Source organism: Engystomops pustulosus, chromosome 2 (assembly GCF_040894005.1).
Source record: "Engystomops pustulosus chromosome 2, aEngPut4.maternal, whole genome shotgun sequence".
In the NCBI taxonomy this organism is placed as follows: Eukaryota; Metazoa; Chordata; class Amphibia; order Anura; family Leptodactylidae; genus Engystomops; species Engystomops pustulosus.
In genome coordinates this window covers 134,334,380-134,406,468 of record NC_092412.1, presented here as the reverse complement: position 1 = coordinate 134,406,468, position 72,089 = coordinate 134,334,380, and the positions used below count along the sequence as shown (strand labels likewise).

General features: G+C 43.4%; 2 protein-coding genes across 5 annotated transcripts; both read right to left on the bottom strand.

The window, feature by feature from the left end:
• Positions 1-24,715: 24,715 nt before the first annotated feature.
• On the bottom strand, positions 24,716-41,998 carry BSDC1 (BSD domain containing 1). Of its 4 annotated transcripts, none has more exons than XM_072136581.1 (11): positions 41,861-41,998; positions 41,083-41,143; positions 36,181-36,297; positions 35,275-35,442; positions 33,889-33,943; positions 33,518-33,633; positions 31,902-31,970; positions 29,794-29,875; positions 27,767-28,195; positions 27,294-27,391; positions 24,716-25,742 (listed from the first exon to the last, which is right to left on the bottom strand). In XM_072136581.1, the coding sequence occupies exons 1-11, from the start codon at positions 41,869-41,871 to the stop codon at positions 25,710-25,712; spliced, it is 1,239 nt and encodes a 412-aa protein (XP_071992682.1). In that variant the 5' UTR covers positions 41,872-41,998; the 3' UTR covers positions 24,716-25,709. The 4 variants fall into 4 exon arrangements, with proteins under 4 accessions (XP_071992682.1, XP_071992683.1, XP_071992681.1 ...); XM_072136582.1 differs by lacking the exon at positions 41,861-41,998 and adding an exon at positions 41,720-41,856; XM_072136580.1 differs by lacking the exon at positions 41,861-41,998 and adding an exon at positions 41,647-41,848 and having other exon boundaries at positions 27,767-28,192.
• A 6,455-nt stretch (positions 41,999-48,453) lies between these two features.
• Positions 48,454-49,089, bottom strand: LOC140116600 (oligodendrocyte transcription factor 3-like). Its single transcript, XM_072133082.1, has one exon. It carries the CDS (start codon positions 49,087-49,089, stop codon positions 48,454-48,456), a length of 636 nt encoding a protein of 211 aa, XP_071989183.1.
• Between the last annotated feature and the right edge of the window lie 23,000 nt (positions 49,090-72,089).

Here is a 72,089-nt window from a genome sequence, read left to right as displayed (position 1 = left end):
CATCGCAAAGATGTAATAGAAACAGATCAGGAGATTTAAGAAGATTATACTATGTAAATATAGAAGTAACTTGCCATAATGTAGGACAAAAGTTAGCCAGCACACAGCACCTCAAAACATATGAAACATCTAACCCTGTTACATGTCACAACTCCAACATAATGATGTTTGGAGGCATCTGGCTCCATCCAGAGAGGAGGCTCATTTCTTCCATAAATAGGAGCATACTTATTTTGTGTTTGAAGGGAATTACTGACTTGTATTAATCAATGACATTATGTTTATTGAAGATTAAAAAGAGCCAAAAAGAGGAGACATGAATAATTAACATAAATATAAAAATTGTCAATACAATTGTCAATACAAAAAATATGGTGGAAAGTTGTTAACTCAACTCAAAAGACAAAAGGGCACTGTCTCCATCTGGAGAAAAAAAGGTTTAAAACGTATCATAATGAAAGTAAATATGTGGAATAGCCAAGCACCGGAGCAGGTCACAGTAGGGACAGAAGTCTACAGATAATTGGACGTCACAGGAGGATCCCAAAAGCTGCCAGATCGCATGATCTGTGGCTCCTTTGGGCAGAAAGATTACCAGGGTAAGTACAATATAGATGACTCTATAAGGGTATCATACTTATCATAGTAAATTTTCCTATATGTTGCCAACCTCTATGTGGCAAATTTACAAAGCCAAAAAAGCTTGCTTATATGCTGTTAGCCATGTTTAGTAGCTCACACTTTTTATGATTTGACTCACTAGAAGGTGGGCTTAAAGGAATAAGGCAAGGGGTCATGGGTTACTGTGGTCAATCAATGCCTTAAGCGTGCCACAGAGATGTCATTTGTTACTTGGGCCTGCTGAGGCACTGACTGGCTACAGTGGGTCCTGGTTCCTCATATAATTTCATTCCAACTAGGAGTAAAAGGTAAGAAAACTTGATTAATTTTTTTCCTAACCTTGCCTAGCCCCTGTGGGGTTTTCTACAATTTCTGGAAAGCCCCTTTTTAAAATGATGTCCTAAAGTCTTTTGCAATTTTTGGATTTTCTTAATACCTTGTATGGTTGGATTAGCCTACAATTTTATAAAGGCTTAAGTACTGTAGTGGATATGTTTAAAATGGAAATATTTCAAACATGTATTTAATCACGAACCAAGTGCATGCTGATCATTCTATTGCCATCTGGTGGTGATAAAATAGAGTTATTCTGTTCTTAAAACATTGGATTCAAATACTTGCAGAATGGGGCTCATTTCGTAAAGGTTGTGCTGCTCACTTTCGTCGGACTGTGCGCCATTTTTGGGATTACATGGCTTGCACAGGTATTTAACAAGTGTCTGTGCTGCGATTTTGGCGCACGCGATCCTTTTTTAGCGCAGCTGCGCAGGCTTCAATGCAACATAATTTAGGGGGCGTGCTGTTGTACAATCCGGGATTTAACATTCAAATCGTGTCGCAAGCCCAAGCACTTAAATGCATTACTAAAAAGATGGTGAACTCTGTCGGACCTGAGCGGGGAAGCGACACATTCATGATTTCAGGCTCACAATCTTAGTGGATCGAGGCACAGTGCATTATCGTCAGAGTGAACTCCAGGGGCCGGGTTTGTAAATGTGCCCCAATAGGTTTTGCATTAGTGGAATGTTAACAGCTAACTTTTTTTTTGGTATTTTTTTTTATTTGTTATGTTTCTGGAAAACAAGGCACATAAAATTGATTGTTGGTAGTTCTTGGTGATAACATATAATTGTACCCAGAGCTAAATGACAGAAAAGAAACTTTGACCTCTGACAGGCCTATCTCATGTTGTCATTTGGCAGTAAAGCTTATGTTTTGTTTTTGTGGGCATTTTTTAACAACCAAGGTGTTCTTATCAATTCCAAGTTTTTTTTTGTAGAGGTGAAAAAAAATAACTTGGAATGGATTCACACATTGGACGCGCTGGAGAGGAGGAGGGATGAGCATTTCTCACCCCTCTCCTCTCAGCAGAAGATAGAGCATAGTCTATCTTTTTTGCGACCACATTGTGTTCACTGTACTGAGCTCGGGCGCCTAGACGACTATGGGGGATGTATATCCACCCATCCACAGGTTTTTGGTATTAATGAACAACTGTTCTGAATTTTTACAGAACTTCCATAACAGTTGACCACAAGACTGGTTGGTTTTACTGGAGTTGCAACACCCCTGCCAATGCATAGCCTAGATGATTGTTGTGAATAGCGCCCTCTCCATGTTAGGATCTTCCTTGGGAGACTGATCACCTCACTGGAGAACTTAATAATTTGCATCTGATACCCCTATCTGGTAAGGCAAGTGTTAACAGGAGAGTATAAAAACCCATGGTGGGTGGGAGCACTTCGTCATAAATCAAGGTCAAAGCAGAGAGTCAGGCCAGACTCAGAGGAGTAAGCAGAGGAGTGTGCAGCACCTGCCTGTGCTACACCAGCCACTGCCTGACACCTTGGGCAAGTCAGGAGACTGAGCCCCAGAGCAGAGGTCCACTATCCAAGCTTGGCTCCACCGACAAGCCCAGCCTGAACTATTACCAGGCTGTGAGCAATCCTTCCTGCAGATCAGCTATCTCCCGCTAGCTTTCCAGCCTGCTGATTCTGCTGCTAAAGTTAAGGCTGTTGAATGCACACACTACCTGCTGAAGACCTTCCAGGCTGTAGGCCCGCCCTCCAGTCCCAATACCAAGCACAATAGCGATAATAGCATGCCCAAGGTTACATAAGCCAGCCACTCTGGTATTCTGGTCCCAGGCTGTCTACAGAGACCAAAAAAGGCAAGGCCTTGCAGAGTCATCCGCTGATAGTAACAGAATTTTACTTATGAGCTTTTATCTGTATCTTAGATTAAAAGGTAAGTATCAGCCTGCAGAAATAAATTTTAATTTGTCAATATGCTAATTTCGTTCTTAGGCTACTGCGGGCGTCATGTAGCCTGAGAGAGCTTTGGGGGCATAAGCTAATTCACACCCCCAGTAGCAGCGTCCCGCCTCCTTCGACTCTCCGCTCTTCTTTTCAAATATATTGCACGTCACGTTCACTAACAGAGCTATGTGCACGTGCAGTAGCTCCTTTTCCTGTGCCAAAGACGCGCCTCTCTACCCTGATTGTGGAGCAACCCCCAGAGCTGTCTTAGGCTACTCCAAACACCCAGTAGCCGCGTCATACCTACCTCCCGTCCAATACCCGCCTAGCTTAGGGTGCGCTTCCTATGTGCTTCCTTTGCTTCCTTCAACGACCTGCCGATATCACGGAGCACTGCGCAAGCAGTATAGAGGCAGCAGCTGCAACCTTGGATTAGTCAAAAATGGGATGCCGCTGCTGCCCAGGCAAGGAGTTGCTCAAAAAGTACATTCCCCAAGGTAGATTTCCTTATATTAATATTATAATGTATCCTGCAAAAAATAAGCCTTTGCATATGTGTGTACATATGTACAAGTTGTTTTTGGTATTTTTGAGCCCGCCAAGCCCTACTGATAATATCTCAACCACAATTGGATTTTATCCTTTAGCACCCACACAGGGATCTGTACTTTGTTATGACTCGGTTGCGAATACAAGGCTGCTGTCTCTCAGAGTTGTCAAAATGTAGGTCCAGAATGGTCACAAAGAACAGTGTGACACCAAAGAAGCAAACTACTTTTGTAGTCAAAATCCAGACAGTTTAGACACTATCACATCTGTGCTGGCAAAGGATATGAAGATTTTGCAACAAGACTTAACAGATGACATTACAGCCTTATAAATAGTCTGTGCCTGTGCATGATTCATTTAAAACTACTACGGTAAGTCTGCAGGTACAGGAGGTTTTTGTGATCAGTATAGATACTGACTGGGTGACGAGCTACCTCCAGAACATAAGGCCATTCCTCAAAAGCAAGCTTAATAGCCAGAAGCTCCCGATCACCAATAGAGTAGTTCCTTTCCACGGCAGAAAAGGCCTTGGAGAAGAGCCCACAGGTGAGAGTACGGCCTTTGGGCCCCTTCTGGGTGACAACGGCTCCCGCACCAACGGATGAGGCATCGACCTCTAGCAGGAACGGTTTCTCAGTATCAGGCCGGGTGAGAACGGGAGCAGACGAAAAGGCAGACTTCAGCTTAGTGAAAGCTTCTTCAGCCTAGCTTAGAGGCCATAGCTTAGGATTGGCTTTCTTCTTGGTCAGCGCCACAATGCGAGATACCAGAGAGAAGAAATGTGGTATAAACTGCTGGTAGTAATTGTCAAAGCCCAGACAACTTTGTAGGATCCATCTGTAGTCCCTTGTCCGAGATAATATAGTCTAGGAACGGGAGACTCCTCTGATGTAACTGGCACTTCTCGAGCTTGGCATACAAGCGATTGGCCCTTGAGCACCTGAGAACTTGCCGTACATGGACTCGATGGGACTCAATGGGGCACATTTACTTACCCGGCCCATTCGCGATCCAGCGGCGCGTTCTCTGCACAGGATTCGGGTCCGGCTGGGATTTAAGATGGTAGTTCCTCCGCCATCCACCAGGTGGCGCTGCAGCGCCGAAAATAATCTTAACGCCCCGGAATGCACCATCCCATAGAAGGTGAAGGTGAGCGCTCCCCAAGCGACACATTTTCGGTCTTTAAATGCGGCGGTTTTTCCGAATACGTCGGGTTTTCGTTCGGCCACGCCCCCCCGATTTCTGTCGCGCGCATGCCGGCCCCGATGCGCCACAATCCGATCGCGTGCGCCAAAAACCCGGGGCAATTCATGTACAAGCGGCGCAAATCGGAAATATTCGGGTAACACGTCGGGAAAACGCGAATCGGGCCCTTAGTAAATGACCCCCACTGTCTGCAGAGAACACCAGGATATCGTCTATATAGACCACGACACAGGTATAAAGCAAGTCCCTGAATATGTCGTTGACAAACTCCTGAAACACCACATTAAAGAGCTCAAAGGGCATAACAAGGTACTCAAAGTGGCCATCTCGAGTATTGAGGGCGGTCTTCGATTCATCACCTTCCCGTATGCGGATGAGGCTATATGCCCCCCGCAGGTCCAATTTGGTGAAAACCTTCGCACCACAAAGACGATCAAACAGTTCCGTGTTTAGGGGTAGTGGGTAGCTGTTTTTCACCATGTTTTTCACCTTGCTGAAACCGCGGTAATTGATGCACGGACGGAGAGAAGCATCCTTTTTGGCCACGAAAAAGAATCCTGCACTGGCAGGGATTGAGGACTTGCATTTGAAGCCCTTATGAAGGTTCTCCTTCACATAGGCCATCATAGCCATGGTTTCGGGAACAGATAGGGGATACACTCGAACCCGTGGAGGAGATGCGCCCAGTATCAAGTCTATTGGACAGTCATAGGGTTGGTGTGGCGGCAGCACATATTCTGGTCCCCAGCGGAGAACTTCACCCATTTGCCAGTCAAGCACAGGTGCGTGGCGCTGCAACCATGGAAGGCCCAGAAGAACTGAAGCAGTGCATCGGGTTTGTACGTAAAAGGACAGTCTGTCTTTGTGCAAGACCCCTACTTGTAGGCATAGGGGTTCTGTGGAGTACCGGATCGGTTCTTGGAGAATTTGCCCACTGATTGATGAAATGACCAGCGGTTTCTCAAGACGGCCCACAAGAAGACGGTACTGAGAGACCAAGGCAGCATCCATGAAGTTTCCTGCTGAACCAGAATCCAGGAAGGCAGAGCCTGGAAACGGTTTACCCATCCTGGAGCTCAGCTAACACAGGAATGTTCAGAAGTGGAGAAGCTTTGTTCTCATCTCCTCTTCTCCCAAGAACCTTAGGAGCGTGCGTTTTCCCGGACGCTGAGGACGGAGTGGACAGAACTGAAGGAAGTGTTCCGGGCTGGAACAATAGAGACAGAGGTTCTCCTAAAGTCGTCTGAAATGTTCCTGGGGATACAGCCGAGCTCTGTCCACTTGCATCGGTTCCTCTGAAACTGTCACGGCAGGTGGCTAAAGCGGTCTTTGGAAGAATGGAGCTAGACAGGGCAGACAGCAGGTCCTGACTTACAGTAGTTCCAGACGTTGCTCCTGAGAGCGCACAGTAAACCGGATGTCCATCCGAGTGGCCAGAGAGATTAGATCACTCAGTTTAGACCAGTGGTTCTCAACCTTTCTAATGCTGTGACCCCGCAATACAGTTCCTCATGCTGTGGTGACCCCAAACCATGCAACTCGCAGTAAAAACACAGTAAAATTTCGGCTCCGATGGCTTTAGGCGACCCCCGGTTTTGGTCGTTCGACCCCCGCTGGGGTTCCGACCCACAGGTTGAGAACCACTGGTTTAGACGGACGATCCCGTGCATACAGGACGTCTTCGATCTGACCCGACAGTCACTTTTTAAAAGTCGCAAGCAAGGCCACCTCATTCCAATCCAGCTCGAAGGCTAAGGTACGGACCTGGACTGCATAGTCTCCCACAGATGAGTCTCCTTGACGCAGGTTCAGGAGTGCAGTCTCGGCTAAAAATGCTCGAGCAGGTTCCTCAGAGACAGAGTGGAACTTAGCAAAGCAAGAGGTGATGTCAACTGTAATTGGGTCCTTTCTGTAGCCCATGCCAGGGCTTTAACGGAGAGAAGGCTGATCACAAAAGCCACCTTAGCCCGTACTGTGTCAAACTGTGAAGGCATCAGCTCGATATGCAGGGAGCACTGAGTAACGGAGCTCCTGCACAACTTGGCCTCACCGTCATATTTGGAGGGCATAGATAGACGCAGGAGTACCTGCAGAAATGGGAGTTACTGCAGGTACTGGACACAGGTGCTGGGTAGCCACCAACTGCTGCAAGGTGGTGGTGAGTTGTGCAAGTTGCTGTCCTTGCGAAACAATCTGTTGCGACTGCAGTTCCACGAAGGTGGGAAGGTCAGCCATTCCAGGTAGCGGAACCTCGGCGGTATCCATGCCCGGATCTTACTGTCAGGATTCGGGATGTGTGAATCCACTGGACCACCGCGGGATGTGGTACTAGCCAACACCTGGGACCAGAGTCTAAGTGGCACCTGATCTTCACCAGAGACTTGCTGTGGCACGGTACCACCAAGTCGTTCCACAGGTGCGACTAGCCCAGGGTGGCAGCCAAGGTCGAGGTACCTTAGTAGGAGACATTCTCGTAGTCAAGTTCCGGCACAAGGTCAGGGCAGACGGCAGAGATGCAACGTCAAGTCCAATCCAGAGTCAGCAACAGGTGCAGGCAGATGGGAACAGGAACACTGGCACACAGAAACGGAGAACACAGGAACTCAGAAGCAGGAATGCATGCGAGCAGGAACGCAGAATACACGGGAACACTCAGGCATGCAGGAGACACGGGAATGCAGGATAATCGCTAGGGAGCTTTCTCTAAGGCTTTGAGGCACAAAGACCCGCAGGGAGCACAGGAAGGGGCTGGAAATTTAAGCAGTATGGCTGGCCGGCCAGCGGCAATTATTGGCACGCTGGCCTTATAAATTTCTTGAAGCTGCTGCTCGCGCCCTAGGAGGCGGGTCCACGCGCGCCTTGCTGTCGGAGTCATTGCTGGATCGTGGGGAGGTGAGTGGGACCTGGAGCAGCGGAGAGGGGCACGGGTTCACCCGTGACATGCCAGTTAGTGACATACCATTTGTGTAAAGGGCACTGCCAAGAATTCAAGGCATTTAGACATACAATATGAATTTTTACTTACAGATAGTATCTTTAATTACTGCCAAAGAATATAGTATTATTTCCAGTAGAAATGTGTTGCTTTCCTAGAATCTTCCTTTTCTCTTGTAGAATACTATTTTGCTTAGGACAGTATCCGTTTTATCATGACATGATGAAATGGAATACAGCTGCACTGGAGGAAGTGATATAAGCACAGAAAAATCATTTTTACCTAGGTTGCATAGGTGACCTTTTACAAAAGATAATCATAGCCGGAAGTAACAATCATCCAGTGCAGTATGACTATACTGTAATGACAGGTTTATGGTGGCGTTTTAGAGGATATTGAGATAGCATTAGAGTGAGTATGAACTAATAAATATATAAAATAGAAGGGTGAAGGAAAGAGAGGGAACAAGGGAAGCGGAAAATAAAGGAAAGTGAAGTATAGATTGACTCTTTATTCTCTGAAATGTGCTTAACCTTTCCTGCATTCATCCAAGTATTCAGAACCCCAAATGTTCATTTTACATTTTGTGATGCAACAGCCTTGGACTCAATATATAATATCAGGTTTTTTTTATATTTTTCAAAATGGCAAAAAGTGCCTAATATGTATCTACCTAATGTGTTTTTACTGTTTATTAATATTTATATCAGTTCTAGTGAAGTGGGAGTGATTTGAATTTTTAGTTTTTTTTAATATAACTTTTTTTAAACTTTTTTTTTTTGTATTTTTACTATTTTTCAGACCCCCTCAGGGTACTTTAACCCTAGGTTGTCTGATCGACCCTACCATATACTGCCATACTACAGATTGCCACACCCCGATGACATCACGGGGAGCAACGATCTTCACTCCATCTTTTTGAAGCCAGCGCCAGCTTTGCCGGCGGAGATGGACGGGTTAATATGCAATGTGCAGCAAAGATTTACCCTCTATGGAGAGAGCTCAGCCAGTAAGCCCTCTCCATGCCCCCCTACTCGACGTTTGACGTACTATAATTTCACACATCTGGAAGGGGTTAATATTATAATAAATGATTATCACATGCAGCGAACACCATAGCAGAAATCCAAATTTGCATAAAAAGTGATTAAAAGATAGTACAGCTCCCAAATTGGTTTGAAGACTTTAGCTGGTACTGAAAAAAAGTTCAAAAAGTACATAACTCTATACACTGAAGCTTTGGAAAGTTATGGGTGTCAGCAAATTAATAAAAAAATGTAACGTATTAAAACATAACAAATCCTATATAGGCAGTTTACATACAAGATAGGTTCCATAGGGTTGTTCTTAAGTCAAATTTGTGTGATCCAGACAAAAAAAAATTTTTGCCCCTAGGACACTGAGTTTCAAAATTTTTTGCTGTAATTGGACCAAGTTCATGCATAAGGCTGTGGAATGAGTGGTATCCAATGGTACAAAGAAGAGGGCAACAATGAATGGAGGGCTACGATGTGGGTACAATGAGAGGAGGTGTAGAGAGAGGGCACAAACAAAGGGAGAAGCAAGGGGGTCCACAATGAAAGGTGGAGAAGTGGAGGAGCCATTTAGCTGGGTATTATACTGTGTGGGAATACTAGGGAGTGAGATAAGTGGAGTATCAATGGGCATGGCTTGTCATGAAAAAAGGAAATTGTGAGGTACTGCAACACCAAATTTGGAAGATATGTTCCTATACTTTATTGGTACAAATTGATGCAATTCAGTGTCCCCTTCATAAGACCCCATTCCAGGTGGAATGGCAATAGTTTCCCTTTCTTGTAGCCTTGCTTACCTATTTGCTGCACAATGAGCTCTTTACTATCTTTTAGCACAATACAATGTAGGTCATTATTCTCAGTTTTATGGTTTACAGAATTACTGTGGCACCTAGGTCTCTTTCAGAAACTGTTGGAGAGTGGAATAGGATCTACATCAATGAGCTAGCTGCAGCCCTGGAAGCCTCCTCCATACCTGCACTCACCCTACATAACACAGAGGTGAAATTTCTGATATACGTGTTGACCTTCTAATGTTGTCACCTACTTAAAGGGAACCTACCACCACAAATCTACCTATAAAAGGTAGATCGGGTGGTAGGTGGATCAATGGGACGTGAGGATAGCCCTTTTAAGGGCTAATCCTCACGTCCCCGCAATTGTTTAGTAACTTTTATTTGACTTTTATGGTAATTTTATTATGCGGCTACTGGGGTGTGGAGTAGCCGCATCTAAGGTTACACGAGGCGGCTACTCCACACCCCGGTAGCCACTTTACCCCTCCTACTCACCATCTTCGACGCGCAGCAGCTTGTAGCTGCTCGCCCTCGTCCGACGATCCTGCAGTCTGCGCATGCGCAGAACAGCAGGCCTGCGTGGTCACTGCTCCAAAGCCGGGGCTGCACAGGCGTGGGCCTCCTGTTCTGCGCATGAGCAGACTGCAGGATAGTCGGACGAGGGCGCGCAGCTACGAGCAGCTGCGCGTCGAAGATGGTGAGTAAGAGAGGTAAAGTGGCTACCGGGGCGTGGAGTAGCCGCCTCCTGTAACCTCAGATGCAGCTACTCCACGCCCAGTAGCCGCATAATAAAATTACCATAAAAGTCAAATAAAAGTTACTAAAGAAGTGCGGGGACGTGAGGATTAGCCCTTTAAAGGGCTAATCCTCACGTCCCATTGATCCACCTACCACCCGATCTACCTTTATAGGTAGATTTGTGGTGGTAGGTTCCCTTTAAAGAGGTCTCCAGGCCAACCTGGAAATTCTGGAGAAATTTAGCACCACCTGGGCATTACCCATCAACTTATATAATACCAATATCATGGCGTTCTAGAGGAGAATCGCAAGAGTGGCTTGGCTGCCCACTGATAGTGGCTGACAGGTACACATACCTGGGCCTGGAAATCCGCCAATCGAGAAGTTTCAAGCAAGCCATCCGGCAAGGCCTACAATCAGAAGACGATTTTACAGACTTAAACCTCCGATGACAGTCTGGACAAAAAAGTTTGACAGCACATATCCCCTATCCTTCTGTATGGCAATGAGGTCTGGAGACCACACACATACCCAGACTGGTCAAAGTGGGACTCCAGTCCAACAGAAATATTTCACCTAGAGTTCTGCAAATACCTTCTCCAAGTCCATCAGAGCACCTCTAACAGCGGCTGTAGAAGAGAACTGGGCAGATTCCATTTACATATTACAGTCCAGAAGAGGGCACTATGATTCCTGGCTCACTTACAGAACAGCAGCCCGGATACCACCATAAAGCCTGGCAGCAGCAGGGGGTCCCTGGCGACCTGGAAAACCCAAACTCAACCAGACACAATCATGGACCAATCAAAGCTGACCACAGCTAAAACAAGGCCCAGGAGGAACATGTCAGCGACTGGAGTCCCATCATCCCAGAAGCTGATCCAGAAGTCTACGGAGTCTACAGAGAGACTACAGACTGGCTCCATACATGTAATGAAGAAACTAACAAACCCCAGAGACCGCCAGATTATGAGCCGCTACAGACTGAGTGCCCACAACCTGGCCATGGAGTCTGGGCAGCACAGATAGACGTACATTCCCAGGGAATGCAGATTGCGCAAACAATGATAGGACCAGGAGGCCACCGAGGATGAGGTCCACGTTCTGCTATGCTGCTGTGAGGGACACTCACTTAAGGAGATCTCCTCCCAGGCTTCTGCACCATGGAGGAGGGAAAGAAGAGCACCATCCTGCTGGAGGAAGAGGAGACCACAATGGCCTTAGCAGCACAATATGTCCCTGCCTATCATAGACAAGGAGATGTGTGATATAACATGGACTGAGACATATGGACTATAATACCCCCACACCCCATGTTCCCGTTCATCCTTTTACCCATGACCCTGCACCCCACAATTCCATATTTTATAAATGCTTTGGTCCTGCCAATAAAGCGTCTTTGAATTAAATTAAATTGAGTGCTCTTAGGTTTTTGTTTCCTCTCTATCCTCTTCCTTTCTTCACTAAACATTCTTGCAATATTAAGAAGGGTAATACTGCCATCTGCTGACAGCTATAGGTGAAACCATTTAAGGGCTTATTTCATATTCCTGAGTCCTAGGAGTACCTCTTTGGAACATTCAGGGCCACATTAATGTTGGCGGACACCCTTGGGCGCAAAACTAGTGTCCCCACACCCACCTTTTTTTTTTTAATAAAGTAAATGATTCTCCCCAGAAATAATAGCGCTTCTCCAGAGCACCCAGATAACAACGTTGCTCATAAAACTCACTAAAAAAACCCCCCAATTTATCCACTTTTGCACTTCATAATGCACACCTCGGCTGCTGCAGAACATCATGATAAACAGTGCAGCTGCTGTGGAACATCTTCATGCACACCTCAGCTACTGCAGAACCATGTAATACATACCTCAGCTACTGCATAGTAACATAATACACACCTAAGCCACTGCAGAACCAAATAATATACACCTAAGCCACTGCAGAACCAAATAATACACACCTAAGCCACTGCAGAACACCTAAGCCATACCTCCCAACATCTGTGAAAGGGAAAGAGGGACAAAATGGCGGCACGCGTAGCGGCGATCCCCCTAAGCCACACCCCCAATCACTCCCTGGCCACGCCCCAAATTTTAGCCATACTATAATAATAAAAATCATCTCAATTAAAAAATAAAAAAAAATTTCCTCATTGGGATTTGAACCTAGAACCTGCAGTGTCCATGAACAATAATAACACAGCGCCCCAACCCACTGAGCTATCAGCTCTATGATTATCAAGGATTAGAATTTTGGTAACTAACTCACGGGCTGAGTCCTCTTCATACAAGGGTGGGGGTTGTTGCATATTGCAGCAAACCCCCACCGCTAATAACCGCGGTCGTTGCTTGCACCGATCGCGGCTATTAACCGGTCCGTTGCCGCCGCCTTCTTTATTCTGATCGCCGCGCCCCCGAACGTCATCGGGGGGCGGCGATCGGTTGCCATGGTAGCCAAGTATTGCAGTATATAATAGGAACGATCTGACCATCTAGGGTTAATGTACCCTAGATGGTCTAAAAAAATTGTGAAAAAAAAAAGAAAAAAAAAGTTTAAAAAAGAAAAAAAATGAATAAAATATTAAAAATTCAAATCACCCCCCTTTCGCTAGAACTGATATAAAACATAATAAACAGTAAAAATCACAGACATATTAGGTATCAAAATATAAAAACGGTTACGGCCGGCGGTGACCTCCGAGGCGGGAAATGGCGCCCAAATGTCCGAAATGTGACTTTTACACCTTTTTACATCACATAAAAAATGGAATAAAAAATGATCAATATGTCGCACAGACCTCAAAATGGTAGCAATGAAAACGTCTCCTCATTTCGCCAAAAATGACACCTCCCCCAGCACCGTGCGCTATAGTATGAAAAAGTTATTAGCGTCAGAAGATGGCAATTTTTTTTTTCTTTTTTGTACACATTTGTTAAATTTTTTAAAATGTATTAAAACACAATAAAATCTATATCAATTTGGTATCACCGCGTTCGCACCGAACCAAAGAATAAAGCTGAGGTGTTATTTTGAGTGCACAGTCAAAGTCGTAAAAACTGAGCCCACAAGAACGTGCACGTGCGTTTTTTTTTTTCAATTATTCTACATTTGGAATTTTTTTTCAGCTTCGCAGTACACGGCATGTTAAAATAAATAATATTACGGGAAAGTAAAATTTGTTACGCACAAAATAAGCCCTCACACAGGTCTGTACACGGAAACATGAAAAAGTTATGGATTTTTGAAGGTGGAGAGCGAGAAATGAGAGAAAAAACCCTGCGTCCATAAGGGGTTAATGCCTTGGTATATAGAGAGGGATCTTCTCAGAGATTATTGTAATTATTGCGACTATTATTATTATTATGGAGATTATTATTATTATTGAGATGATTATTATTATTTTTTCTATTATTAATAATCGTCTCAATAATAAAAATAATAACATTAATAATAATAATAATAATAATAATAATAGTCTCAATAATTACAATAATAATCTCTGAGAAGATCCCTCTCTATATATCAGTGCATTAGTCTGTGTCACAGTGTAAATGGCAGATAACAAGTCTTAGTTACCAGAAATCCTCAGCTCTGTATCACTGGGCCTATAGCTCAGTAAGTTAAGCTCCTGTCTGCAGTGCAGAGGGTCCCAGATTCGAATCTCAGCCTGGACAAAACTTTATGTAATTTAATTATATAAAGAGCTTGTGTCTGGGGAAGCCCTGGAGACCATATATGGACAGATACTGATCTGACCTGATGACGTGGTCCCTGCTCTCCGGCTGAGCTGACACTTCTCTGAAAAGGATTCTCTGCCCGATGTCTGCTCTGGGGAACCCTAGGAGATGCAGTGACCATATATGGACAGATGCTGATCTGAAGCTGATGACGTGGTCCCTGCTCTCCGCTAAGCCCGACACTTCTCTGAAAAGGATTCCCTCCCGATGTCTGCTCTGGGGAACCCTAGGAGATGCAGTGACCATATATGGACAGATGCTGATCTGAAGCTGATGACGTGGTCCCTGCTCTCCGCTAAGCCCGACACTTCTCTGAAAAGGATTCCCTCCCGATGTCTGTAGAAGCCATTCTGTACTGTGAGTTCAGACTTTCAAAGTATTTACTATGCGGACACAGCGGGACCTGGGGGGAGAATCCGTGACAATCTCATAGCTGCCCGTGACGCGGGGCAGAGGTACGAAAAACGGGAAAGTCCCGTCAAAATCGGGACGGTTGGGAGCTATGCCTAAGCCACTGCAGAATTAAGTAATACATACCTCAGCTACTGTAGATCCTCATAGTACACACTTCAGCTTCTGCAAAACTTCATAATACATACCTCTGATGAAGAATCTGTTGCAGATCAAAAGCAAACCACAACTGCTGAAGAAAATCATAATACAAACCACAGTTGCTGCAGAACATTATTATACATACCTCAGCTACTGCAGATCATCATAATACATACCTCATCTGCTGCATAACTTCATAATACACACTATACCTATTGCAGAACCTCATAATACACACCTCAACTTCTGCAAAACATCATGATACACACCTCAGCTGCTGCAGAACGTATGTAACAGTGGTTCCAGGGGCATCTTGTGACTGCCTTGCCCTCACATCTACATGTGCTATCACATGATGCCCTTGTAAAAATCAACTAGCACTTGGATCCCATTACCAGCACAGACACAGTTAGGCCCTGGTCACAGGTGGTAGTTTGTAAATTCCTCGCTGATAACATGGAGAAGACCTTGTGATAACTACACAGGACTAGTTGTTGTCTGCTGCAGGTGCATCAATTGATATCAAGTGCAAATGTGTAGGTGAGGTCGCACATGATACCCCTGTAGCTGCCATTACAGGAGGAGGTTGGAGGACAGGAGGTTACAGGAGGAAGCTGGAGGACAAGGGGCTACAGAAGGAGGCTAGAAGACAGGAGGAGGATGGACGACAGGAGGCCATAGGAGGAGGATGGAGGACAGTAGGCCATAGAAGGGATCTGGAGGACAGGAGGCCACCGGAGGAGCCTATTGGACAGGGGGCCACAGGAGGAGGCAGGAGGATAGAAGGCTACAGGAGGAGGCTGGAAGATAGAAGGCTTCTGGGGGAGGACAGGAGATCATAGGAGAAGGCTGGAGGACAGAAGGCCACAGGGTAGGTGAAGGACAGGGGATTACAGGAGAAGGCTGGAGGACAGGACGCTACAGGAGAAGGCTGGAGGACAGGACGCTACAGGAGAAGGCTGGAGGACAGGACACTACAGGAGAAGGCTGGAGGACAGGACGCTACAGGAGGAGGCTGGAGGACAGGACGCTACAGAAGGAGGCTGGAGGACAGGACGCTACAGGAGGAGGCTGGAGGACAGGACGCTACCGGAGGAGGCTGGAAGACAGGACGCTACAGGAGGAGGTTGGAGGACCGAAGGCTACAAGAGGAAGCTGGACAATAGAAGGCTATAGGGGGAGGCTGGAGGACAGGAGACCATTGAAAGAGGCTGGAGTACAGGAGACTACAGGAGAAGGCTGTTGGACAGGGGGCCACAGGAGGAGGCAGTAGGAGGCTGGAGGATATAAGGCTACAGGGGGAGGCTGGAGGACAGGAGGAGGCTGGAGGACAGAAAGCCACAGGAGTAGGGGGAGACCAGGGGATTACAGGAAAAGGCTGGAGGACAGGAGGCGGCTGGAGGACAGAATTCTACAGGAGGAAACTGGAGGACAAAAGGCCACAAGAGGAGGCTGGAGTACTGGAGACTACAGCAGTAGGCTATTGGACAGGAGGCCACAGGGGGAGGCTGGAAGACAGAAGGCCACAGAAGGAGATTAGGAGGCTGAAGGACAGGGGGCTACAGGAGGAGGCTGAAGGACAGGGGGCTACAGGAGGAGGCTGAAGGACAGGGGGCTACAGGAGGAGGCTGGAGGACAGGGGGCTACAGGAGGAGGCTGGAGGACAGGGGGCTACAGGAGGAGGCTGGAGGACAGGGGGCTACAGGAGGAGGCTGGAGGACAGGGGGCTACAGGAGGAGGCTGGAGGACAGGGGGCCACAGGAGGAGGCTGGAGGACAGGGGGCCACAGGAGGAGGCTGGAGGACAGGGGGCCACAGGAGGAGGCTGGAGGACAGGGGGCCACAGGAGGAGGCTGGAGGACAGGAGGCCACAGGAGGAGGCTGAAAGACAGAAGGCCACATGAGGAGACTGAAAGACAGAAGGCCACATGAGGAGGCTGGAGGACAGGACACTGCACGAGAAGGCTGGAGGACAGGGGTTACAAGAGGAGGCTGGAGGATAGGAGGAGGAGGTTGAAGGAAAGGGGGCCACAGGAGGAGGAACTGTGTGTATAATGAGGGGCCCTATGCAAAATGTATGGGGGGGGGGCTATGTGTACAATGAGGGGCCCTATGCAAAATTCACAAGGGTGGGGGGGGGGTGTATAATGAGGGGGCAACATGTATACTGAGGGGGCCCTATGTAAAATTCCTGGGGTGCCACTGTGTATAATGAGGCCCTATGTAAAATTCCTGGGGGATGGGGGTAAGTTTATAATGAGGGGGCCCAATATATAAAATTGATGGGGGGCAGTGTGTTTAATGAGGGGGCCGTTATGCAGGTTTGGAATCTGCAGCAACGTCTTTAGAGCAGGACCCGGTATCCGGGTGTCAGAGACCCTAGGGACAAGGGAGATGCGGTTCGTTACCACTTCTCCACTCCTCACAGCATCATGCTGAAGGAGCGCAGCGCAATCCTTAGATCCAGTGCAGCTCTGATCAGCACCACCAGTGGGAGGTGGTGGTTTTCCTATGTAACTGAGGTTCTTATAGATGCCTTTTCTTGTAAAGAAAAGTAAAATTAGAAAAATAAGTGAAAATGTCCCCATAATGTTTTATGACCTCATGGGTTGGTAAAAAGTGGTAAAAACACACATACACAAAAACTATTCATAGAAAAAAAATGACATTTCCCCATATAATAAAAAAATAAAAATCCCCTGCTACACTACAAAAAACACCCCCATAGTCGCCCCATTTGCCCCAACTATACATATTGGGGCTCATTTACTAAGGGTTGTGGATCGCACTTTTGTTGAACTGTTCATTTTTTTGGGGGAATGCACGGTTTTGACAGGTATTAAACAGGTGGCTGCGCTGGGATTGTGTCCACACAATCGGATTGTGGCGATTAGTATTTGACAAACCCCGAGCCGGGTTTTACTCACGCCCCCCGTTGGTTCCCGGGTAGGGGCGGGGTTAACCAGATATAACCCCCAGCATGTGGCGGCCGCGTGACAGCCTGCTACAATGCCGTGGGGGGAAATGCTAGGGATGTGACTCAATACCTAAAATCATCATCCTTTTACAGTTTAAGCACCTCTGAGGACGTATCCCAATACAAATAAGGGGATGCAGAAACGCGTTAGGTGTACTAACAATGTTTATTTGAATTAGGTCACTGGTAAACACCAGCACCTTCACACAGGCCTATCAAAGCTATCAAAATAAGCACTTTATGATAGACCACTTGTGGCTCGCAAAACCGGGACAGTGCAATACAATTCCCTAAACAGGGCTGTCTTGGGGATAGGACCACTGCACTAGTCAGTCAATGCTGGCCAATGCCTGAAAAGTATCAGTGTGTACCTGATAGGACTGGTCCCATCCGTTTTTAATAGTAATTAATAAAATTTATATCGTCTTTTAAACGTTTCTAGTCAGGCAGAAGTTTTGTATTTAGTCATGTGTATGTATTATTTGCCATTCATAAATTATTTTAATAAGTGGCTGAAATCAAATGTATGTATTTTTCTTATTAAACAGTCCCTCAAAATACTCCTATCTACAAAAAAAAAGGAGAATTATTCTAACCATTAATTCGGTTTCCATTAGTCCACCATGACGGCCCCAACTGGAGGATGACCCTTGACCTCTGTAGGGACAGGAAGCAGAGAGGTTAAATACCCCACCCCAGCATCCGTACTCCAGTGGCTACCAAATAACTACACCGGCCTTGGATGCAACCCATTTTATGTTATTATTGCACACAGAACAAACAGGCAACTTAAACTTTTCAAAATTCAGGGTGGGAATATATATGGGCCGTCATGGTGGACCAATGGAAACCGAATTAACGGTGAGAATAATTCTCCTTTTCCATAGCGTCCCCCCATGACGGCCCCAACTGGAGATGTACCAGATAAGTAATTAGGGGGGGGGGACAACAGCTTGTAAGACCTTCCTTCCGAAGGACTGGTCTCTAGCGATCTGAACATCTAGCCTATAGTGTTTGGCAAAAGTTAGGTGAGTAGACCCAGTAGCTGTTCTACATAAGTCCTCTAGTGAGGCCCCACGTTTCTCAGCCCAAGAGGCTGTCACTCCTCTGGTTGAATGGGCCCTAATAGTCCCTGGAATGTCCAAGTTATTGGCATCATAAGCTTCTTTGATGACAGTCCGGATCCATCTAGTAATGGATGCTTTTGAAGCCTTTTTGCCTTTGTCTCTTCCCTTGAACTGTAGGAGAATGTTGTCATGTTTTCTCCAGGACTTGGTGGCTTCAAGATAATGTAGAAGATATCTTCTGACGTCCAATGTATGCCACTCCCATTCTCTGGCATGTTTTGGGTTCTGACAAAAGGAAGGTAGAATAATCTCTTGATCACGGTGAAAAGATGAGGCTACCTTGGTTGTGAAGGTTTTATCTAACATTAGTACGACCTTGTCCTCATACATTTTGAGATAGGGCTCTTTAATTGACAAGGTTTGAATTTCTCCCAAACGCCTAGCGGTTGTTATAGCTATAAGGAAGGTGAGTTTTAACGTCAGTTCCCTAAGTTTAACTGTTTCTAGGGGTTCTAATGGTATTTTCGTGAGGTAATTTAGTACTAATGAGATATCCCAATTGGGGATATTTTGTTTTATGTGTGGTCTTAGTCTAGTGGTAGCCTTGACAAACCTTTGAATCCACCTATTTCCTGCTAGTGGGGCGTCGCAGAATGCGCTGAGGGCGGAAATCTGGACTTTTAAAGAACTCGTTTTAAGGCCCTTGTCAAATCCTGCTTGCAGGAAGTCTAGCACCTGTGAAATATTAGGGGATAGTTGGTTAGGAGGAGTCCTGTCACAAAAGGATACAAATCTTCCCCATATCCTGGAATAGATTTTGTGAGTAACCGCCTTGCGGCTTGCCTTGAGCGTGGAAATTACCTTATTTGATAACCCTTTGGATATCAACAACATCCTTTCAGGATTCATGCCGAGAGCTGGAGGGCCTGTGGGTCTGGATGGTATACTGGACCCTGGAACAGAAGGTCGTTTAGAGGTTCCAGCATGATAGGTTTTTCCAACGCCATCTTCCCTAACCACGGAAACCAGTTCCTCTTTGGCCACCAGGGAACAATGAGAATAACCCTTGCTTGATCCACTCTGATCTTCTGAACCACTCTTGATATGAGAGGTATGGGGGGAAATGCATACATCAGAGGCCCGTTCCAGGACTGACTGAAGGCGTCCCTTTGACAAAACGGAGTCTTTGGTTCTAGAGAGAAGAAGTGAGGAACCTTCTCATTTTTGCTGGAGGCAAAGAGATCTATTGCTGGTTGTCCCCATCTTTGTGTGAGACGTGCAAAGATGTTCTCGTTCAAACACCACTCGTTTTGGTCTATGACCTGACAACTGAGATAGTCCGCTATCAAGTTCTCTTCCCCCTTTAGATGGGTGGTTGAGAGGGAGCAGATGTTGGTTTCTGCCCATGCAAATATCTTCTCTGAGAGACTGAGGAGATTGGGGTTCCTGGTACCCCCTTGATGTCGAAGGTAAGCCACCTTCGTGGTATTGTCCGAGTGTATCCTTATATGTTTCCCCTTTAAACTTAGAGTGCAGGCTCTCAAAGTCTCTAGGACAGCTCTCAATTCTCAGTAATTTGATGAGTGGGATCTGATTGACGGTGGCCATAGACCCTGGGTGGGACGGCTCCCCAGCCTGACTGACTTGCATCTGTCCGGATATTTATTACTGGCCAGGGATGCCATGATACTCCTTTTGTTAGGTTTGAAGTGTTTTTCCACCAATCCAAGGATCGCTTGACCACTTCTGGTATCTTTATTTTTTGATTCAGGTGCTGAGGATTTCTGTCCCAAGAAGCCAATATCCAGCTATGAAGGGATCTTGTGTGGCTCTAGCTCCACTGTACACACTGAATGGATGATGTCATAATTCCCAGGATTCTCATGGCTTCCCTTACTGTGCATTGATCTCTTCCCTGAAATGTTGTAGTCTGTTGTATCAGCTTCATTATCTTCTTTGGTGGTAAGAAGGACATTTGCTGAATCGAGTCCAATAATGTTCCTAAAAAGACTACTTTTGTACTTGGGGTTAGATTGGATTTCTCCAAATTTATCATCCAGCCTAACTGTCGCAGGATTAACATTGTGACATTTCGGTGATGTATTAGTTCTTGTAGCGTATGACTAACAAGTCGTCCAGGTAGGGTATGACTAATATCCCTTTTTTCCTCAGGAATGCTACCACTTCGACCATAATTTTTGTGAATGTCCTTGGGGCCGAATGGGGCTGAATGGATTGGCACATGGTAGTACGCATCTCTCAGATCTATCGTACACATAAAGGCTCCTGGTTTGATCAGGACGGCTGCTGAGCTTACTGTTTCCATCTTGAATTTCCGGTAACGTATGTATCTGTTCAGGTTCTTCAGATTGCAAATCATCCTGAATGTGCCGTTCGGCTTTTTTATCAAGAAGAGGGGAGAGTAGCTGGCTGCGACCGGCTGGGGGGGGGGGGGGTATTGGGGAATGTGTTATGTGATGTCTGTCCTGCCAGTTGTTTTACTGGCCATTTGGTGTGTAATGTGTAAATGTACTGTGTGTGGAAAAAATGACAAAATCTTTAATAAAAATGCTTTGATTTAAAAAAAAAAAAAAGAAGAAGAGGGGAGAGTAGTGCCCTTCTTTTAGATGTTCCTGAGCCACAGGGATGATGATGTCCAGCTGTATCAACTTTTGTATCTCTGACCAAACCAGGGCTGAGAGGGTTGTCCTGTCAGGACAAACTTTTTGGTTAGAGGTTAGCTCTATGTGGTAACTTTCTTAATAATAATAATAATAATCTTTATTTATATAGCGCCATCAAATTCCGCAGCGCTTTACAAATCATAGGGGACATATACAACTATATTACATTACAAAGAACAAACAGTCATATAGAACAATAGGAGTGAGGACCCTGCTCACAAGAGCTTACAGACTATGAAGATGAGGGAGTGACACAAGAGGTTGTATAATGGTCCAGCCATTCTTCATAGGGGACCAATATAAAATAATTTAATAAATAATTTACTAAACAACGATGTTGCTGCTTGAACCAGCCATCGGCCGCCATCTTATTTACAGGGTTCTAGGTGAAAAAGACTGCAGAGAAGCCTGGAGCTTGGTATATATCAGCTGTTTGCCAGATAACAGATGGGAGATAGGACATAGGATGGATTAGTAAAGGGAGAGTTGACATTTCAAGCAGTTAGCGAGTGTGATAGGCTTGCCTAAAGAGATGGGTTTTAAGAGCACGTTTGAAGCTTTGGAGGGTGGGTATTAGTCTCAGAGTCTGGGGAAGGGCATTCCAGAGAATTGGTGCAACTCGGGAGAAGTCCTGGATACGTGCATGGGAGGTTCGAATTAAGGTAGAGATTAATCTAATGTCACTGGCAGATCGAAGAGCACGGGAAGGGCGATAGACTGAGATGAGAGAAGAGAGATAGGGAGGTGCAGCATTATTCAGAGCTTTGTGGATGAGGGTTATTATTTTAAAGTGAATACGGAAGGAGACAGGTAGCCAGTGCAGTGGTTGGCACAAACTGGAGGCATCTGTGTAGCGTTTGGCCTGAAAGACTTGAAGAATACTTAGTATCCAGAGATTTGATGTTATTTGATCCCACTGCGCATGGAATCTCAAGAATCTTCCCCCCACTCTGGCGTCATTGTTTTCTGTACGCTGGAGCGGAGTTACTAGCGCTAAGTAGGAAGCCTCTTCCTCCTTTAGGGTAGCTCCACTTGCCCTGTTTACCTTTTCCTCTGACTGTTTCCTATCCTTGGAGTCCCGAAAGGGCTGCTTCCTTGGATTATTTCTTGATTCTGGAAAGCCTTTCTTTCTATCTGCTGCTTTTTCTAGAAGCGTGTCTAGTTCAGAACCGAATAGATATTCCCCTTCAAATGGAATACCACATAGTTTTGACTTTGACCTAAAATCTCCAGTCCATTGGCGAAGCCAGAGTGATCTCCTGACGGAATTAGATAGTGCCCCTTCTTTGGCGCTTATTCTTACTCCTTCTGCAGAGGCGTCGGCGATGAAGGCTGTAGCCGCTCTTAATGTGGGGAAGGTACTTAATAGCATCTCTCTAGGGGTGCCATCTCTAATATGACTTTCCAATTCGGTCACCCAGTGAAAGAGTGTGCGTGCCATGGATGTTGTGGCAATATTAGATTTTAAATTTAACATGGCACACTCCCATGTCTTTTTCAGAAGGCTGTCCGCCTTCCGATCCAAGGGATCCTTAAGCTGGATCACGTCTTCGAATGGTAGGTCTGTCTTTTTGGTCATTTTTGTGATCTGGATATCTACTTTAGGCGTAGAATTCCAAACTTTGGGTTCAGCTTAGTCAAAAGAAAGACTGTTTTTAAACTCTTTAGATATGGAAATTCTGTTTTCTGGCTCACTCCATTCTTCTAGTATTAATTCCTTGAGGGTATTGTTAATTGGAAACACGCGTCTCTTTTTGACCTTAAGAAGTCCAAATAGCTCATCTTAGATAGTCTTGGTCTCTTCCACTTCTTCTATTTTGAGTGTATCCCTCATAGCTCTCAAAAGTGGTTCTAGATCTTCAGTTGCCAGTAGATATCTAGATTCCATTTTACTAGCCGAATTGGAGGGCCCAGGATCCATATCAACAGATTCTTTAGTACTTCTGAGTCAGATGCTGAATCTGACATGGATTCTATAATCCTTTGTCTTTTATGTGGAGGTTCTTGAGGTATACCGCATATGACCGACCTTGACGGCTGGGAAATGCTTAGAATGGCGTCCGATCTTGAAAGTACCCGAGTCAGGACTGACATGCGATCATTAGACCTCAGATCAACGTGCATACCTCGCTTTTTTGAATCTTACCGCTCCACGCTCCTGTTTCCGGGTCGCGCCATCATGACGTCAAATCCGGCTCCGTCATTTCCGGCGGACGTCATCACCAGAGTCAGACGGCAGACGGCTCACGTGACTTCCGTGATGGACGCGCTCCAGGTATCCTTAGCTTCACGGAGGTGCGGGCAGAGCCGGAGGAAATGCAGTCTCTTCTGCGGCAGAGGAAAGGACCGGGGTCCGATCGAGGCCGAGACTGCCTGGGGTAAGGGGAAAATCCCTGCGCCTCCTATGATCCCCCCTCACCGTCCCAACTACAGGGGATGAGGAGAGACTTCTCTCTACTCCCTGCCCTGTGTAGGGACAGGAAGCCACTGGAGTACGGATGCCGGGGTGGGGTATTTAACCTTTCTGCTTCCTGTCCCTACAGAGGTCAAGGGTCATCCTCCAGTTGGGGCCGTCATGGGGGACGCTATGGAAATAGAGGGATGCCCAGTGACTTGGGTATAATCCAATATGACCTTAAAAGGACACCTGTCACCAGGTCTCTGTCACTAGTCCTGTCACTACTACGTTGGAGCAGCTCACAAGGATCCCAACACAGCCTTTATCTAGTCAATTCATACATTAATCATTTTAAAATCACTTTTCTTTATTATGTAAATGAGGCTGGTCAGAGGCAGTGATGTCACCCCAGTTACCCTCCCCTCTCCTCTGCCTGCTCATGTCTGTGTGTAATGTATAGTAATGCATTGCCAGTGTCTGTGCTTTATCTGCTGACATGCTCTCCCTCCTAAAACACGTGTGAGACACAGACATCAGCTACACGGCTGCCTGGAGCGGTTGTATCTCTCCTATACACACACACAGGCTTGCAGGGGGCATGGCCGCCAGCACCAGGAAGCACATGGAGGAGCCATTACACCATTATACCTCACATAATTATACAGGTTGTCAGTCAAGAACAGGGGGTGTGGCTGTGCTTCCCACTCATGAATAAGCTGGAAAGCTTAAAGGGGTATTCTCGTCTGACCTCATTGCTTAAGTTAACAGGCATGTAGAGGGACGATGAAGGGATAGAGGCAATGCTTTCTAATGGCAGTTTAAGAAAATATATTTAGTTTAGAGCAGTGGTTCTCAACCTGTGGGTCGGGACCCCAGCGGGGGTCGAACGACCAAAACCGGGGGTCGTCTAAAGCCATCGGAGCCGAAATTTTACTGTGTTTTTACTGCGAGTTGCATGGTTTGGGGTCACCACAGCATGAGGAACTGTATTGCGGGGTCACAGCATTAGAAAGGTTGAGAACCACTGGTTTAGAGGGTTATTTTGCCTGACGGGTTCTCTTTAAATATTAAAACCAATGGAATTTTAGTCAGGTCTCAAAATCTAAATGTTATGCAGCATTGACTGATGGAAATAAATTGATTCAGAAGAGGTACAGCCTTGCTTGATGTACTTTATTTACTAGAAAATAAAGGAGCTTTATGTTGGATTTCTATGCAGTAAATGTAAAGAGAATAAATGTCATCCAGCCATTTGAGCCTTAAACTCTAAAAGTTGGTGCAAGATTTAGGAGGGAGAAAAAGACCAAAAAGCAATTAATTGTGATATTTTCACCAAAAATGTTGCCCCTCCTCTGCCTTGCTGCCATAATAAATAGGAAATATATATTGCACAAAGAAATGACAATAGAAGGAGTTGATAATTCTAAGAAAACCTAACATAACAATGTACATTTGCAAATCTGGTCCCCACAGCAAAAAGTTACACACATTTCTGCATAAAATTCACAGAAAATAAGATCATTTATCAGTGGATAGCAGTTTTTCAATCCATTTGGCAAAGACAGATCATGTTTTTTATGTTTTACATTACTGTATCTGCATCAATATTTGTCTGAAATTTTCCTATTCAGAAAAATCCTCAAAATATATAATATGGATGACAAAGACTGACACTGGTTGGAAAGACTGTGTCTTACATAAAGCAAGCATTCTGTAGGAGTTTTCCAATCCGTACATACAAATCAATTTACCAAAATGGAGCAAAATTTCCTACGTTAGAAAGATCAGAACTGTTCAGTGTGATGTTCCCAAATAAGAAAGCAAATCTATTCAAGCATATTACAACACAAAAAGTAGCTACTAAGCCGCCCTGCCAAGGAACGTCACCCCCGCATGCAACTGGCTCCAGGTAGAATGAAATGTCAACTGTTTTTTAACCTAACAGAGAAAGGCAAGGCTCTGCATAAAATGGTCAACTTAAAATAAGATATTCATCTACGCCTTAGAAACCTCCAATGGCAAAACACACTGATGCATTTCATCTCTCCAGTTCGATTGTGCTACCCAGTGCACCTCAAGGGATATCAGAGGAAAAAGTTTTCAGCTCTTTGAGTAGTGTCCAGGTGAAGAAGCTGTGATCTTTCTCCAAATGTTATTCCCAGTTTTCCCAGTCTTCATCCTCCAGCTAGAAGAACGGAAAAGGTAAAGTTACAGTTTTTGAAGCAGAACAGCAAATGCAGTGGGTTTGAACCTCCAGTTGGCAAGGCAATTTTTTATGTTATTGACATGTAAAAACAAAATCTATTTTGCATTTTGTTATGGTTTTTACATACAATACACAAATTACACACATTAAAAAGTGCATCCCTAAAAGCTTCATTATTTTGAAAGCAGAGAAGCTGACAATTCTATTTGTCTTCAAGAACTACAGACACCTTCATAAAACTGTGATAAAACTTAAAGGAAAATACATAAACACATGTATTTGCAGATATACCTCACATACAAGGTCTATACATTAAAGCAATGTAAAACAAATCCTGATCATCAAGACCTTATACTTGGTTTTTAATCACATTTGTAACAGATAAAACCATTTTTATCAAAATGTAGGTCAATAAATTTTAAAATATTCTGTAAAAAATGATTTTGACAGAACAGGGGCGTATTTTTAAACACATTTGTGGATTGCATTGTGAATATAAATTGATATTTCAGCATAAGGCCGGCACACAATCATTATAAGGACATGCCTGGACAACATTTACTACATCCTATAAGGTATGTTTGGGGGTTTAACAGTCGTGCAGTTGGTGACAGGCTCCCGTTAGTAGCAAGTTGTGTCTGCGTTAAAATTGCCAGCTGAAATGCAGATTTTTGGCTATTTTTATTTTTAGTAATTTTATGATGATTTATTCATGTAAATATAGGAATATGATGTATCTAATCTTCATAATGATAAGAGGTATTCACTTTGAATTTCACCTTGTCAATGTGTCACTTATTATGACTATAGAACATCCCTTTTGTTGTGTACTGAACGTGTCTAATACTGAAGACACAGATGCAAGATTTGCAGACGGCTGGGCAACCGCAGCGCTTGGGCTTGAAAAATGAATGTAGCTAAAGGGGGCTTGCATATTTTATTATCGGACAGAGCCTTGAGGCCTGGAGCGTATATTTATAAGGTTCTTTATTGGACGTTGATAAAGATGGGAGAAACACTGACCATTAACCCCTAAGGCAGTGGTGGCGAACCTATGGCACGGGTGGCGGCACTCGGAACCCTCTCTGTGGGCACCCAGGCCATCACCCAAGCATGAAGTTCACCAGACAAGACTAAAAAGAATCTTCCTGCAGAATCTTCCTACAATGATAGACAAATTTCCCCTCCTCCTTTCAAATGCTTTGGTGTCCTAAGGAGGCTGAACGGTTGAAAGTTGTCAAAGAACAAGGAGAAATAAATTACTGCTTTAATTGCTAAGCTGGCACTTTGCAATAAATAAGTGGCTTTTGGTTGAAGTTTGGGCACTTAGGCTCTAAAAGGTTAGCCATCACTGCCCTAAGGTAATGAGCATTGCTTTAGTGAATGTTAAATCTGGTGGTAGATGTCCTTTAAGCACTGTGCAGTGATATTAAAAATAAAAATCTCAGTTCACCTCTTGTATTTCTACTTATGTGAATTTCAATATAAAAAAAGATTTGTGTAAAAATTGACCAAAGATCAAGTACTTACTTCTCCAGATACTTCCACCCGGGAGAGGGCCAACTGTACCTCTTCTTCTGTCATGTCAAAATCTTTTTCCCAGTCCTCACTAACATCTGTACTCGATCCTGCAAGCAGAAAAAATATATGTAAGGCAACTCAGAAATGTGCCGGAGGCATTTTTTGGGAACTGAGAGAACAGAGATTGACAGGGCTGGCAGCCAATAAAAGAAGTCAGCACTATAATTCCTATATATCAAGGATATAGAGGATGGTTTTGTCAAAGTCCACTCACTCAACTTAGTATGGTAGACAGGAAGAGGAATTTATGCGACTTTCATCTTGATAGCAATACAGACAGAAGGCACTGTGGTGTCAATTACACAGAGTGGAGGAGGCGGCAGGGAGACACAGGAGCATAGTCTCCTCCCAGTAGCTTTTAAGAAAATGTATAATTACAGTTACAAAACTTAACAGTCTTTATGGCTGTGTTATAACCATACCTTTTTGTCCATTGTTAGAAGGAGTAGATTTCCCACTGTCACTGTTAAGCTCAAACACACGAAGATCAGACGGTGGATCATCCTTACGAACTGCAATTTGTGCATTTTCTTTGGCCACTGGTTCTTCTGAATTCAGAGAAGATTGCTTATTTGGTTTGTCTTCTTTTAGCTCTTCTGGGTGTGAAGATGGACTGGCAGAGTGGTCTCCTGGAGCTGTAGGCCCCTGGTATGCGGGATTGTCAATCTGAGTGATAGGTGAGATACTTTCGCTGCTTTCTGAAGGGCTTGTGACACAGACAGTTTCTTTGCTTTGTTGTTCTGGTTCCTCAGAATCGGTTTCCACATTTAGAGTTGGAATAACAGAGGGATATACCCTTACATTTTCTTCGTAGATAGCACCACGAGATAAGCTTGTTCCGACAAATTCTTCTGGTGGGAAAAACAAGACTCATTTATCTTTGTTTACCTTAAAGGGGTGGCAAGGTGTTCTGGAGAAGGCAGAAAATAGTATGTTATAGGTGACATGGCCCATGTGGGGGAGTTGTTCAGAACTCTGTGTAGTTCCTACCCTTGTCTGCGTCGCTACTGACCGTGTGTAGGAGTGAGCTGGAAAAAGTGAAGGGAGGCAAGACCTATGCACAGAAGGGGAAGAAAGAATAGCATAGAAGATAGCCGGGGTGTAAGGGTAGCAGGAACTTAAACGGAAAAGTAACAAGGAATTTGAGAAGGATCTAACTTGGACAGGATACTGAACCAGCCCATTGTATACTGGGTTTGGGGCATACATGTAGCAGAAAGAAGGAGGATAGAAAACCAAGTATAAAAACAATACAATGTGGTTGTGAGGATAGCTCTGGGGCACAATAAAATGGCATGGGAGTTATGTAAGAGTAGAGAAGTCAGCAGTCACTCTTTAAAGAGGGGTTTTCATGTTTAAAGTTGCAACTGTAAAGGTTTTTCACCATATACATCCTGTATGTGCACTGTGCAGTGTTCAGTGGATATACTTGTGGGAAACTAAATGGATTTAATGCTAATTTACATTGAGAGAGAACACAAGGCATCATGGGATCTGTGGGTAAGCTAACTGGCCTCAGACTGGGGACATAGACTGACATATATAAGTCTCCGCCCACTTCACCTCTGGTGAGAAAGATTTTTGTCAAACACTTTCAGAATAGAAAATGCCATAACTTTGGAAAGAAAAGGATGAGCAGCACAAAGTAAGCATCGTTCTGTTTGTTTTCAAAGGGGGAATCACATATAATAATTTGGTAAAATCACTATAGCTTTACAGTTAAGCTTTAAATCAAAACCTTTTCTTGTGTTGTAGAGTACTTACAGATTCTTTTACAAATTTGGAACTCATCTCCAGCAGCATCAAGTGCAAGTTTGCAAAATGTTGCATACATTTATGAAATGGTTTGGGCGTTGACACTTTTGGAACACCAATCCCCAGCTGCATAAAGCCACCATAGCTAGTTACAGATTCTCCAACACAAAGTTATAATTAGATCAAGGCTCAAAGAGCAGAAATTGTATCTTACTTTTTAGTTAAAATCACAAATTACATAGAACAAATAAAAGCACAAAACCATCTCCACTGTTTACACGGAAGTATTAGTAGAGAATAAAACAAAGTATGTACCAGAGTATAAGCAGAGGCCCCTAATTTTAACACAAAAAAACTGGGTAAAGCTATTGACTCAAGTTTAAGCCTAGAGTGGGAAATGCATTGGTCAAAGCCTCCCCCCTCCTGTATATAGTTAGCCAGTCCACTGCCACTTGCTGATATCATAGTCTGTGCGTCGCTAGTGCGCACGGACCTGGCGCTGCCAGTGGGCAGGGATCAGGGACCTGCTGGGGACGGGGAGTAAGGTGGGGTGGCGGGGGTTCTGTCAGAAAGGCAAGTACAGAGTCTAGTATTTTTTTTTAATATCCCCGAGTATAAAACGAGTGTTTTTTTTTTTTTAGCACAAAAAGTAAATATGCGGCATATATTTATTGTTTGGTAAAGATTTGCTCACCCTCTTCCTCTTCCCATCTTGGTTCTTCAAAATGTACACTTTGCTCTGCTCTCTGCTTAAGAGCATCTCTTCTTGCCTCTTCCTAAAAACATAAACAAAAAACATGCAAAGTGATACATGAAAAATGCGAGCAGCCGTCCCACAGTGCGCGGCTGCAATTATTATCCCTGAAAGAAAAATCACAGGACTGGACCATTAGCCTTCTGTCCACTGATGTTGACATGAAACTTTACCCCTCGCAGCCAGCGCAGTGAAGAAACATCAGCATCTAACACAAGGAGAGTGAGAAACTTTTTCAAGCGTAAAATAACCTAAGCAAGGATGTATGCAACAATGTAAGAGGAGACTTTGCTCCTATAGCTAACTGGTCTTCCTCCCTTCTCCACAGAACTTCTATGTACAGTATTTTTCGGACTATAAGGCGCACCAGAATATAAGGCGCACCTGATAATAAGGATGAATGACCAGCAGGTGGCAGACCTGTGCACAGTTCAAGGCAGCTGTTGTCTGTAAGTATGGTTTATATATAAGGTGCACTGGACTATGAGGCGCACCTTTGATTTCTGAGAAAATCAAAGGATTTTTAGTGCGCCTTATAGTCCGAAAAATATGATAAGTCAACATATCAGGGAGCTTCTATCTAGTTAGTTGCAAGTTGAAATTCACAAAAATTTAACCCCTTCATGGCCTATGATTATTGGTGCCTGAATGTCCATGTCAATTTTTGAAGTTCTGCTATGCGCTTCTTTAAATGAGGAGGAGATCTCTGGAAAAGCTTTACATATCATAACAATTTTTACTTTTTTTCATGATGTGTGAGAAATTTTTTAGAGATTCTTTTCAAGTGTAAGACATAACAGAAAAATATACAAGAAAAGGAAGTAAATGTATAACAGCTAGGCGGCAATTGAGTAGAGAAACAACAGAGTGTACAGGTCCAAGGACAGGTCCAAGAGAGGGGACAGGTTAGCCTTGTGGGAGGTGGGATTGGAAAAATAGGCACAGAGCAAGTGGGAGGGTGAGAAAAAGAAAAGTAGGAAGAAAAGGAAAAGAAAGACGGAGGAAAAAAAAAAAAGGAGGGGTGGACCCCGTCTCACCAAGAGATGGAGAGAGGGAAGGGTCGTTAGCACAGTTGGGTTGTCCGCCGGGTGAGGGAGCACCCATGCTGGTGGCCGGACTATTCACCAAGAGAGATCTGTATGCTGCTAATTGGCTGAACAGTATCCTGGGGAGCCAAGTCGGTGAGACTTTAACTTGCATGTCCGTTTTAATAATCACATATTTTTTTTCTACATAAATTTAGCCAATAATTGACTACATGTCAAAAACGAGAGGTCTGATCAGGTCTGATGTAGAGGTCTGATGTAGAGGTCTACATCACAAAAACGAGAGGTCTGATGGGGTCCAACGTACTTCAGTCGGACTCCTCGTTGCACCCTGAGAGTAATGGAGCAGACGGCCGCGCATGACTGTTCTGCTCCATTCATCTCTATGGAGCTGACGAAGAAAGCAGAGGGTGGGAAAACCGCTTTAATGGTGGATATCTCCGGTTCTGTTCAGCATCCATGCATCATAAAAAGTGGAGAATCTTCTGTTTAAAATGACATAAAAATTGTGTTTCTATGTGCCAGGGTTAAGGAGATCAGGTAGTTTGAATATGGTCACTGTCAACACATTTATAAACGTCCTTTTTTCACGGGACATGTGCAAATAGATAGTACATAGCCGTATAGCAGTAGTGAATAAGTGGATAAGGAAGGAAGGAGAAAAGATGATTTGAGCCAAAATATGTTAATTAGGTAGCATTTTTCTCTGGTAAGATATTTTATAAAGATTCTCATATTTACTTGCCCTCCTGATGTATAGTCTTGGGCAAAGAGGGTGAAAACGTTTTTTAAAGTGTAGCAGGGATTTTTTACAATTTTATTGGGAGTTTCTTTCAAGTTTTCCCCTGTAACTGGGGCTTTCATAAGAGCCCCTGTTAAAAGGGGAGACACCCCCTGTGCTGGCTGATGTTTCTTCAGAGCTGCACTGGGTTACAGGTAAACCCAGAGACCCAGAGATCATATGACCTTTTGTCAGATGGCAGTCATAGCATTTCTATATACCTGTTCCAACTGGTGAACCTTGTAGAAATATCTTTGCCAGAATTCAGAGTGTGAAACAGCTGCAGGTACCTATAAAATAGATGCATCATTGATGTTATTAAAAAAATACATGCATAAATGGAAAGAACAACCACCAGTCTCCTTCCTAAATTGCCAAAGAAAAGACTCGAGTCCAAGCCTAAGGTGGGAAATGCATTGGTCACACCCTTCAGCTAGTATAAAACTGACCAGCCCCTGCCCCCCCCAGTATATAGCCAGCCCCTGCCCCCCCAGTATATAGCCAGCCCCTGCCCCCCAGTATATAGCCAGCCCCTGCCCCCCCCAGTATATAGCCAGCCCCTGCCCCCCCCAGTATATAGCCAGCCCCTGCCCCCCCCAGTATATAGCCAGCCCCTGCCCCCCCCAGTATATAGCCAGCCCCTGCCCCCCCCCCAGTATATAGCCAGCCCCTGCCCCCCCCAGTATATAGCCAGCCCCTGCCCCCCCCAGTATATAGCCAGCCCCTGCCCCCCCCCCAGTATATAGCCAGCCCCTGCCCCCCCCAGTATATAGCCAGCCCCTGCCCCCCCCCAGTATATAGCCAGCCCCTGCCCCCCCCCAGTATATAGCCAGCCCCTGCCCCCCCCCAGTATATAGCCAGCCCCTGCCCCCCCCCCAGTATATAGCCAGCCCCTGCCCCCCCCCAGTATATAGCCAGCCCCTGCCCCCCCCAGTATATAGCCAGCCCCTGCCCCCCCCAGTATATAGCCAGCCCCTGCCCCCCCCCAGTATATAGCCAGCCCCTGCCCCCCCAGTATATAGCCAGCCCCTGCCCCCTCCAGTATATAGCCAGCCCATGCCCCTCCAGTATATAGCCAGCCCATGCCCCTCCAGTATATAGCCAGCCCATGCCCCTCCAGTATAAACCCGGTCCCGAATACTCCGATGCATCTACAGGTCTTTCCGCTCCTCGCGCACGGCCAGCATACACAATCACGAAGGAGCCAAAGGACCAGAAGAGGCACCGGAGAAACGGAGGAAAGAAGAGGACCTAGTGGGGCATCAGAAAGGTGAGCACAGTATTATTTTTTTTTTTTTATTATTTACTCAAGTACAAGCTGAGTTAGGTTTCTTCAGCAAAATGTTTGTGCTGAAAAACTCTGCTTATGCTAGAGTATATACAGTAATTTAAACATTTTACTTAAATTCAAGTCTAATCCATCTTTATACACTATTACTATTTTCTAAAACATAGCATATAAATAAAATAAAGTATTAATACAGGTTAATTAGCTACAGAGGCTACTCTGGACGTGGACCAGCCTTTGTGAGAAATGTGGGCTACTCCATGCCCCAACTAGCCATGCAGATCTGCTCCATGCATGTCCATGCTGCCTGTGAACACGGGTTCGTGCAGGTGCAGTGGCTTCTAGAGGGACATCAGCCAGAGTGACAAATTTGGAGGCTATTGAAAAAATATTTGGGGACAACTCTTATGTGAACCTGAAAATGTTCATCCCAAGTTAAATCTTTAAAGTTAAGCAAAATTAAACAGATGATTTACATAGAAACTATGAAAAACAAATGAAAACTGCACATGGTTATTCTATTTAGTAGATTAGTGTATAGAGAAATACCATTTTGGTGTACAGTGCACGGATAGAAGGGCTTGAGACCAGTAGTTCTGAGATTTCTGCTTTCCTTTCCTCTGAGTCCCAGGTAGTCAACCATTCTTCAAACTGTACTAGAGGACCTGTTATTCAGAAGACATGTTACAGTAATTAAAAATGTAGTTGTTCATTCATCAACACATGTAAGGTAACACTTAAAAACAGACAAAGTTTGGACCCATGAACACAGCTGTATGAAGTACTGTGTGGCAAGAATGTGACACCAATGGACTGCTTAAGTGAGTGTTTTCTTTATTAAATATTCTCATAGCAGTAAGAATAGAACAAGAATTCAAGGCATCTTCCAGACACATTTTACTTATTAAATGTTAAATTACCATCAGGTTCATTGCAGTAAGTTGCTGGATCAGATTGCAAACTGTATAAGCGTGCCTGGAAATTAAAAAAAAAAAAAAATTAGCAGCAATGAACTCTTCTATGGGTTATACCGTATAAACTCGAGTACAAGACGAGTTTTTCAGCACAGTTTTTTGTGCTGAAAAAGCCCCACTCGGCTTATACTTGAGTATATAAAAAAAAATAAACTTAGTACTCACCCTCCGGGGCTGTCCCCCGGTGTCCTCTTCTCCTGCAGCAGGTCCTCGGGTTGCTGGAAATGTCAGCAGAAGCATGTCTATCCAATCTGCCGCCACAGAACTATGACGTCAGCAGGCGGCAACACTGCATTTCTCTGCCAGCAGATCGCATAGATGTGCTTCTACAGGCCCTGCCAGGAACCTGAAGACCTGCTGTGGGGAGGAGAGGATGCTGGGGGATAGCGCCAAAGGGCAAGTACTAACTTTATTATACATTGGGCCACACGCATGGCAGGGAGCACTCTGCTGTGGACATTACACCGGCGGGCAAAGGGGCAATCTGCTGTGGACATTACACCGGCGGGCAAAGGGGCACTCTGCTGTGGACATTACACCGGCGGGCAAAGGGGCACTCTGCTGTGGACATTACACCGGCGGGCAAAGGGGCACTCTGCTGTGGACATTACACCGGCGGGCAAAGGGGCACTCTGCTGTGGACATTACACCGGCGGGCAAAGGGGCACTCTGCTGTGGACATTACACCGGCGGGCAAAGGGGCACTCTGCTGTGGACATTACACCGGCGGGCAAAGGGACACTCTGCTGTGGACATTACACCGGCGGGCAAAGGGGCACTCTGCTGTGGACATTACACCGGCGGGCAAAGGGGCACTCTGCTGTGGACATTACACCGATGGGCAAAGGGGCACTCTGCTGTGGACATTACACCGATGGGCAAAGGGGCACTCTGCTGTGGACATTACACCGATGGGCAAAGGGGCACTCTGCTGTGGACATTATACCGATGGGCAAAGGGGCACTCTGCTGTGGACATTACACTGGCAGGCGGGGGGCACACTGCTGTGGACATTACACCGGGGGGTGCCAGGCACTCTGCTGTGGACATTACACTAACACTGTTATTGATAAGGGGAGATTACTGTACATTTTATTATAGAGCAGCTGCATTTCCCATCCTAGGCTTATATTCGAGTAAATAAGTTTTCCCAGTTTTTGTGGTAAAATTAGATACCTCTGCTTATACTCGAGTATATACAGTAATTTTTGTTTTGTCAAATAATGCACCCATTTCTATATATATTTTCTATTCACAATGTTGCATACAGGTTTGCAGCTGCAATTGCATAGTGAATAAGTATTTGAAGCATAGACAGTTTTCTCACTATACCTTAGTACTGTCATAAGGTTCTGTAGTCCCAGAGGGTGTGGCCATCAATGTGATAACATCACAATCAATTGTCTTGTCTGGAGACGGTGCAAAAGTGTCGGAGATGACTCCTAGAAAGTCTGAAAGACCTTTCTTCACCTTTTCTGTAGTTCCAGAGGATCCTTCCACCTGTCAAGAAGAGAAATGCACCATGTCATTGTGACATCCAGATATTTTTACATACGACAGGATGATACTACTTTTTTTTCTAAATTGCTCAAATAAGAACTCCTTTAACAGCTTTTTCACCATAACACAAATCATAACATGGGAATAAAGAATGAAAATGAACTAAGGTAGACTTCTGTACAATGGAAAAAGACAATGCAATAAGTAGAAATGCCTTTCCATTGCTGTTTTTTTTATCTGCATAAATGTGACATGTGACATGTGTTGGACGGATTTACTGGCCTGTAAATACTTTACTTTACCCTGTGTCCAGTTCAAAAGAGTCAGTTTTCAGGCTGATAAATTCCAAGTAGTGGAAAAAAAGGCAAGAAAATGGGCTAAAAAGTACAAAAGCAAACAATGTGCCCAATGTACAATATATTAATACGATGTTATGGTCCCTGAGTACGAACCAACAATCCAGATGCCTACTGCCAACAATATAGACATAACAATCCCTCGGACTGCAGACTTTGTATAGAAGGACTTTGTCCAGGACCTCATGTTTGCCGACCGAACTACAGTGCCAGAAATTATGTCTGCTAGCAGGCTGTAGGGCCCGTTTCCACAAGCTGTAGGCCACATGTCAGCCCAGCCTAGCAAGAACATCCGGCTTACATCTCATGTCATGGATATGATCATTGGCAGACTCTTTATCAACTGCATAAATTCCCAAAGCTATATCCATGTCAAACTCACCGCCAGCTTCTCCTTGACCACAGTAGCAGTAGCTGCAATCGTGCATGCCGTGTCATGTTGTACAACGCGTGTAAACTCTGTTAGGTCTCTTTTCATAAACTCCAAAGCCTCTGCGGACTGAAGACCATGGAAAGCATGTTAAACAAGTTTTAAGAGTTATTATTGCCCATGCCATTGCAGTTATACATCTTATTGAAAAGGTAACAGCTGACATTTTTTTTCCTAAATTTATCTCTAGTTAGAATAACACAGTAACAGTACAACCTAGTTTTCAGAAAAATACTGTAGAGCAGTATTTTGATGTATATCAAACTAATCTGGATGTAAACTATTTTTTACATTTTACATTGCTCTCTCCCGGCCGGCGCCTAGTATGACGCCTAGTATGGCGTCGCCCAGCAGAAGAAAGAAGACGGGCGTGGGCGCCTGAAGACAAGCAGCGCAGACATCGGGGGAGCAGCGCTGAACATGAGGGCCACTGGAGGGTGAGTATATAGGTTTATTATTTTTTTAAGTATTTTATTGACTCGTGCATAAGCCGAGGGGACGTTTTTCAGCACATTTTTTGTGCTGAAAAACTCGGCTTATACACAAGTATATACGGTAATAAAAATGTCAATTTCCTAGAAATGATGTCAACAGGAGATGAAACCATATGTATTTCTCCATACTCTTAGCATGTCATAAAAAATATCCCAATAGGTGAGCTAATTCACACAAGGAGAAATTGTAATGAGCCAAACATTTTTGAACGAGAAAATGAAAACATTTGAACATCGTAAAAAAAACACATCCCGTATTGCAAAGGGCGAGATGCTCTATATCAGTGATGGCGAACCTTTTTAGAGACCGAGTGCCCAAACTACAACCAAGAACCACTTATTTATTGCAAAGTGCCAACACAGAAATGTCATTAGTGATTTATACTCCCTCTTCTGTCACAGCTTTCATTCATATCAGCACCCTGAGGACACCAATAATGCAGAAATTTGGAGGATCATTGTAGCTAGATGATAATCCATATCTGCCCCCCCCCCCTCCACTGGTCCCAGGTAGCGCTGTCACTTTAAAATACCTCTTTGCACAGCAATTCCTGGGCTGTCTGGGACTGCAGGAAGATACCTGGTGTCATCTCTGGTGATGGCCTGGGTGCCACCTCCGGCACCCATGCCATAGGCTCGCCACCACTGCTCTATATCATTTTGCAACAAGGAGTAAGATTCACTCCTAAAAAAGCACCAACTTTGGGAATGCAATTGTCCCCAAGTTTGTTCTCCAGCGAAGAAAGGAAACAGTTCATAAACTGCAGCACAACATTTGTCATACATCTACCGTATTTTTCGGACTATAAGGCGCACAAAAAATCCTTTGATTCTCTCAGAAATCAAAGTGCGCCTTATACTCCAGTGCACCTTATATATGAACTGTACTTACAGACAACAGCTGCCTTGAACTGTGCACAGGTCTGCCATCTGCTGGTCATTCAGCCTTATAATCAGGAGCCCTTTATAATCCGAAAAATACAGTAATAACCTGTACAAGTGGCAATATGAAATATGTCGGATGCACAATGAACATAAGAATACAGAGGCACTTGTCGGATGTCACGATGTAGATTCAGGCAATTACAATTCATGTGAAGTAGTAGCCATTGAGAAGGTACTTAAAAGGGGAATTACAGGAATATGAACGTCTGATACAAAAATCCATAATGCTATAAATAAATGAATGTAACAAAACTCAATGTCATTAGTCACAAAATGGATCTTAAATAGTTTGATTTTATAATTCACAAAATTTTATGGCCTCTTTAAAGTAGCCGGAATTATTACAATGATGGTCGCCATCTACAACTACAAGTCCCAAGATCGTTTAATTCTCAGAAACTCCTCCTCCCAGTAATGATGTAACAGGTTTTCTTGCTCTGTTACCATAGTAATGATGTGTAACTGCCCTCACCACAATACTGGCCATAATGGATGCACTGCAACCAAACTTAGTGGTGATCACCTGACCTGCCCAGGCAGGTGCAGGACATGTGATATGGACATGTGACCAGTGGCCATCTTCTGTCCTGTGTCTTCTCCGCACGGAGGAAATTAACAGAAATGGATGGACTGATTAAAGGGCCAGTAGCATTTTAATTCTTCATTACTGTGTATGTCCACAATATTTTTCTCCTAAGGGGAGCAAAATTTTAAATAATTAATTACACATTAGCTTATATTTTAAGCACCAACTTGTATATGAATTAGATTGATTCCTAGAATATTCCCCTTTAATTAATTTGTAATACATATATGGACTTTATCATCCACATTGAACTTGAATCTGGAACAGTAGTAGATCGAAGGAATGCAAGAATTTGCCAAATCAAAAATGTTGAATATTTTTAGAAGGGCCACTAGATGTCAGCATTCATAGTCAGCATCTATTCAGACAAGGATTTTGTCAATGTCAAAAATGGACAAAAATACAATTCTGGCACAACACAGAATAAAAAGAGGATTTTTTTTTTGTAGATAGAAATGGATATTCATGTCTGAATAATTCTTACACACCATATTGTCTTCCTGCATCACATACATTAAACCAGTGCGAACAATGTGTGGCCTGCACCTTCCAGCCCCGTAGTACACTAGCAATAAACAGGGGTAAACATGCTAATTTCCGCCCTGATACCAGTAGGAACATCTTGCACACAATTTTGATCCTCTCCTGCTCTGACGCTATATGAATCAGGAACCATCATCAATAAAACAGAGTATGTGGTGCTTTCTTGTCTTTATCTGATCTTTTGTCTGCTTTATCATGAATGCCTTTATCTGGGGGGGGGGGCACATTCATATTATGTATTTCTGATCTGGGGTATGTGTATTGTCTCACGAGTGTCAAGTAAAACGGTCACTAAAATACATGCCTCATTGATGTCACTATGCCCATAATCACTTTGGTGTCCCTCGCCTCTTAAAATTGATATAAAAGCTTACTTCCCCCATTTGCTAGTATGACACAATTCACGAATAAACCTCATACCATTTTGTTCTTGATAACATGTTCTCTTCAAATATATAGAAGCAGGAAACAATGTAAACAGTTACTGAATCTGTGGACATTTTCCCCAAATCTACCCACACTGAAAGATATAGGGAAATAATTTTTTTCTGAAGTTACCTACCATGGTATAGTGCAGTGATGGCGAACCTTTTAGAGACAGAGTGTCCAAACTACAACCAAAGTCCAGTTATTTACCGTGAAGTGCCAACGTGCCATTTTAAGCAGTAACTTATTGCTACCTGTTCTTCCACTTCTTTAATTGTATCGGCCGCCTGAGGCCACCAATACAGTTGAAAGAAGGAGGGCAAATTCAGACTATCATTGTAGCTTCCCTCCTGGGTATCTCTGTACAGGAAGAATGTTAGGTCCAGCAGGATGAGCTCCAAAGATAATGCAGTTCTGTCAACATCTTCTCACTTTTCAAGCAGTTCCAAACAGCCAATGAAGTGTCGCTGTAAAATAGTGCTGAGAGCAACATCTTATAGGTTGCCTGTGACTGTGGGAAAATTTAATGGATTTGGTCCTGTTTGGTGAACTCTGTCCTGGGCTGATGGCCTGAGTGCCCACAGAAAGGGCTCTGAGCGCCACCTCTGGCACCAGTGCCATAGGTTCGCCATCACTGGTATAGTGTATTCAATAACTATGGTAGAAGTGCTGGCAGTAGCCATGTCCAGTGTCTTAATGGTAACTAAAAGTAACTACAGGTACATTAAGGGACAAGCAGTAAAATGCAAGATGAATACAATTCTGTGATTTACTAATATCACAGCAAGACACACCTACCTGATTGCTTGGGGTCCAAGCCAAAAATTCATGTGAATATGAGTCTTTTAGTTGTGGTTAAAGAGAACCTGTCACCAGGGACACCCCCCTACACAGTACCTTTTAGATGTCTTCACTGATGACTCTATGCATGGTATTAGAGACACCATTCTTCTTAAAAAAAAAAACTTATTAAAAGGTCCTCTGTTCGAGACATGGAGGCAGAGAGTTACAGTATACTGTAAAGCTACCAATCTCCTTACTGAAACTGATATGGCTGAAGAGAATTCCCGAAGGTGGGGTGAGGAGGAAGCTTGGAGTGAGACTGTGGCTTTGTGTTACTCTACTATATCATTAGCCACTCCCTCAGGAAGAAGAGAGAGAGAAAGTCACACTGGCTGTGTGAACAGAAATCAATTTGCTTCTCACCCCATCCTCAGGAATTCTCTTCTGCATGATAGTGTCAGTGAGAAAGTGGGGTAGCATGATTGTATACTGCTGCGCCCTGCCTCCATGACTGGAAAAGAGGAATCAATAAAAGTATATATTTTTTTAAAAAAATGATGGCTCTAATCCCATGGATAAAGGCATCAATGAAACATGAATAGGACATCTAAGAGGTACTATGTGTGATTTGAGGGGGGGGGGGGGGTTCCTTCTCTCTAAGATGCATTACCTTCCTCTGTCAAAACTACTATTAGTCAAATAGAAACAGTGGGACACGGTAAAACGTAATCCTAATCCAGAAAACTCATTAGATAAGGAATAGAAGTCACTGATGATCTCAATCAGATAATCACATTTTGTAAATCAGTGCTGCAGCTAAGGTGCAGTTCATAGCGCTGGCAGGAAATATATGAGGATTGAACAAAATCAGGGGTGGTCGAACACACAGAACAGGTACAAGTCTTGCGCCTGTTCTGTGTGTTCGACCAAATCTGGTCTGTTCAGCTGAAGGAAATAAAGGAAGACCTAACAGAGATGTGCACTGGGTCCAAATTAACAGAGCTAATAAAACCTTCAAAATAACGTCAATGTCATCTAGATTATACCCACAGAAAATAATTAACAATGCCTACGTACCTTCTCCCGAACACTACTGTAACTCTGGTGTAACCAACTTCTCCACCAGCCCCCATCCTCCCTGCCAAATAACCACAAAAGCAGTTAATATACAACATGTAGTTAAGCAGAAAGAGTAAAGTATAACAGTTATACACAGGTGTAGCAGGGCAGGGTTTAACATTAAGTGTTTGGGCTAATTTGGAGCGAGCAGTCAAGGTGGCATAAATTGACCCATGTTGGTTCAGATACATTGGAGTGGTTCTTGATGCTGTATAGACACATCTACGGTCTTATGATGTGAAGAGGATGCTTCAGCCCCTCCATTGCCATCGGTGCTGCCCGAAGGACAATATATATACTACACACAATTTTTTTTTCTCAAATGGGACAATAAAAACGATAGAAAGATTCTGATTTTAGAATTCAAAAGCAACGCAATGGATATGTTAAAACCCCCTAATGATACTGTAGCAGACATAAGTATACAGTACATAAAACAGTCAGCTCTACTATATCTAAAGATATTGCTGTGTGTATATATGATGGACACATAGCACCTTATTCAGCTGACTGGATATTTACATGGGTAATACAGATGACAGGATATTATTCCAGGTAGCAGACATGTCACAGCCTCCAGACACTGAGCATGTACCACATATGTGATGTTTGGAGTCTCTGCGGGCGCACAGCACATAGCAGAGAATATCATTGTATGCCAGGGGCCAACAAGCAGGACAGATGACCGCTCCTGCCTGAGGACATGCTATGGCGAAACGCAAAACAACACTCTCACCCTTCCGCCATGTCGGCTGCGTGACATCACCAATATTTACCGACCTCTGACCCGGTAATTCCGGCGACTCCACAGCGGAAGTGCGTGTGCGCGTCACACAGGAGAGGGGGCGGAGCAGTGTACACCTGCTGACGGAGCGGCTCCGTGTAGCATCAGATGCGACAGGGAAATACAATTGTAGCGCAGCTCCCGTGTGTGGGAAGAACCTCTCCCAGGACGATGCAGAAGTTTCTTATAACGCTTTTTTCAGAAAAATATAATAATAAATGAAATATTCTGCAACGAGAAAAAAAATCTGGAAAGAAATGCTTGCAAAAAAATAGCATTAAAGTGGGCAACACAAAGTGTGATCTCAAGGGTTGAATGGCTGCTATAATGCCATGTGTTATATTTGGGTTACTGGCATGAAAAATATCATATTTCAATTTTTGAAATAACAGGAGTCACCTGAACTTTGCTACCATGACTAACAATGCCTGTTGATTATAAGTCCTCCCCATATAACCTAAAATTAGCTGCCAGTGGGACACTGTACCCTAATTACAGATCTTTTTCTGATATGCAAATTAGCTTTCCTGACTTATGTCTGGTACCTGTGACTCCTCTCTCTCAGGCTGGCAGTGAACCACGCCCTATTATTCTGACTGACTGCTCTCTGTTCTTAGGGACTGTATGCTAATATTCAACTACAGACATATAAAGCTTTATGTACATATGGGAAATAGTTTGTCAACTGTTTAACAGGGTGTATTGTGTTACATTCATGACTTTGACCAGAGTGACGTAATCCTTTAGCCTTCCAACAATAGCAAAATGTACACACCGTATGTGATCACATGAAATGACAGCAGCCTTCATGGAGGATAGAAAGGAACAGAGGTCCATGGAGGCTGCTGTGACTTCATGTAGTCACATACAGTACAATAATAATAATACATGGCATCTAGGTGGGAAGGTTTACAAAGGTGTAAAGGGCATCCACCCTGTATGCCAATGAGCCTGAATGCCTATATGCCAGGGCTGTGCCCTGCCTTCTAGTGGATAAATATTTTTTTTATGTTTCTTTTTTTTAAATGTATTTAGAAATAAAAAGAACCTATATAAATTTGGTATCCCTGTGCTAACAACCCAATAATAAAGTGGGGGCGACATTTGGATCACAAAGTGAAAGCTGTAAAAACAGAGACCTCAAGAAAAAGGTACAAATTCATTTTTTTTCATCAATTTCGCCACATTTAGAATTTTTTCCAGCTTACCACTACATGGGCAGCAAATATTACATCAATATTTAATTCTAAGAACTAAAATTTGTTGCACAGAAAACTAAATGAAAAATAAAACAGTTATATTTTTTGATAGGAGGGAAGCATAAAACTGAAACACAAAATGGAAATAGAGCATCAATGACAAGGGGTTATAGTTGGTACTGCTTTAGTTATGGTGTGATATGCATCATTGCCTTCCACGTTGTAGTTGCAGAGTCTCCTCTATCAGTGAACTTCAGAATGGGAATCTTAAGTACTTCCTATTGTATAGATTTATCCCAGACATAATCAAGAGTAGGTGTGGATACTCGCTATCTCATACTTTCCCTAAGGCAGTGATGGCGAACCTTTTAGAGATCGAGTGCCCCAAAGCCAGCCCTCCAGTATCCAATTTCCCTAACTGAAATAGATCATTCTACCCCAAAGCCAACGCCACTTCTGAACCACTTCTGAAGCCTCTGTCGCCCTAATGTAAAGTCTGCAGTTTAGTCATTGCTAGATCTGTCCTATTGGGGTTGTCATATAATAACCTAAGTGTTGGGCATCAGCAGCTAGTGAGAAGGCCTAATCCAGCAGATATCCTTTAACCGACGTTACTATGATTCCCAAATGCTGGGATTTGGGTCTTAATCTAAAGTATAACCTGACGGGGGGCGTGAATAAATTAAAAGCCGGGAGATTTGCTAAGCCTCAGGGCCTCCGGCTGTTTTACAAAGTTCACATTTCATTAATAAAGATGCCAGAAATTTTGCTAAATACGGTCCCCTCATCCCCTAGACTGAACGAGCAGTCTAATTATGATACTCTACCACCAGTAATCTGTGGTTGCTGGTAGAGAACCCTAGTAGCTAGGCCTTGCATATACTGGGGCTCATTTATTAAGGGCCTGAATGCCGCCTGGATCGCGAATGGACCGGGTAAGTAAATCTGCCCCATAATTCTTGATGAAGACTGAAGGCATTCCTGAAGGCATCTTATATGGGCTTTTGCCCAAGGAACTGCCTCTATAGCTGCGGTCATAAGTCCTAGAACTCCCATCCCATGACAGATTGATATCCGGATTGAAAGAAGAAAAGATACCCCTGATGTTATTTCCTGAATCCTGTCCTCTGTCAATTTCAGAGTCATCTGATGAGAATTGATGCGAAAAACCCTTTATCTCTTGAACTGGAATCAACCAGGATTTCCCTAGGTTTATCAGGAACCCATGCCTCTTTGTCACGGGTGCTCCCATGGACCATGTTTTGGGTTGCGGGCTCACCTGTGCCCCTCTCCATGCTCCAGCATGGCCGTGGCTGCACTAACCTGTTCCCTCTCCGGCTCTGACGGTCGTGAGCACATGTCCCCGTCTCCGAGAGCGCAAGCACCAGCTCCAGAAGATTTAAAGGTTTTTAAAGCTTTGTTCCTGATGCCCTGTGCTCGTGTTCTGAATTCCCGTTGTGACCCCGGTTCCGTTCCTGACTACGCTCCTTTGCTCCCTGCCCTGACCTTTCGCTACATGCCTGACTCTGATCCTGTGCTGCCTGTCCTGGCTTCCTGCCTGTCCCTGACTACGATTCTGCTGAACATCTTTGTACTTTGCCTTCACCGTGGACAAAGTCGCGCCTGTGGAGCGACCTGGTGGTACCACGCCGCAACAAGTCCATCCTGCTTTGCAGTGTGCTCTTATGAAAACCGGTTACCACTTAGACTCCTATACCAGTTTCAGCTTACGTCATCGTCCGCGTTGGTCCAGTGGGTCCATTACCCCCTGTGTCTGACACTCTTCAACTCTCTGTGAATAATGTGAAGATGATGCCAAAGGACCTTTTTTTGTTTAATTATCACCCAATAGTCGAGAAATGCCCTGAAGCTGGAGGGCTGCCCTCAGAACTGACACTATCTTGGTGAAAATGCTCAGAGCAGAAGTTGTGCCAAAGGGAAGGCATCTGAACTGAAAATGCTGGGTTCCAGACTGAGTCCTGATGGCGATTCTCAAGAACTTCCTGTGAGATTGGAGAATGGGAACATGAAGGTATGCATCCGTGAGGTCGATAGATGCCTTATAATGGCCCTTCTGGAGAAGAGTCTGAACGGATGGTCTTCATCTTGAAATGCTTTTTTACTTAAAAACGATTATGGTAGGTTAAGTCTATTATTATGCGCCACTTGTTGCCTGGCTTTGCACCCAAGAAGACCCTTGAATAGACACCTAGATTTTGTTGTGAAGACAGAACTACTTCCACTGCGTTTTTGTTGATCAGTACTTGAATCTCTTGGAAAAGATTGCTGCTGTACCAGTTAACTACAAACTTGTTTGGAGGAAGGAGAGATGAACTCCAGAGAATACCTTCTATGGATGATTGGGAGTACCCATGCATCCGACGAACTTTCGGACCATGCTGGAAAGGATAAACTTAGTCTTCCTCAAACTGGTCAGCTTTGAAATGGAGGGCTTTCTTTTGAAACCTTTTACAGTCTGAGCTTTCTTTTGATTGGGGTTAAAACAGCCCTTTTTAAGGATTTTATTTCTCTATTTTGCCTTTCAGGATGAGGGAAACAATTCTTTTCTGTAAGACCTACTAATAATAATAATAATTGAGGACCAAACAAGCTTTCGGGTTGGAAGGGTAATCCACAGAATTCACCTTTGCATGATTGTCTCCCTTCCATAATATCAGTTTCCCATTTTTCTAGATCGGTATTTATTGGATTTTCTTTCAAAGATTATTCGTATTATCTAACGGTGATTTAGATACATTTGACAAAAAGTGTCTCAATCTCGTATTTATAAAAATCGTGTTTGGGAACTGAGTATTTTGAACATATCTCTGTATAAGCTAAGAAATGGTCTTTGTCCCATATTTCTCCAATAGTGGAGATACCCAAGGCCGCCCAGTTAGAGATATCCAGGTCTTCTATAAAGTGACATACCCATTTGCAGTGGAAATCCCTTATCTTTAAGTAAAGCAGAGGATTTTCTTTATTATAGATTTGCCATTTATCTATACCAGCTTGAATAGTTAGCATTTGTGATGTTGCAGTAGGGATACCAAAATTAACAGCCCATAGTTGCACCGCCAACGGGCTATGCCCATTTATTTCATTTTCAATTTGTATCCAATGTTTGTGTTGTCCCTGTGTCAGCCATTGTCTAGCTTGTTCAAGAATGGCCGCATCATAGTACCTGCTTAAACATGGGAGGCCCAGTCCCTCATCCTTCTGAGAAGGGTATAATATCTTTGCGGCTATCCTAGGTCTTCCATTAAGCCATACATACTTATTTACTAGTCTCTGCAGCTTTTGAAGGAAATTTTTAGTTACTGGAATAGGAACATTTCTAAAAATATAGGTTATCTTAGGTAAGATCATCATTTTTATGGCAGCAACCCTGCCCACCCAAGAAATAAGTGCTTTGGTGTATAGTTTTAGATCCTGTTCTAATTCATAGTTTCATAGTTTATACGGTTGAAAAAAGACACTTGTCCATCAATACAACTGCCCTCCACAATTTAATCGTGAATGAGATAGGGCCTAATTGGGAGTCAGATAACACAGGCGCCTCTTTAGGCCAGAGGTAAGAGTTAGGGTGAAAAGGGGCCAACCACAATTTCTCTATCTCCATCCATTTGGAGAATGCCAGCAAGGTGGACCATGCTGGAATGCGCCGCAAATGTGTTGCCCAGTAGTATCTGGTTATATCCGGTACCGATAGGCCACCCTTTGATTTATGAGCGATTAGGACAGTCCTGGAGATTCAACTTCTCTTTTTTATTGTGGCCCTCTCTCATCTTCCATCCCACAACTCATCTCCCCCTTCTTATTGTGGGTCTCTTCTCATCTTGCTTCCTTATATTGTGGGCCCCTCTCATCTCCCCCCTAATATTGTGCCCCCATCATCATCCCCTTCTTATTATAGGTGCCTTCTCATCTCTCCCTTGAAATTGCGGCCCTTTCTCTTACCCCCCCCCCCCCCCCGCCAATACTGTGGACCTCTCTCCTCCTTTGCAAGGTAATTAAAAGATTTTAAAAAGTTACTTACATAATCAGCTACTTACCTCTCCTCATTCCCACACTGTCTCTCCTCTGCAGCAGCTATGTGCCGCCGTGATACCAGCAGGTTCATCACATTACACCTTGTACACAGCAGAGAGATGACATCCCAGGGTGTAGAGGTGTCAGGGGTCACCAATTGGTCAGTCCGAGCCAGCATGTATGGCACTTTGCTTTGCACCCTGTGACTCTAGTCTGCTCATATTCACATGACTTTGGAGGTAATGTTCTATAGGTAAGTAATCAAGCTTTAACATAAAAGAGGGAATTCTAAAAATTATATATTATACCTTTTTTGAGAGTGCTGGTATAGTGGTTTAAAATCTGGAGATGGTTCTCCTTAAAAATTTATGTTTTTATGTACTCAGTTATCTTTTAAATATTCATACTTTTAGTATTTCTCAATCACTGGCTGTGTATGCCTATGTTTTTCTTGATAGTTAAATAAAAATGAGTTGAAATCTATAACAGTCTTACATATGTGTGTGTTTTTTGCTATTGTTTTTCACTTTTATATCTGTCACTCTTATCTTTTAGTGAATGCCCTCTCCATATATTGTATGGATTAGTTGTGCATGGAAAACATACCAAGATAATGCACAACCAGCATAATATAAATACAATTTAATTAAAATACACAAAGTTTGGTTTTATCTCACATGGATGTTTTAAAAGATAATTATTCTGTACAGCAATGCATGCTGTATTATGGAGCATAACAAAAAGTGTCCGTAGAACCATACTATATACATGATGTTTGCGAGGATAAAACAGGTTCACAGCAGTGTTAGTCATTTACATAGTTTTCTTCTATTTTAGGTTGCATTATGCATTTTTTTTCCTGGTTTAAATCATTAGCATGCATGGAAATCAATGGGAACTCATATTTCACAGAAGATCCATGTAGTATCTATATTTACTTCCCCTTATTCTCTTCATATAACGAACGACAAGTTTACACATTCTTAACAGTATACAGGCATATGCAAATATTTATACTGGGTTTTGAAACAAAGACATCAGAATTGCATATTTCTCTAGTTTATTTACAAAATAACTACAGTTACAAAACTATGTACATTATGACACGATTTGTATAGCAAAACATTAGCATGTGTTATACATTTCCGCATTTATTAATATGAGCTATATCAAAAAAGAAGAAAAAAGGGATAACCGAATAATTATTTAGATTGTTCTTAGCATATATACATGACATTGAGTTCCATACCAGACATGATCAGCTTCTTGCTCACGCAGATATGATATTGGTTTTGTACATATCATTGGTATCTATCATTTACCAGGTGTTGAGGCTGGCAGGGTAGAAGCAGTCCTTGACAATTGGTGTGGGAATTGCTGACACAAGGCACAAGGACAGAACAATCCTGAAAAATGGTGAGGCCCACCAACAGTCTTGTGATGAACATCTGAGGTCATTACTCCCATGTAACTGCTAACATCCGGTGATGGTATATTGCATAGGACATGAGGTAAAGGTGCCACATGCTGGTGATGTAAAGAACTTACACAGCCAGGTAGACGTTGGGAACCATATACATCATTTACTAGTTTCTTCATCTCCTCCAGAGAACTGGATAGCATAAGGATATAATTGCGAGCAAGCAGCAAGGTTGAGATCTTGGATAGCTTACGTACTGATGGTCCATGAGAATATGGCATGACTTCCCGAAGGCCATCCATTGCTTGGTTCAGGTCATGCATTCGTTGACGTTCACGACTGTTCACCTTTAAACGAATCTCATGCAGATCTTCCTCACTATCTCTTCTGCTGGACCTTATTTTTCCCCGAGATGGCATTCTTTGTCCTTGGCACAGTTTCTGAAACATTTGCCCAGACTTCATGTTGAGGATGTCTTTTCGCTCCAGTTCTGGTGAAGAGGATCTGCTGGACTGACTATCCGAATCCATTGGCAGCAGAGATTAGTAAGTAAATTCGGAGGTTAATGACTTGAAGGAGGCTAGGTCAGATGCAAATTGCAAATGTCTTGTGAAGAAGCCTGTTCTTTAGAAAAGACCCTTAGTCACAAACCCTCTGGTTGTACTGGGGTCCCTGTAGTGCCTGTGTTATTTATATACAACAATGCACAATGGATACAAAGAAGGAGAATGGGAGGTGTAACTCAGGCTCTAACTTTTGTGGTTAACATTTAGCTGGGGCTTTATATATTAACCTGGGTACTAACACCACCTATAATTTAAGCATTGGATTCACCATTAGAAAGTAATCTAAAGAGCATGTAGAAACGCAGAATGCTTGAGTGATACATCCACAATAGTAAGCAGTTGTTACATACTGGTACATAAAAATATGACATCTTGGTTATATAAAGCATTTAAGCCAAATTTGTTTGGTTTTAAACAAAGACTCAATCCCAAAACAGTACAGTATATAACGCAATAGTGAAATCTATAAAGCCTCCATGCACATGACCATTTTTGTGGCCATGATCAGGGAGGTTTGTATAGTCACATATTCATTAAAAAGCAGCAAACAAGCTGCAGAGTTTGTCACATAGAAATTATGTAGCAAGTTCCTCTGCAAACACAATAAACAAATATCACTTAAAAGACATCTTCCACCAGATTATCGGTGGTACTGTAGTCCTAGAATGGATGCTCGTTACTTCTAGGGGATGAAGCAACAGTTTGCAGCTTAATCCTGGGTTTCCCTTAGTACAGAGGAAATAATGTTTTAAAAATATGTAAATAAGCCTGAGTGCTCCATGGCTCCTCCGATCCTTAATTATGCACCCAGTTCAATAATATTCACACCTCCATCCGCTCGCTCTCCTCAGACAGCAGGATGATGTCACCATCTGGTGGTAAATGTCCTTTAAGGAAAATATAAGACTTATGTGATAGCCCATTATAAATATAAATATACTTTCAGATCCCGGCACATATCTTCATTAGGCTTGACACACCAGAATTCCTGAAAAAAAAGACTTTTAAAGAGCTATTACTTAACCTTGGGCGATCTTTGTACATCACACGGGCGCTCTCAGCTAATAGTTATACATGCCTCCTGCGTGATGACACTGGGCTCCAACAGGGGAGAGGTGATAGCTATCTTAGCACTTATCTTCAAGACCAATGAAGATAGGTGCTAGGATCTACATGAAGATGCCAACAAGTAAGTATATTTAGTATAAATGGCTACCACGCAAGTGCTAGATTTCCTTTAATTTATGGTTGGTGAGTGCACGCAGCTCAATGTTCATGTTTTATCATATCCCATTTGCAACATTCCATAGTAGAAACACTAATAACAGTGTAGTAGATAAATCTGCAGGTTTAAATATTAGCTGCCAATGATTTGTCAAAATTTAAACTGATGAGATGACTGCTCTGTGGGCTCTGACCTAGCACTTACTCCAGTACAACCTTCTATCAGTGACTACTATGTCCACAAAAATAAGTTCAAGTTAGGCTCCAATCATGTATGTAAACCGTAATCAGACAAATAGAAGTAAAATCAGAATAAATACAAAACTGTTTGGATGCCGAGTCCAGCATGCATTTCCTCCTATTTCTGCTGTTGGCATGATGTTCCTTTTCTGAAATGCTGTGTTGCTTCTACACCAGATGTAATGTAACTTACACCTTCCAAAAATTAATCTTTTCTCACTTTGGTCTTCTGACAAAAGTCTTAATTCCTTAGTACACATATTCCAAGTACTCAAGTAAACACATAACATATTGAGCTGCAGTTGATCTGCAAATATTGTTCACTGTGAATAAGTGTGGCCTATAAATTGCAACTCAGTAAGTTAATTACTTAAAGATAGAATAAAATATAGACTTCTCTCCCTTTATCAGTCCTCCTAAATGACATTATAAGGTCATCAAACAATAACATTAACACTGTTCACGGCTGTTATCACTAAAGAGAAATGGCTAAATGTGTCTATTCTCTTGCCATTCAGAGAACCTAAAAGGAACCATTAAGCCACTTATCTCTGTTTAATGTGTGCATCTCCTAGAAAGTGTGCCCTTCAATGCAAAAGGAAGGCATCCGACAGTTATTTCAGGCAGAAATATTTGTGTTCATTCATTCCTGTGCATGCTTCTTTACTAGGAAAGGATAATAGGACACTTTTATTATTGTATGACTCAAGGGAGGTGTCCAATGATAGTTTGATTTACAAGTGTCCAGGACGCGCACAGTAAAATCATGGGATACGTTTATTTCAAGTGTATAAATGTCTTGTAGCGTTGTGTCCAAGTGCAACTGAGCAGAAATTCTTTCCTAATGAGGAAGTAATTCTAGTCCCATCGTAAACAGAGGCATTGTAACACAGAAGAAAGGCAGAGAAACAAATGAAAAGCAAAGGCAACTATGCAGAAAAAAAGAAAATGTTGAATGGAAAGCAATATCCAGAATATTCTGTAACAAATATGTTACATGTGAATTCCCCCTGACTGTTAGGTCTAATATGGTGTGATTATATAGTCCATAATCCCTTACAACAAGGCTAATGACCCAAATTTCTAGCACCATGGCTTTCTATGATACTGCTATTTCAGAGCTGTATTTGGACCAGGATTTGCAGTGTGCCCGCCGCACCGTAGCACGGCGGGCACACGGTAGCGCGGGGAGAGGAGGAGGAGGTGAGCGCCGCTCACCCCCGCCCCTCTCCATAGGAAGTTATGGCGCAAGGCGCCGTAATATGGGAAAAGATAGGACATGTCCTATCTTTCCCCGGGCTACGGAGCAGCACGGTGCCTGAACCGCTCCCGTACAGGGCCGTGAGCCCACAGAAGTGAATGGGGGACGTATATCGGCCGTATATACGTCCCCCATACATGTGTGTGAATGCAGCCTAACTCAGCTTTCTGTGTAGAGTCAAGTTATAAGCTTTTAAGTCCTTAGATAAGCATATACAAATAATATATTTAATAGTCATGAGGACAGGTAACAGCTTTGAATTCATCCCACTAAAGCCTCTTGCCCACGAACGGATGCAATTTTTGAAAATCACCCTCATGGGCAGGGTCCTCCTCCCACTTGTTTCAGATATCTGTAGTATTTGTATTTGCAGGTTGGTATGGTTTATTCTTTAATTTTGTGCCAAACCTGACCATATATAGACTAAAGTTTTTGTGGTCCCTTAAAGGGGTTTTCCCTAACCTGCTGATCAGTGGGAGTCTCAGTGATGAGACCCACTCAGATCACGACAACGGGGGGGTTGATGGGGTCCGAGGTACCTCCATTGGACCCCTCGTTGCTCCCTGAGATGAGCGGAGCAGGTGGCTGCGCATGTCCGCTCTGCTCCATTTATCTCTATGGAGCTCCATAGAGATGAATGGAGCAGAATGGATCTGGAGTCTGCTGCCCTCATCTCGGGGAGCGAAGATGGGGTGCTTCCTGGGAAAACCCCTTTAAATGTGTTATTGTTTCTGGACACTAGAAGCGGTTGCCCTGCTTACTGACAACTAAGAATGTATGTTATTTGATACAACTGGGAACTTGTAAACCAAAGCAATTGATATTACACAATGGCCATAATGCTTTCCAGTGGAGAGGTGATACAGTATTTACCCCTTTAATGTTTTTAATATTTCAAAGCCCAGAAATGCAGGTCTTGCCATTCCCTTTATACTGTAGACATTACTAGACACTACACTGAACTAGAAGGAATCTTAGACACTTCATTTCATTTTGTATAGTCTTTGTCAGTTAGATTTCTTCTAACAATAGTGTTCTGCATGGCTGAACACTCTGAAATGGAATAATTACAAGGAAAGTTTTTTTGTCTAAAAATTTATGATCCCTCGCTGCTTGCCACACTTCCAAACAACGTCTCTACATATGACCCTGCCACTTTGAAGACGTTATTTCCATTTGTGCTACTTCTCCTTGGCTACTCAAGAAACAATTGTCACAAGTGTGTCTATTAAAGACAAGTCAGTGCCAATGACATCTGCCAGTACATAGTGTTCACTTACATCTGGCTCACACCAACCTAAGGTCATTCCAGTCTATAGATAATGACTTAGATCCCTGGTAAACATTCAGTTTCAATTAACCCCAATTCTTATGGGCCATGGAAGACGTGTGGCTCAGCATTAGGAGTAAGAGTAGGCACACTGCTGGAGTACAAGAACAGTAAAGAGTATAACTGTGCATACTAGCCATAAAGTAAGATTTTACATACTATAAGCTTTTAATGTTATTTTGTATGTTAATATTAACTTACAAAATAAATCATTATTCAAAGGGGTATTATGATTTTTGAAAAATCCTTACGTTTGGTTGCAACTTTTACATTGTCATAATAGGTTCCCAACCCCAACTTGAAATAATATAGAGAATTAGGCAGTCACTAGTTAAGTCCTAGACAACTAGTTAAAATTCTTTTCAGACACAACCATTTTCATTAAAAATTCATAAGCACCATTTGATTAAAAATATACTTATTTAGTCTAAGGATATTTAATTTTATTTTTGAAGAAACAAATGCTGAAAAGTACTATACTCTGTAATAATGTAATATAATGAATAGTATAATGGTATTTCAGTGAAGAAAGTTTACTGTTTGTGACTTCCCACGTCTGTTAATGTAGATGTCTTATAGAATTGCACAAAATATCTTCATTTAAGACAAGAATGAAAAGATATCATTACTCTTTTCTGCTGCTGAACAGCAAGAAGCAATGACCTTTTATTTCTAGAGCCCTCTTCTGATTTAAAGAAGATGACAAACTATGTGGATGTATTGTTTGACCCCTGTATCCCCCTGTGTCCCAAGACCTTCTACAGAGCCATAAAATTAGCATTTCTGTGATTGCCGATTAAGTCTCCTTTCACAAGGATTTCCTTCTTGTGTTTTATGGCCCCTAAGAATAGAAAATGACATGTCTTCAGGCTCCTGCACGCAGGTGCTTTTAAATGATGTACAAAAGAATACTAAGAAACATATATTTAATTTGACACATTTTTTTATAATAAAGTTGCATATGCTTTAATGCTTTATTTGTTTAGTTGTAGCTAGAGTCCTCACATTGATGCAAACTACAAATTTAACAAAATGACTACACAAACTGTGATGTCCTGAATGCTGTCCACTATGCCCACATCAAGTATATTCATCTCTGCTTTCTCTCCATGTACACAGAGAGGGCCTTGAGGCTTGACTAGGTCCCATTGGCATCTGTGAAGGTTAATAGTAACATATCTAAACATATCTACCCGGCAGGGTAGTGCCATCTCACCATTCTGTTTTATCCTCACCTTAGAATTCCCACTGGGGCAAATCAGAGTCAACTTCTGCCTATGTGGTCTGAAGATGGGCATTTGGGAACTGAAGATAGTGGCACGTGCTAATGACTATTAGCATAATTCCTCAATCTCATGGCTAAGTTCCAAACTCTAACTTTTAAGATTCAAAAAATCAGAAGACCTTAACATTACTGTACCTCATTCCGTTCACTCTACTATTAGTGTACCTTATTAAATAGCTTATGACCATAGAAAGCCGTATAAACTTAGCCTGCTCCGGTGGATAAGAAAAGACCTAGTTATAGGGAACCTGTCACCATACTAACCCAGCAGCATGAATGCAAAATCTTATTTTATTCTTTTGCAGTCAAAGAGGTGGGGTTGCATGGCCAAGCAGTCATGGAATACCCACCTCCTGATTGCTGTTTGCTCTGCTTACTCCATGCATCTGGCATCTTAGCCCTGCCTCCTAATTGTGTCCTTATTCTCTGGCTCTCTGGAGATCTTGCACAACTGCTAGCATGACACTCAAAAAGAAGCTCCAAGATCACAGATTTTTTGAGATCTCCTGATAGCTGGAGAATGACGTCACCATTAGGAGGCAATGCTGGGACACTAGATGCTTTGAGTGGGCAGAGCAAACAGAGATCAGGAAAAGGGGTTACCTGCTTGGTTGAGCCGCACCACCTGCTTGACTGCATCTTACAAAAGAATAAAAGATGACTTTTCATTCATGCTGCAACCTACAAATAAGCTAAAAAAGACTTCAAGGGGACATACATATTACAATAGAAGGTACGGTTGGGGCGGGGGGTGGCGTCTAATAGCCTTTATATCTGGTTTGGTGGATGTGCTATTTATAAATTGACGTCAGCTCTAACTACTACAGATGCTGAATAGGGACCCGGTAAAGCTTGTTTTGGCAGATAGACTTGTGTTTTGGCCCCAGAGATGGGGTAGGTTTGCCCCAACTTTATTGTTATTATATAGACTGGCAACTGGTAGTGGATTGGTTCCGTCACAGTGCCTTAAAGGGGTGGGTGGCAATAGAGCAGAGCTTCACAGCCACTTCCCTCCCACTTTCTTTAAGATCTCACCCTAACATTAACTCATTGCCATAGGCTATTTCTCAACTGCAGAATTTCTCCTTCTCCCTCATTCCCACTATTAGGAAACCCCACATTCCCCATGGGTATGACCCAGGTTCCTTTTGTGGTATGGAGGGTGGCTGGAATCACAAGGGCCATCATATCCAGTCACATAATTGGTGCCATTCCGGCACTGAATTGTCCACTGCCTCTGCGATGACCCCACTGGTCCCATGGCGGTTCTTTCAAGTCACCTCATTTGAATTCCTGCCCTATTTGTGACTCCCTTGTGGTTTATTCTGTGGAGTTTTCTCTCCAGTCACTTGAATAGTTGTTGGGTGACCTCAATCTTACAATTGGCCTAAGTCAGTGGTTCTCAACCTTTCTAATGCTGTGACCCCGCAATACAGTTCCTCATGCTGTGGTGACCCCAAACCATGCAACTTGCAGTAAAAACACAGTAAAATTGCGGCTCCGATGGCTTTAGGCCACCCCCGGTTTTGGTCGTTCGACCCCCGCTGGGGTCCAGACCCACAGGTTGAGAACCACTGGCCTAAGTGGATTTTCTTCTGGAGTTTACATGTGAGTATTTGGTAGCCAGAAAGTATCCAAAATCTCCACAAGTCGTCTATCTTTAAACAGCCGCTGAATGCTGCCTTTGCTTGTATCCCTGTCCTAAGCTGCTCCACCCATTGGATTTGTATTGTTGAGTACTCTAGGAGCATGATGACTCTCTCAGCAGCTCTTCACCATTCAGGGCTTATTGTACCTTTTTGGAGGCCTCTAGTCCTCATTACAGTCGAGTGTAATGGTTACCCGTGTGTGGCCATCCTAGGGAAGCTGATATTTCCCTCCATGAAGCCCTAGTATGATTTAACTACAATTACCTATTTTAACAAAATGCTGTATTAAAGCACATTTAAGTTAACGATTTAACTATGTAGCAACCTTTTCAGGGATATGTATTCTCTTACCACTGCCAAGTAACAGCTCTGTGGTCACATGTGTCTTAAAACCTCATGTATCATAGTGTCTGAAATATTCAATGGAATCATCACCAACACTTGATATAAACTGATTAGACCTGATTAATTTTACATATATCACATCTATATAAGCATTGTGTACTAAGGTTTTTTTTATAGTATATTGACTTAAGCAGGGTTCCCCATACTACGCCCCCTCTGAGGCAATTTATCCGTCCATGGGTGCTCTGTGAGTGATGGTGATCAGGGGCAGACTGGCCGTGTAATACACTGGGGAAATTTCCGGGGAGTCGCATGGTCTAACACTCCCCCCCCCCCCCTCCCCAGTCTAGAAGCTGGGCCGCGATTTAATCGCGTTTTGTCATGATTTCAGGCAAAAAAGCAATAAAACAAGAGTGCTGCGGGACCTTAAATTACAACATTCCAGATATCTCTGCAGTTGTCGCTAAAGTAGCTGTATTACTATTTCATACAGCAGGGCTGCTGACAGTAAGGGGGGGTAAGACCTCGGGGGGGGGGGGCGATCTGGGGTTTTTTGTTCCTTGAATAAGGACAGATCTTGGGGAAGGATTCCTTGTTGTGGAGGGGGGGGGGCATATACGGGGGGGGGGGGGATTCCAAGTTGTGGGGGGGGGGGGGGATGTGATAAGATCAGGGTGGAATTCTGTTTGAGGTGAGGGGGGCAATACCAGTGGCAGGGATTCTGTATGTGGTGAGGGGGGGGGAGTTCTGTGTAAAGAGGGAGTTGCAGACATGGGGGGGGGGGGGCTACTTGAGTGAGGTGGTGAGAAGGATAAGGCCTGGGGAGGGGGGACTAGCTGTCTTTAGAGGGGGAGCAGTGTTTTAGTAATTATATGGTTTTACATATGGGACAGTATTACAGTAGTTATATTCTTGTACATAGCAGTTGATCTAACAGTTGAATTCCTGTAAATAGGAGGCAGTGTCAGTTTTTTCTTTCTTTGCACTGTCTGGGGGAGATTTATCATCACGTTTCAGAGCTAAAACTGTTCTAGTTGCTCATGGAAACCAATCAGAGCTCAAGATTAATTTTATAAACAGTGATGGAGAGATGAAAGCTGAACTCTGATTGGTTGCTATGGGCAACTGGAACAGTTCTGCTCTAAGAGACTTATGAGAAATCTCCCTATATATGTTTATTAAAGGGGCTGAACGAGAGTTATGAAAAAAAAGGTGGGCGGGAGGGGGCTGCTTAAAAAAATAAAGATGTACTTACCTTCCGACGGCCTCCGGTTGTCCCGCACTGCTGTCGCAAAAAAAAAAACTCTCTTTTCCCATCTCCTTAATGACTCCTTGTACCACACTGCACCTTCTCTCTTCCATGGGTCATTCTGCTCTGTGCCCTTCACTGTTTGTATGCACAGGCATCAGGATCTAGAGCAGAACTGCACCAGCATCAGAGAAACTCCTTGCAGTTTAGTACAGCTGACAAGAACTACCACTCCTGGTTCCTCTCCTGGGGCCATTCTGCTCAGGCGCATACAGCCAAAGTCAGGAGTTTGGAGCACTGAGGATTTGTCAGCTGACCATTGGACTGTGACTGTTGGCGCACTTATCTCAGAACTTCTAGAGTGACTACATACTTCCCAACTTTTGGACAAGAGAAAGAGGTTCAAAAATACCCTCCGCCTTTTTTCTAAGCTAAGCCCATTCTCCCACCAACAAGCATAGTATAATATCGACTTTGATGGTCCCCACATGGTACAATGCCCCTTACTTTGGCCAACCCCCTCCCATGGACCCGTATAATACCCTCTAATGCAACTCTGCAACATATAAAACCTCCTCTTTAATTTTATCCTCCTTTCACATATGGTTTTCCACTTTTATCTCCCTCAAACTTACACATAATACTATCTATACTCCTACCCCTACTCGCATGGTGTGGCCCCTGTTCTCTATCCTCCTCATTCTGTGGCCTCCTGTCCTTCAGCCTCCTCCAATCCTCTAGCCTCCTCCTGCCCTCCAGCCTCATTCTTTGGCCTCCTGTCCTCCATTCTCCTCCTGTAACTTCTGTCCCCCAGCTTCCTCCTGTCCTCCAGCCCCCTGTCCAACATCCTCCTCTTGTAGCCTCCAGCCTCATTCTGTGGCCTGCTGTCCTCTATCCTCCTCATGTTGCCCTCTGTCCTCCAGCCTCCTCCTTTGGCCCCCCGTCCTCCTCCTGTGGCCCCCTGTTCTCCAGCCTCCTTCTGTAGCCCCGTCTTCCAGGCTCTTCCTGTCCTCCAGCTAACTTCAGTAGCCTTCTGTCCTCCAGCTTCATTCTGTGGCCTATTGTTCTCTTTCCCCCTCATGTGGCACCTGTCCTCCAGACCCTCCTGTAGCCACATCCCCCAGCCTCCTCCTGTACCCTCATGTCCTCCAGCCTCCTCCTGACCTCCAATTTCATTCTGTGGCCTAATGTCCTCTATCCCCTCCTGTGGCCCCCTGTCCTCCAGCCTCCTCATGTGGTCTCCTGTCCTCCAGCCTCCTCATCCTGTGGCCTTATGTCCTCCAACCCAACCCACCTCCCAGCCTGCTCCAGCATCATCCTGACCTCCACCCTTGTCCTCTATCCTCTTCCTGTCCCACAGCCTCCTTCTGGTGTCCGCCAGTATCCTCCTCCTGTCCCCCAGCCCCTCTGTGCTCTATCCTCCTGGCCTCCAGCCTCTTCTTCCTGTGGCTCCCTGGTATTAAACAAAAAACCCTGTTTCTTACCTTCCCATCGTTCCCCCGCATTCACTCTTTTCTCTCCCAGCCCCTTGTGACATCAGGACAGAGTCCAAAAACCAGGAAAGGTATGGGAGGTATGTTACTAGGAAAACAGGACTGTTGAATTTTGTTGAAGCAGTATGAGTAGGAGTCAGGAAAATTGAGGAGTCAGAGTTGGTAGTTTGGCTTACTGACGCTACACCCCTCTTAAAAGCATATAAAATTGACTTTTTTTAAAGAGGACCTGGCATTGTCATACCTCCCAACTTCTGAAGGAGCAAAAGAAATACAAAAGAAATTTTATTTTGCATGCTTTTATTACATTCCTTACTCCACCCCCATACAATATAATTGTGTTCCCCATTCTCCCTGTCACATTGCAGTCCCCAATATTGTGCCCCCATCTCCCCCTCATACGGTATTAAAGCCCACCCTCCCCCAGCACCCCACCCCTCATATTGTGGGCTCCCCAGAGTTTTGCCTCATATTTTGTCCCCCCAGCAGCTCACTCACTTATTGTACTTTCCCTATTATGGTAACCCCAAGCAGCACTCTGTCCTATTGTGCCCACCCCTCAGTAGCTCCTCTTGTTACTGTACAGCCCCAGCAGCTCCCTCTCTTATTTTGACCTCCAAAGCAGCTCTTCCTATTATAGTGCCCCCCCATAGCAGTTCCTTCTCTCATGGTGCCCCCCCAGCAGCTCTCCCTCTTATAGTGCTCCCCAAGGAGTTCCCTCTCTTATAGTGCCCCCAGAAGTTCCCCCATTATAGTGCCCTGCCCGGCAATTCCTGCTCACATTCCCCTCCAACAGCTCCCCCTCTTATTATGCTCCTAAAGTAAAAAAAATATAAACAGATACTCACCTTTCCCTGTTCCCCCGTAGCAGCTCCTCTCTTCTCTCCTTCTGCTGTATGTATCAGTGAAATCGGCAGGTAGGAATGCTACATATAGCAGAACCAGAAGATAGGGAGCTGCACTATCATTGTAATCATCTCTGTCTGCATCTGGGGGAACCAGAACTGGATCCGGGAGGAAAGCATTGTTTTAGTGTTTACCATAAATATCTAACAAATAAGCACCTGCAGACAATTACAACTACAAGTGAGCCACAGTGGAATTTCTGCCCGTTGGTCTAGAATCCTCAGCATTGAGCACATGCTGCAGAATTCGAACCCAAGTCAAGGATGAACACCACCCAAAAATTACCTGAGAAGCAGGTAAGAGAGCCATCAGTTTTCCTATAAATAAACATTAAGAAAATTTAAATTCCCATCTAACCTGTGTTTCACTACTTTACCCCTTGGGTTAAAGTCAGATAGACTCCTTAACCGTAGCCTGTCACTTCTGTGCAAATGTATTGTCTGTAAAAAGTGGCTACAAAACATCTCTTTGTCTTATGTGTGTGTGTGTGGCCAGATCAAACACAGTTCATTTGAATAACGACACACAGAAGATGAGATGCATATTGTGCCTTTAAAGGGGTATTCCCATCAGGGCATTTACATTTAATTAAATTCATTTGCCATATGTAAACATTTCTTCAATTGGATGTTAATAAAAAAAATGTTCCTGTGTGAAGATAATTTCTCATAAATGTAGTCATGCTGTCCCTTAGAAACCTGATGGCTTCCTCGGATACGACCACGTCACACTCTGGCAGCGGTGGCCAGACTTGCGCTATAGAGTCCTGTCGGACCATTAGGATTCAGCAAACATTACCACAGGACGGCTGTGGGACCTGCAGTAACTCCCGGACATTTCATATACAAAAACTTTTTGTTTCTTTGTGCAATCTCTCCAGTAGAGGTGGCCGTATCCGAGGAAGCCATCTCGTTTCTAAGGGACAACATGACTATATTTATGAGAAATTATCTTCACACAGGAACATTTTTTTTAATAACGTCCAATTGAAGAAATGTTTACATATGGCAGATTAATGAAACTGAATGTGAGTGCCGAGACGAGAATACCCCTTTAAGTGGTTTACTGGATTGTATGATATTTGGCTACATGTAAGAATCGTAATCCACATGCTGCTTATGTGAATTTGTCAATCTTTGCCATCAATTCTTAGGTGCCCCCACACTGAGAAAACATCTAAGTATATAAATTCACTGTATACCATTTTATGAACTTAGATTTTCTTATTTTGTCCCAGAAGAGTCCACAATCACCTGATTTACAAATCAGTATTCTGCATCACTATTTGTAAGCACAGTCTAAAATGTGGTAAAAATACAGATTTTTCTATTATACATTCTTTTGGTGTAGGAATTGCTTTGGATACTGATGCAAAATACCGATTGTAATACTGACTTCTGTGAGGCCAAATGTCATGATGTTTGTTTTTTGCTCTAGGGCTTTGTTTGAAAGTGTATTTTACCAGTTCCATTGTACAATATTGTACATTGTACAACTTATAATGGGGCCCATCTGGTGGTGGAGTGGTGCCTGTCAAATTGACAGGGGAAATAGGGCTGCATATGCTGCTTAGATGTGTTAATACTTGGATGTTGTACTACACTGTTTTCATAATGACAATGCACCATAGCCTAGATTGAAGGTTTTATGTTTGGTCGATGGTTTTCCATACCATGGAGCAATTCTATTGTCACACAGTGAATTGCAGTTCTTGGGATCAAAATATTTAGCTTTAAGAGCTGTGACAATGATTTCAACTATTGTAAGTGATCCTACAAGTAATTACATGGTGAAACTATTATAAATAGCAGAATCATACACATAACATGTCTGGGCATTCAACTCTGTTACAAATGTAGATTAGATACTGTGGAGCACAATTTTCCATTTACACTCATTGCAATAAAAGATCCAGACTAGACCTCCCATTTCATATCTGCATTTCTGTTACACAGTTCTGTTAGTGGTTTTGGTGTGCTATATTGTGTCCTAATAAAGGGGTTTATAATGCAAACAGCTTGTGAATATTAAGATCTTCATTTAAGTAAAATGCCACATAGAGGTTTAGCCAGAACATTTGTCTTCAACCCACACACACCAAAATCTTTCAAATTTAGGTAAAGACAGGGGTGAAAGGTTATGTGAAAGTCACCAGAGGTTACAGACTGCTCATTTCACAGATTTATTCTGTCTTTTCTTTGTAATTCAGAGCAGGGCTGGTTAATATCAGAATGCCACCATGCTGACTTATCTTGTTAGTTAATTCCTAACGTAAGGAGCCCTGCAGGAGAGAACAATACATCTAAGAAGAAATTATGCACAACAAAGGAAGTGAAAGCAGGGAGAACAAAAAGAAATGGCAACTGAACATAGCTCCATGAGAGGCCGAGCTCAATGTTTGTTTTCAAGCCTGTGAAAATCTGCCTTACATATGCATCTTTTACACAATGTACAGTTTATTTATTCTCCATGTTATCTCCCAGCAGGGACTTGTCTATTAAAGCACATGAATCTAAAAGGGACACTTGTTCCAGTTTAAGTAGGGCATGCTATACAGTCTATTTCTTCTTAAACTGTTCTCATGTGGCATAATGGGGCACATTTACTTACCCGGTCCTGTCGCGATCCCCGATCCGGAAGGTTCTGACGAAGATGAAGTCCGGCACGATTCACCAACATTGTGCGCCTGAGATCCTGCATCTGTTGCTTCCCTGCTGAGGTCCGCCAGAGTTCACCTTCTTCTTCCCGGTGTATGCGTGTGTTGATCTTGCGACACAATTAACTATGTTAAATCCTCCGATCGTCCGACGGCCCGCCCCCCCGATTTGTGTCGCGTGAACCCTGGCGCCGATGCGCCAAAATCCTATCGCATGCGCCAAAAACCCCTGTTAAATACCACTGGCACATTGTAACAGGTCTTGGAAATATGACAGAAAATAATTTTGTATTCACAGTATATTCGTTCAGTGATCAAAAGGAAATGTAATGGCCAAAATCGACCTTCTGGATGCGTACCTTCACATCCCTATTTTTCCTCCTCACTGGAAATACCTGAGGTTTGCCATCAAAGATGGACTGGGAATTCATAATTTCCAGTTTACGTGTCTCCCCTTCGGGAGTGCTAAGACTACAGGATATATGCATCATTCCATACCTAGACGATTGGCTGGTCAAGGCTCCATCCCAAGCTCTTCTGTAGGCTCACCTCCAACACACCCTACAGATGCTTCAGAATCATGGGTTTCTTATAAACCATCAGAAGTCACTCCTTACACCCTCTCACAACATGATGTCTCAAGCAGAGGATCAACATTATCTCTGGAAAGAATACAATCCATTCAGCGAATGGTATTCAATCTCAGGAGTCAACGTACGTTGACTATCAAGTTTGCCATGAAGGTCCTAGGGAAAATGACCTCAGCAATCGATGCAGTGCCTTGGGCCACAGCAAGAATGAGGTCCCTCCAAAAGGATCTTTTGAAGATTTGGAATCATGGCAAAGAGAATCCTCATTCATACCTAACAGTTTCTCCACAAACGATCAGAGATCTGTCTTGGTGGCTGATCCCGTCCTCTCTCCACAGAGGAGTGTCACTAGTTTCCCTGTCACTGAAGTTCCTCACTACGGATGCCTCCTCCTGGGGCTGGGGTGCCCATGTAGGTCATCTTCAGTTCCAATCCAAATGGAAGAAGAGAGATTCTTACCTATCGTCGAATCGCAAAGAATTAAGGGCGGTCAAACTGGCCCTCCTACACTTTCAACCACTTTTGCGAGGTTTCAGGATACTTGTACAGTCAGACAATCTAGCCGATTGAGCTGATCTAGTTTATTATTTAAACAAACAAGGTGGCACCAGGAGCTCATCTATGATGACGGAGTGCAACCAGATTATGAGCTGGGCTCAACTCAATATCCCTTCCATCTCAGCGGTCCATATCAAAGGCCATCTGAATCACCTGGCGGACAGTCTCAGCAGAAATCGTCTTCCTCAAACAGAATGGTCGCTGAATCATCAAATATTTTCCCTATTGACGAATAAATGGGGTACGCCTCTAATAGATGTAATGGCAACAGAGGAGAACTGGAAATGCGTTAATTTCTGCACACTACATCGCTCTCCAAAAGCCCTAGCTCTAAACGGTCTGTTGATCAGCTGGTCACATCACCTTATACACTCACCGGCCACTTCATTAGGTACACCTGTCCAACTGCTCGTTAACACTTAATTTCTAATCAGCCAATCACATGGCGGCAACTCAGTGCATTTAGGCATGTAGACATGGTTCAAACCGAGCATCAGTATGGGGAAGAAAGGTGATTTGAGTGCCTTTGAACGTGGCATGGTTGTTGGTGCCAGAAGGGCTGGTCTGAGTATTTCAGAAACTGCTGATCTACTGGGATTTTCACGCACAACCATCTCTAGGGTTTACAGAGAATGGTCCGAAAAAGAAAAAACAACAGTGACTCAAATCGCCACCCGTTACAACCAAGGTAGGCAGAAGAGCATCTCTGAACGCACAGTACGTCGAACTTTGAGGCAGATGGGCTACAGCAGCAGAAGACCACACTGGGTGCCACTGCTTTCAGCTAAGAACAGGAAACTGAGGCTACAATTTGCACAAGCTCATCGAAATTGGACAGTAGAAGATTGGAAAAACGTTGCCTGGTCTGATGAGTCTCGATTTCTGCTGCGACATTCGGATGGTAGGGTCAGAATTTGGCGTCAACAACATAAAAGCATGGATCCATCCTGCCTTGTATCAACGGTTCAGGCTGGTGGTGGTGTTGTCATGGTGTGGGGAATATTTTCTTGCCACTCTTTGGGCCCCTTGGTACCAATTGAGCATAGTTGCAACGCCACAGCCTACCTGAGTATTGTTGCTGACCATGTCCATCCCTTTTTTTTTTTTAACACTGTAGTCCTTGGGCGTGTGGATGAAGATTTTATCTCAAAGTAAGATGTATTTAAATGTAAAAAGAAAAAAACAGCATGTGAAGAAAAAAAGAAAATCAAATGTAAATCGATAAAAAAAAACTGCAAAAACATGCATATTTGATGCAGATTATGTACAGTTAGGCTGCATTAACACACATGTATGGGGGACGTATATACACTTACCGGCCACTTTATTAGGTACACCTGTCCAACTGCTCATTAACACTTAATTTCTAATTAGCCAATCAAATGGCGGCAACTCAGTGCATTTAGGCATGTAGACAAGGTCAAGACAATCTCCTGCAGTTCAAACCGAGCATCATTATGGGGAAGAAAGGTGAATTGAGTGCCTTTGAACGTGGCATGGCTGTTGGTGCCAGAAGGGCTGGTCTGAGTATTTCAGAAACTGCTAATCTACTGGGATTTTCACGCACAACCATCTCTAGGGTTTACAGAGTATGGTCCGAAAAAGAAAAAAACATCCAGTGAGCGGCAGTTCTGTGGGCGGAAATGCCTTGTTGATGCCAGAGGTCAGAGGAGAACGGGCAGACTGGTTCGAGCTGATATAAAGGCAACAGTGACTCAAATCGCCACCCGTTACAACCAAGGTAGGCAGAAGAGCATCTATGAACGCACAGTACGTCAAACTTTGAGGCAGATGGGCTACAGCAGAAGACCACACCGGGTGCCACTCCTTTCAGCTAAGAACAGGAAACTGAGGCTACAATTTGCACAAGCTCATCGAAATTGGACAGTAGAAGATTGGAAAAACGTTGCCTGGTCTGATGAGTCTCGATTTCTGCTGCGACATTTGGATGGTAGGGTCAGAATTTGGCGTCAACAACATGAAAGCATGGATCCATCCTGCCTTGTATCAACGGTTCAGGCTGGTGGTGGTGGTGTCATGGTGTGGGGAATATTTTCTTGGCACTCTTTGGGCCCCTTGGTACCAATTGAGCATCGTTGCAACGCCACAGCCTACCTGAGTATTGTTGCTGACCATGTCCATCCCTTTATGACCACAATGTACCCAACATCTGATGGCTACTTTCAGCAGGATAATGCGCCATGTCATAAAGCTGGAATCATCTCAGACTGGTTTCTTGACATGACAATGAGTTCACTGTACTCAAATGGCCTCCACAGTCACCAGATCTCAATCCAATAGAGCATCTTTGGGATGTGGTGGAACGGGAGATTCGCATCATGGATGTGCAGCCGACAAATCTGCGGCAACTGTGTGATGCCATCATGTCTATATGGACCAAAATCTCTGAGGAATGCTTCCAGCACCTTGTTGAATCTATGCCACGAAGAATTGAGGCAGTTCTGAAGGCAAAAGGGGGTCCAACCCGTTACTAGCATGGTGTACCTAATAAAGTGGTCGGTGAGTGTATATGTGTTACCCCCAGTAGCCCTCATTCCGAAGGTTCTAATGAAGATCAGGGAAGACAGGGCAGAAGCTATAGCCATTCTTCCCTTTCGCCCACGCAGGGCCTGGTTCTCACTCGCGTGGTTGCTTTTGAAAGAAGATCCTATCAAGCTTCCGGTATCCCACAGCTTACTCTCTCAGGGAAATCGTTTTCACCCGAATCCAGAAGTACTCCAGCTAGCGGCCTGGAGAATTTAGGTCTCTCAAGAGAAGTTATAAATACTCTCCTGTTATAAAGAAGACCAACTACAGTGAAGGTCTACAATAGAGTTTGGTCTCTGTTCAAGTCATGGTGTCATCAGAACACATCAACTCCAGGCTCCCTAAACTCAATACTTCAGTTCCTACAAGAAAGATATCAGAAAGACCTCAAGATTAACACTCTTAAGGTTCAATTCAATGCGATAAATGCGCAATTGCAGAGTATCTTCTCTGGTAATCCCTTGGTTAAAAACTTCTTCAACGCTCTTTCAAGACTGGATCCAAATCCTCATCCTCCAGCTCCTTCCTGGGATTTACCTATGGTCCTAGAACAACTCGTAGGTCCACCATTCGAGCCTTTGGACAAAGCTCCACTCAAGTGGTTGTAAGTAAAATCCCTCTTTTTTAGTAGCCATCTCTTCTGCAAGGCGTGTCAGTGAGCTACAAGCCTTTTCCCACAGGGATCCATACCTAAGGGACTTAGGAGAATGCCTTATCCTTAGAACCATGCCAGGATTTCTACCCAAATTGCCATCTTTCAAAAATATTACACAAGAAATCTGTTTACCAGTCCTGTTTCCAGATCCCCAAATGAGGAGCAAAAGAAAGGACATCTATTGGGCGTCAGAAGAGCAATTCTGATATATATCCAAAGAACAAGCTCCTTCCGTAACTCTGAAGCTCTCTTTTTACAGCTAAGGGGCCCCAACAAAGGGCAGAAACCCAGCAAAGCTACACTAGCAAGGTCGATTAGAGCTGCTATTGAAAAGTGTTATCTTCTAGCGGATTTACCATCTCCTTTAAAGATCAGGGCCCATTCTACTAGGTCAACAGCGACCTCATGGGCTGATTCCTCTGGATGACATTTGCAAGGCTGCAACTTGGTCAAACGCCTCTACATTTATTCGTCACTACAGGCTTGACTCACTAGTGGCAGAGGCGTCTAAGTTTGGCAAAAGAGTGTTGCAGTTGGCGTGCTTGTCCCACCCTTCATCATAAGCATTGCTTTGGTAAGTCTCATTGTTCCTTGTGCTGCCTGAAGGACGATCAGGAATGATAAAATTTACTCACAAATTTTTTTTTTCCTGGAGTCCAAAGGCAGCACAAGGCTACCTCCCTTCTCATTGTGTATCACAAAATTATGGCTGTTCTAATAATACAAGGTGTCCACGCTCCAGGGGAGCTTACATGGGTGGGGTTAGCCTCACTCTGAAGTGATTGGTCATTGCTGTGCTAACCTGTCTCTATGTGATTATATCTAGGGATCATAATCTCATTGTTCCTTGTGTGAGTAAATTTTATCAATTCTTGGACATAGGGGGTAGTATTATAGTAGTTATATTCTTGTACCTAGGGGGCAGAATTATAGTAGATATTTTCCTGTACATAGGGGACAGTAATATAGTAGTTATATTCTTGTACATATGGGGCACTATTATAGTAGTTATTTTCCTGTACATAGGGAGCAGTATTAGTAGAGTACTGTACCATAATACTGTCCTCTATTTACAAGAATATATTTTGTATATGTGAGGAGGTATTGTAGTAGTTTTAATAAGTATATAGAAGGCAGGATTAAGTTGTATCTTCTAAATTTGTTATGGTAGCATTAATCCTGTACATAGTAGGCAGTAATTCTTTGCATTGTATGTATGTATGGCACAGAGTAAAGGTATTTAAATCTTATCAGCTTGTGTGTCTGCAGCATTTACTGATCTACAGGTCACATTCTTTGCACATTAGACTCACTTAAGATGTTCTTGTTTTGCATTAAGGCCATCTACCAACAATTTGTCTGTGCCAACTCCACCCACATTATCTGACCACACCTACTTGTTATGACTCCACCAATAGAATGGGCCCACTTTTACACTTTTTTCCAGAGCCAATTTAAATTCCCAGTCTGCCCATGCCCATAAGTAACATGTGGTATACAGTACAAGCTTCAGGAAAGAAATGAAAATATTGTAGCCAGTCCACTTGCTAAAACACGAATTAACCTTGACGCTAGACACTCAGACACACATAGCAATACGCTAATTCTCCTTAGTTGTAAAAATAAACGTTGACCAGAGAGATTTATAAAGCGTCATGGGGATTCACACAACTTTTGGAACAGATGTGCTCAAATTTCTGGGGGCACTTCCTGTTAACATATAACAAACAGTAGTGAAGAATGGCACTGTTAAGGGGGGGGGGGGGATCCTCATCCTTCCAGGAAATCACAACTTTCCGGGCATAGTACAAGGTGAACCTAAAAAAGAATTTGGGGGGGACATTAGGCCTGGAAACTCAAAATGTTCACACAATATTATGAGTATATTATGTTCATGCAAAATTATGAGTAAATAGAGATTTATATGTCTGGAGTTGAATATTAGTAGGCAGTCCCTAAGTAAAAGGAAGCAGAGCAGTGATTTAAAGACACAGAGCTGTCAGTCAAAATAATGGGGCGTGGTTCACTCCCAGCCTGAAAGAGGAAAAGAGTCACAGCCAGCAAACATAAGTCAGGAAAGCTAATTTGCATATCAGAAAAATGGCTGTAATTAAGATACAGTGCCCCACTGGCAGCTAATTTTAGGTGATATGGGGAGGACTTGTAACCCTTTATCAGTAGGCATTGTTAGTCAGGTTGGTAAAATTCTGATGACAGGTCTTCTTTAATGAAGCCAGAGTGGTACACTGGCTACATGCAGCTTCACTAAATGACGGTGCAGGTGTTGAGATCTCCGGACCAAGGTAAGTATTGCATACCAAATTAATACATGGAGATTTAGGATATCAAACCAATGTTTCATAGGAATATGTGGGTAGCTGGGGTCCTGGGTTCAAGTCCCATTCAGGTCAACATCTGCAAAAAGTTTGTATGTTCTCTCTTTGTTTTTGTAGGTTTCCTGCCGTACTCCAAAACATTTTGGCAGGTTGATTAGATTGTGAGCCCCATTGGAGACAGGGACAGATTTGGCAAGCCCTGTGTAGCGCTGCGTAATCTGTGTGTGCTATACAAATAAAGGAATTATTATTATTTTTAGTTTAGTATACCAAATAGCCCTCACAGGTTCTCTTTAAGATCCCTAAGCACTTCCTAGAGGGAATTCATCATTATCTCCACTGTTCCTTTTTGGACAAATGTCACCTCAATCTGCAATGTGCCATTGGTTTATTTTTTCATTTCCTCCCCTCACTAGCAGGATGGCTTTCTTCAATTCTTGGTGCACGGTTAAGTAGGGATCCAGCTTAAGGTGCTTAGACTTTGTTTGAGAAGGAAACGGCAACAGTTTAATTTTTTTTTGGAAACCATTCATAAACTTCATTCATAAACTTTTAGCATATTGAGAAAGTATCTCATTCTCTTTCTGGTCACAGGTGAAGAATCTCTTCCTGAAAACTATTAATTCTCCTCAGATCAATCTTTCTTTCCACTCAAACTATTGCCCCTGATGAACTTGGGAAGGTGGCTTAATAGCACTCTGAATGGGAATGTGGGAAGTAACACTTTCTCCCTCCTGCCAACTATCCCAGATATATTGTAGGAGAGAAGCCAAGTATGAGTCAACTAAGTTTTCACTGAACCTTACCGATTAAATTACTTTCACCAGGGCACACAGTAAGCCTTTGCTATTAGGATTCTTTTTATAGGTAAACTAATGAGATTTCACATAGAACAGGGAATTCTAGAAAGGAAATTTCACACGCTAACTGATGGGACTAGTAGTTGTTCTGGTTAAGCCACTCTTAGCATGCAATCCCCTCCTCTTCCTTTACCAGTCACAGCCCCTCACCTTGTGCCTACTGGTGCCATCTACTGGACAAGAGGACACAAAGCAGTCCCTTGGTGCACACTGCAGGTTTAACACCTCTGGTACCAGTCACTGTACTGTGGGTTTTACTGCATGTGGATGACATTTGTTTAAAGGGGTATTCTTGGAATAGCATGATTAATATTCAAATGGGTAACTAAAATATAGGCTAATATGTAATTAGTTACAATTAGTTACATTAGGAATTATGTAAAATGTAGCTTGCCTTAGGAGAAAAATGTTGTGGACATAATAACAATAATAATAATCTTTATTTATATAGCACCATCAAATTCCGTAGCGCTTTATAAATCATAGGGGACAAATACATATATAATATTACATTACAGAGTGCAAACATTCATATGGAACAATAGTAGTGAGGGCCCTGCTCACAAGAGCTTACAGTCTATGAGGATGAAGAGGGTGACACAAGAGGTAAAAGAGCTTGTATAAAGGTCCAGAGAATTGGTGCAACTCGGCAGAAATCCTGAAGACATGCATGAGAGGTTCGAATGAAGGTAAAGATTAATCAAATAATCGCTGGCAAATCGAACAGCATGGGTAGGGCAATAGACCGAGATGAGAGAAGAGAGGTAGGGAGGTGCAGCATTATGCAGAATTGTGTGGATGAGGACATATACTATGATGGAGAATAACTTTTTTAATTTTTCCATGTAAAGAGTTGTGTTTAGCCTTGTTTCCTGCATAACAAATTGCAATTCATAGTGAGGTTATTTATTATTCCATGCCGTGTATTGGGATTTAAACTTTCACTTTTTTTACTGTTTTTTTAATTGTTTTTAATTTTTTTTTAATCATTTTTTCAGACCCTCAAGGGTAATTTAACCCTGCAGGGTCCGATTGCTAATACCATATACTGCAATACTACTATATTGCAGTATATAGCAACATTACTAATGATTTCTAATAGCCTGCCATCTGCTGGCTATTAGAGATCATTGCACATGGCAAGCCTACAGTTCTCAATGAGACTGTAGGCTGCCATAACAACCATCTTGGTGGTGGCGCCCATGTAAAGGTAAGGCACCGACCGCGGCGGTAACATGCGGGTGTCAGCCGCTGTGTATGGAGGGAGCTCAGCTCACCCCCAGATGAAGCCTCATTCCGAGCCGAAACACGGTGCCATCCCAGACAGTGGAGCTAGACTTCTAATATCTAGGTAAGACCAGACGGTGTGATGGGTCACATCTGTATTGAATACCTTTATGTATAATGTTTATGGCATGAGGCCATATTGGTGTATAAATAACAGAGTGCCCCACCAATTTAGCATGTGAGTCTTATCCCCTTCTATATTGTTTACTATCCTCCACTTTGTGTCCGGAGATGACTCCCTTTTTGCTTGCATTTTCATCACCCGCATGTTTTAAACATTCTTAATGTAGTGACAATAATAAAGTTTTTAAATTTTTTCAAAAATTTATATGTGGTTATAGTCTGTCTTTTTTCTTCTGGGGGGGTCCCCAGAGGTACAATAGAATATATATATTTAGGATAACACCCACGACTGGAGGAATCTCTGTTCGGGAGGCGGTGGGAGAAGCTGGACGGAAAAGTATGCCACTGTTCGACAAGTCACTGCAGGAGC

Excerpts from the sequence above, each read along its gene's own strand:
- BSDC1 (XM_072136579.1), bottom strand. The coding sequence starts at position 41,690 with ATGTCTGCTACCTGGAATAATATCCTGTCATCTGTATTACCCAT. Across the intron at positions 35,443-36,180 it reads TGGTCAAGGAGAAGCTGGCG|GTGGAAGGATCCTCTGGAAC; the intron begins GTGAGTTTGACA and ends TCTTCTTGACAG. Across the intron at positions 25,743-27,293 it reads GGGTGGAAGTATCTGGAGAA|CTGGAGGATGAAGACTGGGA; the intron begins GTAAGTACTTGA and ends CCGTTCTTCTAG.
- LOC140116600 (XM_072133082.1), bottom strand. The coding sequence starts at position 49,089 with ATGGATTCGGATAGTCAGTCCAGCAGATCCTCTTCACCAGAACTGGAG.